A 68,476-nucleotide genomic window follows, 5' to 3' on the forward strand; every position below is an offset into this window, starting at 1 on the left:
ACAGGCTGGCCTGGTGTCGAACGCAGGCTTGGCCTTAACGGTGCGACCCTACACCATCCCGCTAGGCAAAAATATTTTTGGCCGCTAGGGTGCGTCTAGATTTCTAGGCTAGTAATTTCCCGCATATAAGCTACATTGTGTATAAGACGCAGGGCAGTGTTTTATGCAAGTTAAAAGAAACAAAACTATATTAACACCATATTAATTGCCCCCCTGTATTAACCTCATAGCGGAATAAATATAGCGGCTTATAGTCGGGAAATTACGTTATAACTGTTTTTCCCAGGACAAAATAAATAACAAGTAGGCTAATCACCAAGGCATTACCCACCAAACAATCATCAAAACATTAAAAACCACTCAAACAACTAGATACAGATTATCTCTAAAATAACATAGAAGTCTATATAGCAAGCTGTATTGGGCTATATAGTTAAGCTTTGAATGTGAGTTTGCAAATAGCACAGTACTCACTGCTTCCAGGTGGTCCCACAGGTCAGAGTAGATAGTATTACTGTAAGCAAACTGGTTCAGGTACGTCTGTAGGAACAAACAGATGGAGGTGAGGGCCTTCAGAGACCTCAAGCATGTGGAGCAACAGAAAGATGCTAAGCACTAACACCAGCACTACTGTATAATATCCAAAGTGAGGGGGCACCTACATTCAGTCCCATTACAAAGACATGTTCAGAGAGGAAGTCGGATAGCATTCTTAGAACAGAAGCCCCCTGTAAACAACAAACACACAACACACAACGCAGGGTATGAATGTAGTCGCAGTTTGCCAAGTGAAGATATAATGCATAGGTATACTACTTTGTTATATGAGGAGTGTGTGTGTGTGTGTGTGTGTGTGTGTGTGTGTGTGTGTGGGTGGGTGGGTGGATGTGTGTGTGTGTGTGTGTGTGACTACCTTGCTGTAGGAGATGGCATCAAAGAGCTCACTGATCTGTTCAGGTCTTTGGATATCCTCCTCTTTGGAGGACAAGGGATGAGAGGAGGCCAGGGCGTCCACTGCAAACACTCTGTGCACGTCGCTCAGCACAATCATGTCTTTCTGTAGAGGGAAAGGGACACACTGAAGCAATACACGCTTTCCTTCCACAAACATGCAGGCCTCAGTAGATGAAGGCATCCCATAATCTATTACTTGGTACAAGTATTCTTAAGAACCATTATGAATTGCGTGTTATGAACTTGAACTTGTTCTTAAGAGTTTGAAGAGACTTTTAAAGGAGGCGTGATGTGAGCAGAGTACGTACAACGCCCCAGTCTGGCTCTGCATGGTCAGCGCCCAGATACTCCACGTACGATGCAAAGCCTTCATTTAACCAGAGGTCATTCCACCACTTCAGCGTCACAAGGTTTCCAAACCACTGCAAGTATAAGAGAGAGCATTTAATAGTGTTACCGTGTGTGTGTGTGTGTGTGTGTGTGTTAGTGTGTGTGTGTGTGTGTGTGTGTGGTGTATGCCAAGCTTTGTGCCAATGAACTGTGCCCTGAAAGGCTCTATTTCAAGTGATTGGTAAATAAGCAACACACCATGTGAGCAAGCTCATGCGCTATGATCGCGGCAATCCTCTCCTTGTTGCCGTTGGAAGACACCAAGGGGTCGTAGAGCAGGGCTGTCTCCCTGTAGGTGATCAGGCCCCAGTTCTCCATGGCTCCAGCATTAAAGTCGGGCAGGGCAATCTGGTCTACGAGACAACGTCCAACAACAGTTCAGATTGCATGACAGAATTGTAGAGCAAAGTAGATGATGTTAAAAAATAACAAGACTGTAGCCTGGCTGACTACTGAGATTGCACACGTATATCTTATAAAAGGCCATTCTTTGATTACCTCTCTGACTTGAAGTTATTCTACAATTCATTGTGAAATATTAAAACTTTAGCATGCTTTAGCTTAGCTAAATTGAACTTTTCTGAGTGCTTTTGAGAGTTCTCACCTGACTTTGACAGTGGGTAGGAGACATTGTAATACGTCTCGAAGAATTTCAGGATGGGTCCAGTCTTGTTAAGGGCATACTCTCCCTGTTTTGCGTCGATGGCCTTTCTGCGCGCAAAGATACGGATCTGAAAGAGGACAAAGGGATTCAGTCAGATTGGGGACACTGCTTTAGAGAGTAGAAACTATACAGTCACATAGAGATGAACTCTGGAAACATACACATTCACCTGGCAATTTCATTTTTTTATTATTATTATTATTATTACTCTTTGCCCATCTATGCTTTTATCTGCTAGTCCTGTTTGTTTTTTGTTTATGTAAAGCACATTGAATGACCTCTGTGTATGAAATGCGCTATATAAATAAACTTGACTTGACTTGACTTGACTTGACAGAACATAAATGCAAGTTTACCAAAACGTCTCCTTCCTCCGCGTGCACAAAACCAAAGTCACTGACAATGAATGCCAGCAGGTAAGTTGACATTTTTGGTGTTGGTGCAAATTTAGTCCTGGTAACATCCTCACCATCTATAGTTGTGTTTGTGGACTCTGGAAAAAAAAAAAAGAGTTAAATATCTTAAGGTAAGTTTTTAAGTATCGGACTCATCAAATAGTCATTCAAAGTCACAATCGTAAATATTGTATATACAGTAGTATGTGGTCAATTTCATACGTAATAATAAAGTCCAAAGATGCATCAATGACAATAAATCACCAAACTGAAAAAAAAACACACCATTGCTTCCCTACTTGATTTCCCATCTGTATCCTACGTATCCTTCATATCTGTAGGCCTAAAGATTCCCTTTAGATAGGGAGACTCTCCATATCTGTGTAGTCAGTGCAGTGTACACATAACCAGCTTTAACACTAACCAATGTCCATGCTGTTGGACAAGGCCCGCGTGCCCTGTGGGTGGATGAGGGTGATGTTGAAGACGGCCTTCATGGCCGGCTCATCAAAGCAGGGGAAGGCTTTCCTTGCGTCCGTGGGCTGCATCTGAGTGGTGGCTACCACCCTGAGTGGTACAAAAAAGGACGCAATGGTCACTTCATGCAGACAAGTTTCGGAATGCCACAATCACTTACACAGTGAGTAAAACCATTCATAGGATATTAAACATTTGTCTTCTTGGCTAAAATAAATGTACCATAAAAAAGACAACAAAAAAAAACAGAATCAACAAACTACATTGAATATGTATATACAGTAGGCCTACAAGCATACAAATGACCCATATCAGAATCAGAAAACAGACATTTTAGTTCACAGAGTAATCAATGGGAGTGAAGGGCATTTCGTTTGGAGCAGGTAAATTAACATAATCTATTCATATAATCTGTGAACTAAACTGTAGATTACATGAGCTGCACTGTAATAACTTCAGATACTATAGTGAACTCACTTCTCCACACCGTCCTCCATGTAAACGCTCCTGTAGAATCCGCCCAGGTCATCTGCCAGTTCCCCTGTGAATACAGTATGCAGCACGTAGCGCTGGCCGACCTTCAGATTCCCGTTCAGCCTGACCACCAGGTACTGAGTCCGCACCTCCAGCCAGGTCTCTGTGATGGACGGGGGCGTTGACCCGTCCTCCGCAGTCAGTGTGGCCATCTTGCCGGCGCTCAGTGTGTAGTTGAGCTTGTTGGAGTGGATGAGGATGAGGTCGGTCTCATTCAAGCAGCGGAAGATGACGCTAGAGTCGCCGGTGAAGATGAACAGGCCTTCTGCGTTCTTAGTCAGCCGTGGCCACAGGGTGACCTCGTAGCTGTCCGGCAGTATGGAGTCCGGCAGCCGGTACTGGTGCCATGGTTCGTTGAGGGCTGGGGTGGTGACAGGTGCCTCCGTGGTGGCGGTGGAGGTGGTGGGGACAGTGGTGGGTTTCACCTCGACGTTCTTAGACTTCTCCTGGCTGTAGACTACGGACAGGCCGATGATGGTGGCCACGGCCCCAGTGCACAGGACGATGCCCGCTAACCCGACCGTCTTGCTGATGAAGAACCCTTTTGCCATGACTTACAGTACGGCTGAAGCCGAGAAGGACAAGAGGAGGCAGCTGGCAGCCACTCACTTTTTTATATACCGTACATGACTGGATTCCCCTCCCATCACAACTATCGACTATCCATCAAATTGAAATAATAGTAACCTTGTCTGAACTTTATCCTCAATTTGTTTTTCTGTGCCCGAAACTAGTGTATGCTTTTTACAGGGCCTCACAAGACAGAGTCAATAAACAACCTTTTATAGCTTGACTTGTAAAAAACTGAGGTTGGGGGGCAATACACTGTGGCATAATCATGATTATAATAATCATATTTACATGCATGGCAACATGTGTTATAAGGGATGAAGACTTGGATGACTAGATGTACCACAAAGCAGTACAAAATATGACTTCTGCTCAGTCCTGCACGTTCTCTCCGTTCTGGTCCCCCAGGAACCAAAATACACAAAACTTGGCAGACATTCAGAGGGTGTCAGAATGATCCTAAACTTCACATTTTGTACAGTTTTGACCAGGTCAGCCAGAGATACCTGCAAAAACACCTATTTTTGCTTTTTCATTTTTAACTAGGTGGCGCTATACATGAAATGAGTGGTTATGGGATGGGTTGACATGGCCCCTTAAGACCAACATACAAAAAAAAGATGGTCCTCCTAGGCCCTAAGGTTCTCAAGATATCGCTTTATCACTTTGGACAGAAGTCCCTTTGAAGAAAAGCATCTGCCAAATCCATCACCATAACCAGAGGACATTCCTGGTTCCAAAGAGTAAGTCCTGCCATATTTTCCTTCTGTGCACTTAACACAGGTGATATCACTAATTATCTGATCTACCTGGCAGCTACAGTAAGTAGGATGAGCTGGTTTCCAAAATGGTTGGATCAAATACTTGGCAGGACTTTTACTCTTTAGAACCTGGAATGTCTGCCTCTGACCATAACCATAACCATACAAGAGAGGAATTTGACACTATCTCCTGCAGGACCTCAACCTCAGAGCTGCCTTCGACACTGTCTGTCATACTGTACCTATCTTCTAACCCAGCTAGAGACATTACTCAGCAGCATCACTACCATCCTCCAACCTGGTTGACTGACTCACTACCATCAATAGCTGGATGACACAGAACTTTGAAGACAGAAGCCTTCCTCATTTCCACCCTGCATATACAGCAAAAACTGGCACATTCACCACCACCTCTGCTGAACTAAGAATAACCTAAGGAGTCACAGTTGACTCTATCCTCTCCCGTGCCTCACACATCAAAAACATCACCAAAACGGCTTTCTTGGACCCGAAGCGCATTTTAAATTGTGCCCCTCTCTAACCCCATCTCCTGCTGAGACACTCACTCATGCTTTTATCACTTCCAGGTTAGCTTACTGCAACGCCCTTTAGGCGTTGTCATAGTCATAGTGAGTATTATCACTGGCATCTCATCCAAAATAATAAGCAGCCTATAATATTATTCAAAATTCTGCTGCTAGGGTGTTTAAGCCATACTAAGCCATGGGATCATATTACTGGGATCTCCCAGTTCAATACCACATTCAATACAAAATCATTCTGCTTGCACACAAATTTCTCCACAATCTGGCCCTTCCCTATCTATCAAATCTCTGAACCCCATACACACCATCCTGCACTCTACACTCCATAAACACCCATCTCCTACCTCAAGTCTGTGAATGGATAAACATTAAACTCAAGTCAACACATCTGTTAACACTCTGGTAAGGAATTTCACTAGTGAATGTCCGACTTAGTTTATCAACACATACATACATTTACATAGCCTTGTCTTAAAGCTACACTTCACCTTTGAAACTTTCTTCACCTTTGCTCTTACAGGCTGTTACCCTTTGCTCTCATTACGTACAGCCCGTATAAATCAACTTTCCGATTTTTCCCCCTTTTTCATTATGCATTAAAAAAAAAACACTTTCACCGGCATGAAAACCAGTACCTCACTGAGATTGAACACTCTCTCTCTCCCTCTCTCTCTCTCCTCACACACACAGACATCTCACCACCCTGAAACGTTGTTCTCTTTCTGACATCCCCAAAGAACTAACCAGTTCCCATCACTACTCGAGGGTAAGATTTACCCCATAAGCTTGCAAACATCAAGTCGCTGAAAAGAGCCAGCAGCCAGCACACCCATGCTGTCACAAGCAGAAGAGCAACATTGGTGAATAATACCAAATTGTGTGATACTGTGGACGCCCACTGTCGACTGAGAGGCAGCGCCGCCTGGAAGGTGGTGAGGTTAGAGTTAGGGTTAGGATTGGGTGCCTTGAAGTTGACAGTGGCAGCGCTGACTTGAAATCGATGGTGGGGGCCCAAAACACCATCAAGCGAACACCAGTGCTCCTGCAGATGCCACAAAGTGCATTCAGAGTACAGGAATTAAGCATGTTTTTTTATCATAACCAAATGAATTGGAAAGTCACTGACATGATAGCCTGATATTTAATTGAAATAATAGTAACCTTGATGCAGTCCGAACTTTATCCACCATTTGCTTTTCTGTCAAAAACAAGGACATGTCTAAGTGACCCGAAACTAGTGCATGCCTTTTACAGGGCCTCACAAGACACTAGAGTCAATAAACAACCTTTTACAGCTTGACTTGTAAAAAATTGAAGTTGGGTGGCTATGCACTGTGGCATAATCATGCTTATAATAATCACATTTACATGCACCACAACACGTTTCATAAGAGATGAAGACTTGGATAATAGAATATAAAAAGTGAACTCAGTGTCCAGTGTGAGAGCTGAAGCACACAGAAGGCAACATGATGAGGTGACTACTTCCTTCACATACTTCTATGGGCACTGATAACGATTAACAATCAGCCCGTTTTAATCGACCCGATGATTCTTCAAAAGGGGGCGGTGGTCATTGTCCTGAAGCTCCAGCAGGAGGTGATGGACACTTTGAAAAAAAAAAAAAATCAAAAAGACAGGGGCTCCACGCCCGGCTATTCTTCAGCCCACACACCCACACTCAATGACACTCTGTAATTCAGAGGGTGCGTAAATGACTTTACGAGTTCGCACCATTGTGACTCTGCAGATTTCAAGCGATAGCATCTGCACTTTGACTGCAATGCGTCTGTCAATCAACATCATTATCAGATTTCAAGAACGTTCCGGACACAAGACAGATGTAGTACACAGATCTAAACCTGATAAATCATTTGCAAAGAGAGAGAGAGAGAGAGTGTGTGTGTGTGTGTGTGTGTACTTGAAATCCAATACAACTATGCGTCTGTACAAATTAGAACTTAGTTGTATTAATGTATAGTTCTTGTAATTGATATCAGTTCAGCCCACATTGACAACATTGAATGCTGGAGTGAGAGAAGTCCAATGTGGTGTTATGATCTGTTTCAAAGCTACTGCTTGAACGACAATGATAATATGGAACATCTTTAAAGATTTTGAGCCTGTGTAAAACTTTTTTTTGCAGGGGACCGTCAGAGATTCAGTGCCTAGCTTAACGTTTTCACATCTTCATGCCTTCCCTGAGTGCCAACAGTAGCGACCCCTTTGAGATTCTGTGTGTCTGTGGTGGCACTATTACCATGGGGAACAAAGGCTGAATGCTGCTCTCACCTCATCACTGCTTACACAATGTGAAAACATTTCTATGGAAAAAGAAATAAAAACCAACAACAGGTACAGATATTAATGTTTTAATGAGAGGACGTGTGCCATGCTCAAAGAACAACATTGAGATATAGCTGTTGTGGCTCCTCAAATGACACAACACAATATGTTAAACTTTCCTTTGTCTTTTCCTTTATCCTTTACCTTCATCCTCTGTTTTGGAATGTTTGAAATGCTTAGAGTATCCCTATACAAAACAATAAATAAATATATGTGACATTGCAAGCCTTGGCATGAGCTACGGAAAAGGGTCACAGCTGACACAGCTATGAAACCTATGTGAACCATTTGGTAAAGCATCACACAGATGCAATGCAGGAAGAATCCACACCTTGGTCTCCTATCACCTTTGACACGTACAGAGGAAAACAGGTTAGCAATGTCTCAGTAACATTCAGTGTAACATAATTTAAAAAAGCAGGCATCCTGATCAGAATGGGGAGAGGCTAGGGACTTTAATGTTGATGTCCCCAATGTTGATGTTGCGAGGGATTTCCGGAAGGTTCATATTCTTCACAGCTGACACCGCACGAGCTGGGGCCGCAGACAATCCACCCTGGCAAGGGAAAAAAGCATTAACTAAACCTCTTCAACTACAATAGACAAACAGGCAATATCATAAGATATGATATTGTAGAGATGGTTTATATCAGCCATTATTTTCAAGATGTCTGTGATGACAATAGAGTGCATTACAGTACCTATTTAAAGGCATCTTAGACTGACCTAAAATATGAGCATTTTCTATCCAAATTCTTCACTTCAAATATACTTGTGTGAGAGTAATTCTAATTTCAGGACTATGTAATGCAAGGCAGGCATTTAACAATGCAAAATTACCAATATAATATAGCAATATATCACGTTTTGTCGATATTTCTATATGAAATATAATTTCAAGTGTCTTCAACCGTCCAATGACATGTCAAATGATTTCCCCAAACTCTCTCAGTCAGATGGATCTTTCTTGACCACAGGGCGGATGAGGCCACTGGGTAGCTGGGTAGAGGGGTTCCCAGTGTGTCCAGTCCAAAAAGACTCACCTCTGACTTCTCCATGCGGTTCTGCATCTCCACCTGGGCCACAATCTCATTCATGTTGGTCTCCAGCACCATGCCGCCCATCACAACCTCCTGCAGGATGTAATGGACCTGGGGATGCGATATACAGTTAGACTTAAAATAGAATTGAATATATACTTTTTTGATCCCGTGAGGGAAATTCGTTTCTCTGCATTTATCCGAATTAGTGAACACACACAGCACACACACAGTGAGGTGAATCACACACTAACCCAGAGCAGTGAGCTGCCTGCCCAACCAGCGGCGCTCGGGGAGCTGTGAGGGGTTAGGTGCCTTGCTCAAGGGCCCTAACCAGTACACCACGGCTACCCACACTTTTATCCGACGCACCATGGGCTTGCAATGGTGGGAACTGAACCCAGGTAAACTGGGATTTGGGCACTCCGCTTCAAGTCATGCCTAACAACGCCCCCATAGCTATTCTAAACCCAATGGAACAATGGCACAATGGTTGGCAGCAAATTCAAAGCAAAAAACTTAAACCTGTTTGCAAACATTTGTCTTTGCGATGTTGATTGTGCATCAGACCTGAAATTTGCATTACACGCTTGAGTTCATTATTGCAACATACAATACCGTATTCCCATATTATTAACTTGACAATAACTAATGGGGGATTTTTTTTGAAGGGAAAAGCGATAACTTGGGTCTTAAATGTCCTTTATAACAGTGAGTCTTCTCACCTCCGGTTAATAGCGGTCATTCCAGATTAACAGCTGGCTATTAGACACTAAATGCGTCTTTATTAAGTACAGAGCATTTGAATGCCTCTTTCCAAATACATCTGCAATGGAATATTGGTACCTTATCTTATCACCAGAGTCATAAAGGTGTAAGGCGGCTCATAAGAACACTGTCTGCACAGTTTAAGTGTCATATAACCTTGCTGATTACTGATTACCTCTGCTTTTAAAACAGATCAAACTGCATACACATGGGCAAATGTTTTATAGACTTGGGGGAAATTCTGAATTCTGTCATGGTTGTGCAAGAAAAGACCTACTACAGTGTGTAACACAAACCCACCTTATCCATGTGAAAGATGAGGTCCAGTTCACAGACATTCTCAAAGCATTTATCCAAGGTTTCCACAAAGACCTGTTATAACAGAGGGAGAGGGAAGATATCACAAGAAACCATGGCAACCAAAATGCTGGCAGCAACATAAACAGCAACACCAACAGAGGACACACACGGCCCTCTGCCTGATCTGAGGGTAGTGCTGTATTGTTCACGTGACGATGACCTCCTGCCCATGGTGATAAAGACATGAAACACTGTTGACCCCAGTGACTCTAGACATTAGAGCGAAAGCGTAACTATAATTTCACAAGAGTTAGCAGTGTTTACCATTTGCATCGGCATGTTACTTTGCTTCTTGTATCTGATACTGACTAGTTCACTGAAAGTTAATGTGAATAAACAAGCTGCGTTTAAACTCACGTTGGCCCATACTGAAACTATAGCTCATGTCCTTCAGGGTCATTGACCACGTCACAATTACTCGCCACAAGATAATGGGTCATTCCAGATCACCAAGATTACCCAGAGGTACCCGCCTCAGGTAATACTCTCAGAAGATCTGAAGACAAAAAATCTATCTTTTGAAGTTTTCAGCAATTTTAAGGATTTTGGTAAGCAAGCCTTTTTGGGCAGTTTAGAAAATCGAGCAATATTCTTACGTTTTCGGAAATTCAAGAATTCTGACGTTTCTGTAATAGACTTCAGTTACTGCATACACATGCAAATGCATGGAAAATCTGAAGGCTTTGACTAGCACACGTTTTGAAGTTTTATATATATATACTTTGTGTGTGTATATATATATATATATATATATATATATATATATATATATATATATATAACATATTTCTGATTAAAAAAAAATATATATATTTCTTTTTTTAATTCAGAAATATTTTCAGAGCTTTATATGACAGAAGTGCATACGACACAGTGTATTAAATATTTTAATTCTACAGAAATCATTAGTCCTATTCACAAGGCTTCAAATTATGTTACATCAAAGGACACATGACTGTTGAAATTTGAACAAAATGGCTTGAGAGGTTTTTTGTCTCTTCAGATTTTATTTTTCACTGTGATTTTTGTGTAAATGTAAGTTACAGATATTTAGGCACCAGTGTTGTGCGAGCTGATCCAAATTGAGCATGAGCTCATCTGCAAGGATAACATCAATATTTAACTCATAATTACCTACATCATTGCCAAATCATATCAAAAAGTCTTCACTGGACAAATTACTCCAATCGATACAGCATGGACTTGCAACCTAGGTCATTATGGTATATTTAGGCATAATTTAAAAATGTCATTGATGAATTTGCACCTTACTATTGATAGCACACTGGTGCTAATGATACTGCACTTAACTATGTTATAATGTAGAGATACTTGGTGTTGTTTATTGTGGTTGGTTAATGTTGGGTGAGGGAGGGTTAAGTGATCCTGTTGTTGTCTGTTGTCTGTCTGTCTATCTGATGAGCTACAGTACACAGAGCAAGAATGATTCAGAGAGTATCAATTCATTTTTACCTTATCTTATGATCCCCGACAGGCCATGTGTAGCCTATGTTAAATGTTTAGCCTACAGCCAGTTAAAGGTACACTATGGGTGCCTCTCATTCAGCGTTTATACATCCTCCCTTCCTCCTCGGGCCTCGATCCTCACTGATCTACATAAAGAAAGATGGGGCGGCAACAATGGGATAGTCTATCCAGTTTTAGTTAAAGAACAGTGGGAACGCCTATCGAGGATCGCGGAGAGATGTTGAGAGGCACCCAACGTGGGTTTAGGCATTTTTTGGCGACTGTAGAGCTCCCTCTAGAGTCACGATATATATTCATTTTTACTTTGCTGTTACACAATTAAATTGCTTTTGTTGTGGAGGTGAAGGATTAACAACAGGCAAAAACTCAAAAGAGCTATATCTACTGACAAGGTCTTGTCGGGCTGCCATTCTTGAAGTTGCATGGCTGTTTTTTTTTGGTAGTGACTCGCTAGGTCTATGCTGTATGGCTATGCTAGGTAAACAATTAACCTATTCGTTTACCATCAAATTGGCTTTGTCAAGGTGAAAATCTGGCATAGTGTACATTTAAGATATTGTGTTTCTGCAACATTTGATGAGAGAATTCATGGATAAGTTACCATGATTAAGGATGGCTTACCTGGATTAGATCCAATATTCCCAGCTCGCTTTCAGAGGAGTCCACACAGAATACAAAGTAAAGAGTGGCATAATGTCTGTAAATCAGCTTGTAATCCGAACCACCGATTAAACTGAAAGAGAAAGTGATGGACGACCGTGAGACACGACTCTGCATGTAGAGGGCAAGACAGAAACAGTTGTAGTCCCAATAACATCTGTTCTGATCAACCACTGGATCAGATGAAAGACATGCAAGTACTGTATATATAGTTTTGCACTAACTAGCATTAAACTGGATTCCATCCTGCAAGAAGTGTACCTATATGCTCATTATCATAATATCATATTGATCAACTTAGAGTTACTCTCACTCTTCCAGGCGAGCTTTCCCATCAAGTATCAATTAACCACGTAAGTAGCACCCTGGCACTGTTTGGTCTTCCGCTATCTGGCACAAGTTGTTGCATTGCCCTAATATCATATATACCATGTACTTGCGACTAGTAGGCCTATTGTTTTCAACAGTCAAGTGCTCCCTGCCACAGACATTCAAAATGAAGAATGTTCAGTCACTTCTTTAAGTAGCAAAACACAACACATCTCAAGCTGGTGCACTTACTGTATGTAAATTATTTCTTGTCTTCCCATTTAGTACACCCTAATTACGTCAGCACCCAATACACCTATAATTTTGAGCTGACTGACCACACTAAGAATAAATGTAAACTACTACAACACTGCTGTCCTTCGGAGGCAAAGTTAAACTAGTTGTTCTATTTAAGGCAACCATTTGTTTATGCCTCAGGACAACATGTGGGGATTTGTCTGGGGGTGGCTGAGTTATTGATTGTTCAGCTCAGAGAGTAGATAACCAAACTACAGTCGGTTTTGCTATTGCAGGTCCAACTTGACATGTGTAGGCTCATGACACAGATATAGAAGGCGACTTAACAACAGTCAGTTGGGTGATATGTATGAATATCTGACAACTGTTGCTGCTTAAGCACATATATACTGGTATATAAAACCAGAAGGCACACCAATGGCAATGGAATGATGAGGACTGAATCAAATTACCTTCCACCCTCCAAAAAATTGCAGACGTTGTCATCCCTCTTGGACACCAGATGAAAAGTCTCTCTTATGATTTGTTGTTGCATATCTTCCGCCTGTGGACGAGAGATGGGGAATAACATGCATTCAATAGGGCTCGGGAACAAGCCTTGCATTCTAGGAATAGCCGCCATATTGGTAGCGCACCGAGCGTAATATCCATTCATTCAGATGCAGAAGACAAGAAGCAGAAATGTAGTATTAGCGATTCTTTTCCTCTTGCGATCATGGGTGGTGCTGTTACACCCCACTACACAGCAACACACGACCAAGAAGGCAAAAACTAAGTAACAGGAACAGACTAATATAGGCGGGAGTAAATCCATAGTAATCCATAGTAAACTTAGGAGTGAAGCTGCCAATATGGCTGCGCCCGCGAAGTTTTTTACGTCATGATCCCGAGCCCTATTAGCTTGTGCTGAATAGAAGCCCATCGGTAACGGTTAGCATTAACACGAAGTAATTTACTGACACGGGGGCAAAAGTTAAATAGACTCAAAGGGGAAAAAAGCTAAATGCATCCGCTCGACTCGACTCGAGACCATTCGCTAGCCATATATGCCGTTATCTCTGTAGTACTAACTAGCTGCTTTAACTCGTCTTATAAGAGGGGAAACAAAACAGGGATGGGGTGCATGGGGATTACGTTTGTAATAGGTCAAATCTGAAAGAAACGGCTGAATGAATAACATAAACGTTACTATGGCTGAGTTAGTTTGTTAGGCTAACGTTAGCTCAAAAGCTAGGTCAACTCTAAACCCACATAGATCAAACGCAACAGAGTCTGATCTTGCTTTGTTTCCAATGATGGACTTACGAAATATTGATAAAACCGGATGAGGCGTGGTTTTCCATGGTTATTGAAAATTAAGATAGCCTTAATCATCTTCTCTCTTTGAAGACAAATTTCATACAGATAAACAGAAATGTCAGGTGATCTTGCGACGTAAAAGCGTCTATGATGAAGGACCCTAACTCAGCTGTGAAAAGTGTTGTCTGAGATTATGCCTGAAACGTCATTACGCGTCATTTTCGATTTTGTGAGTCCACACAACTGAATACCGTATAGCCCCCGTGAAAACTTCTTCTTCTTCTTTTTGTTTCTTGGCAGATTACTGATTTATAGTATACCGCCACCAACTGTACAGGAGTGTGTAATACCATGAACGTCGGTTTATATTAATTCATACAAACAAATAAATAAACAAAATCATAAAAATAAAAAATAAAAATAAAATAAAAATAAAATATTATATTCTGTTCATTAAGCCAGTATACTCAAGATAATTGATTAATTCTTTAATTCTCTCCCTTATCATGCCCTTTTCTTGTAGAATGTCCTGTATTGAGTTCTCCCCTTCCATTTCTTGCCATATTGTTCTTTCCTCATTATACTTCATACAATAAAAAAGTACATGATCTACGTCTTCACTTTCTTGGCACACCATGCATAAACCGTCTCCCTTTCCCACTATTTGTAGGGTAGCATTAAGACCTGAATGTCCCAATCGCAGTCTGGTATAAACCACTTCTTCCCTTCTGCTTAGACTCAGTGAAAGACTCCTTTTTCCTGTCACATTTGCTTGATTTTTATGGTAATGTCTTGCATTAAATTCTGCATCCCATTCCCTTTGCCATTGTTGTGTAATTGCTGTTTTAATAATACATTTTGCTTCACCCTTTCCCATTGGAACATCAATTCCTATGTGTTTGTTCTTTAGCATCTTTTTAGCAATTATATCTGCCTCCTCATTTCCTTTAATGCCTTTATGAGCTGGAATCCAACAAAACTGAACACTAATTCCAAGGTTTTTGAGTTGTAGCAGTAGATGTTTAATTTCAATAACCAGATCTTCTCTTGAAGAGTGACCTGTATCTAAGCTATATAAAGCTGCCATGGAGTCTGTACAGATCACATTTCTCAATGTCTTGACCTCTTCAATCCACCTGAGGGCTGTTATTAGCCCAGTCATCTCAATAGAGTATATAGATAAAAAATTACTCACTCTATACCCCTCTCTTTTATTAAATTCAGGGATATATATCCCAATACCACCATGTCCATCTTGTGGATCTTTTGACCCGTCTGTATATATTGTAACATATCCATAGAAAGATGTATCTATATATCCCTGGCAATATGTTGCAAAACGTTGGTCATCTGCATACTCTTTTTTCTTTATCAGTAGTTCACTGTTAACCTCTGGTGATGGGAGAAACCATGGGGGGACTGAACTAAGAATTAGTGAAGGACTAAATTCAAATTCTTTAATTCCATGTTGTTCTGCTATACTCTTAATATTCCAGCCAAACCCTTTTGAAGCTGTTTGATATTCCCAACAATCATTAAGAACTGAAATGGCTGGATTATTAATACTTCCCATCAATCTTACCCAGTATGTTAAAGATAATTTAATATACCTTAAACTAAGTGGAGATTCTTCAGCTTCTATTAATAAAGCACTTGTTGGTGTTGTTTTAATAGCTCCTAGAGCAATTCTTATAGCTTTAAATTGAATCCTCTCAAGCTTTCTTAGAGAAGTTTTGCAGGCTGAACTATAAACTACACATCCATAGTCTATGGATGATCTAATTAAAGCTATGTAAATATACATCAAAGACTTTCTATCTGCTCCCCAGTGCTGTCCAGTGATCATCCTCATAAGATTTAAAACCTTTTTACATTTTGTTTCAACATACTCTATATGACTTTTCCATGTAAGCCTTTCATCCAACCATACACCCAAATATTTGAAATGTTTCTCTCTCCCAATTGGTTGATTATATAGTAAGACTTTATAAGTTTCTGGAATCTTCTTTCTTGTAAAAAACATAACCTTTGTTTTAGGGATTGAGAATTTAAATCCCCAATCAATACCCCATTGTTCTAGCACTTCAATATCCTTTTGAATAGCTTTTGTTATATATGCTATGTTGCGTCCCCTTTTCCAAACAACAGCATCATCTGCATATAACAGTCCTTCATTTCTCTGCCCCAATTTTTCAAATATATCATCAACCATAATATTAAATAATATTGGACTAATAACACTTCCCTGGGGAATTCCACTTTCAACCATAAATTCTTTACTGAGCTCATTGCCAACTTTGACTCTTATTGAACGTTGTGATAGAAAATCCAATATGTAATTATACATTCTCCCATTGATTCCCATATTATTCAGTTTAATTAACAAACCCTCTCTCCACATAGTGTCATATGCTTTTTCTATATCTAAAAACACTGCCACCATAATTTCTTTCATAACTAGTGTTTTCTCTATTTCATTACTGAGTTTAACTAAGGCATCCGTAGTTGATTTGCTTTTTCTGAACCCTGTTTGGCATTTTCTAAAAGGACACTTATATTCTAGAAAATAATTTAACCGGGCCACCACTATCTTTCCCCCGTGAAAACATCATCATTCACGACACTTCATGTGGGAAATTGGCATAGACAGCAAAAGAAAGCTGGGGGAAGATTTTGCTACCTGAGTTGCCCAGCTGGGGGCTGCTCATCGTCACATGTCGTCACGTTGTAGTTCGTCTGTAGTCCATGGCCTTTGAACTCTGGAGTTTGCCGTTTTTGTCAATTGAAAGCACTGATCTATAAAGAATACGTTTATTATTCTTTATAGATCAGTGCTTGAAAGCCTATCCTTCAGCGTCTTGCACCATATAGGCCTATGTGTGTTTATTAGCCTATTAGGCTAATTTTTTGACAGGCATGATAAAGTTCCGGAGACATTTGATTTTTGTTATCATAAAGTCATTTCTTCTCAAATTTCAAATTCTAACTGATTCCTCAGAGGTTGACATATTCAAAACATCGGTTTGACACACTTTTACTGTTTTTGTTAAGGCCTTGTTAAACAATGACACAAAACCTGACACTAATCTTTATTGTATGCTGAAATACAATATTCTCATTTCACTCTCTGTAGGCTACATAGATCTACAAAGCATTTAATGCTGCGTTTGCATGTGTAGCCTAAAGCAATGGTGTTGTCAAAAAGACATGAATATATTGAAAACAAGCACAGGTTAAAGCAAACAATAAAACCGGGATGATGTTGAAACAAGCACAAGCTAGCCTACTTCCTTTGAGCTGGGGAAACTCCACCATATTCAAAGAGAGATAACATGATGTTTTAGGAAGTTTGATTTTATTTTATTTATTAGGCCTATGCATTCATTCTTTCATTATTATTCATTAACGTTTTGTTTTTGGCTGCAGCTACTTGAGCTATACAGGTAGAACCGTTGTTTTTATTGTTTTCCAAATTGTTGCTCTGTGCTCATTTCAAAACCCAGTATCTGTAATGGTATGAGGTGCATTATGGCAGTCTTTCACATAGCAGAGCAAAAGTAATTCTCAATAGTGCTGTTTTTTTTAGCAAAATATTGCCACCCAGACCGGGTCTTTTTCAGGGAAGACCTTGAATATTTCAGGAGAACAATATCAAACTTAAATATAGCCGCAAGCGGCGATGGCGGGCCCGAGCACCTGCGGTGCGGAGACCTGTGACATTTCGGAATCTAACAAAGCAACATGTGTGTGTTGGTGGGCATGTGCATGAGCAACACACATGCCCATCAAATTTGTTCAATTTTCCTGAATGTATGTGTCAGCCACAACAGACAATATGCTAGGTAGCGCTATAGAGTCCCTAAGCCACACCCTAGGCCAGAGCTCTATCTCTGACTATCGATAGCAATAACGCTAGACAGACACAGACAGAGGGGGTAAAGACAAATGGATCAATAGAATAGAATATACACTTTTTTGATCCCGTGAGGGAAATTTATTTCTCTGCATGTAACCCAATTTAACAAAATTAGTGAACACACACAGCACACAGTGAACACACAGTGAGGTGAATCACACACTGACCCAGAGCAGTGAGCTGCCTGCCCAACCAGCGGTGCTGGGGGAGCAGTGAGGGGTTAGGTGCCTTGCTCAAGGGCACTTTAGTGGTGGACTGGTTGGGGATTGAACCAGCAACCTTCCAGTTACAAGCCCCAAGCCCTAACCAGTAGGCCACGGCTGCCCAGAGGGAGGGAGGGAGGGAGGGAGGGTGTGTGTGTGTGTGTGTGTGTGTGTGTGTGTGTGTGTGTGTGTGTGTGTGTGTGTGTGTGTGTGTGTGTGTGTGTGTGTGTGTGTGTGTGTGTGTGTGTGTGTGTGTGTGTGTGTGTGTGTGTGTGTGTGTGTGTGTGTGTGTGTGTGTGTGTGTGTGTGTGTGCGTGAGAGAGAGAGAGAGAATGACGGGGGAGGGGTGAGAGAGTGTCTGTGAGTCTGTGTAGAGAATTAGCAGGGGACGAGAGAGACACCTACTCCTGCTCAGCTAAATGGATGGAGTATAAGACACATGCAAACACAAATAAACCTAAATACTCACTTACTGTGAACATGGCTAATGTCAAAATTTCAAAATTGCAGCATAGGTTGATATGATTATAATTATTCGTCAACTCGCTTCAAAATATTTTAGCTAAAACTGTGTCCACCACAATCATTAATGCACTTTTAAAAAACACAAACAACACCAAATTCAAAACTTTGCATATGACTGTCACTACAAACACACTAACTAATACTCCATCAAATTTCATCCAAATTAGTCACTGTTTTCTACCTATAACACCAACTTTTTGTTTCTTTTACAAGACACCTTCGCCATTTCAATATCCTTTTGTATACTTTTAATATACTATACTCAGAGCAGTGAGCCAGTGAGCCTGCCCAACCAGCGGCGCTCAGGGAGCAGTCAGGGGTTAGGTGCCTTGCTCAAGGGCACTTCAGCTGTGGACTGGTCAGGGATCGAACCGGCAATCCTCCAGCTACAAGCCCCAAGCCCTAACCAGTAGGCCACGGTTGCCCAAAGTGTGTGTGTGTGTGTGTGTGTGTGTGTGTGTGTGTGTGTGTGTGTGTGTGTGTGTGTGTGTGTGTGTGTGTGTGTGTGTGTGTGTGTGTGTGTGTGTGTGTGTGTGTGTGTGTGTGTGTGTGTGTGTGTGTGTGTGTGTGTGTGTGTGTGTGTGTGTGTGTGTGTGTGTGTGTGTGTGTGTGTGTGTGTGTGTGTGTGTGTGTGTGTGTGTGTGTGTGTGTGTGTGTGTGTGTCTCTGTCTCTGTCTGTCTCTAGAAAGCCGCGCGTGTGTCAATGTGTGTGTGTTAGTTAGGGAGGACCCGAGAAGGGGGGTGACAGAGTGCGTGCGTGTGTCTGTTAGTTGCAACAGAGAGAGAGGCAGAGAAGGTCAGAGAGGAGGGGCTGTGTGATTGGGCAAATATGAAATTAAAAATAACTCACTTTCTGTTAACATGGTTAAAATCAAAATTGCAGCATAGCTTGATATGATTATAATCATTCATCAACTCGCTTCAAAATATTTTAGCTAAAACTGTATCCACCACAATCATTAATGCACTTTTAAAAATCACAAACAACACCAAATTCAAAACTTTGCATATGACTGTCACTACAAACACACTAACTAATACTCCATCAAATTTCATCCAAATTAGTCACTGTTTTCTGCCTATAACACCAACTTTTTGTTTCTTTTATATGACACCTAGATTCAAACCTTCGCCATTTCAATATACTTTTGAAATTCAAAAATCTGGTCGCAATTTCTCTTGGGCAACCCCTTAAGATCATTTTACTGCTGAAAGGACATGATTTCGATAAACCGTCTAGGAGAAGTGTTTCAAAATACATGATGTGCAAAATTCATAATCATAACCATAACTCAAATTCTTCGAATATTTACTATAGAGTGTAAATGTAAAATTTGTTCAGATTACTGCAACACACATACCCACCAAATCTGGGCCATTTTCGTGTATGCATGTGTCAACCACAACAGACAGCGTGATAGGTGGCGCTATAGAGTCCCTGAGCCACGCCCTAGACCAAAACTCTGTGTCTGAGTTTCGATTGCAATTCTACAGATGGCTGCCAAATTACAAGAGTTTTAGAGCATGCCAAGTTGGTGAAAAAAAAAAAACAGGTAAGGAGGAAAAAACTATAATAATAATCTGAGCGAAAACAATAGGGCCTTGCACCTACGGTGCAGCCACTTTCAGTGGCCGCACCTCGGTGCTCGGGCCCTAAATATAGCCGCAAGCGGCGATGGCGGGCCCGAGCACCTGCGGTGCGGACCCGTGACATTTGCGGAATCTAACAAAGCGACACCTACTTGTTGGTGGGCATGTGCATGAGCAACACACATGCCCACCAAATTTGGTTAATTTTCATCAATGTATGTGTCAACCATAATAGACAATGTGCTGGGTGGCACTATCGAGTCCATAAACCACACCCTAGGGCAGAGCTCTATCCCTGACTAGCAGTAGTAATAACACACATGCCCACCAAATGTGGTTCATTTTCGTGGATATATCAACCACAACAGACAATGTGATAGGTGGCGCTATAGAGTCCCTAAGCCACACCCTAGGCCAGAGCTCTGTTTCTGACTTGCGGCAGTAATAACACACAAGCTCACCAAATTTGATTCATTTTCGTGAATGTATATGTCAACCACAACAGGAAACACACTAGGTGGCGCTATAGAGTCCCTAAGCCACACCCTCGGCCAGAGCTCTGTCTCTGAATAGCTATAGCAAAACACATGCTCACCAAATTTTGTTAAATTTTGTGAATGTACGTGTCAACCACAACAGACAATGTGCTAGGTGGCGCTATAGAGTCCCTAAGCCAAACCCGAGGCCAGAGCTCTGTCTTTGACTAGAAGCAGCAATAACACACAAGCCCACCAAATTTGGTTCATTTTTGTGAATGTTTGTGTCAACCACAACAAACAACGCTCTAGGTGGCGCTATAGAGTTCCTAAGACACACCCTAGGCCAGAGCTCTGTCTTTGACTAGCAATAGGAATAACACACAAGCCCACCAAATTTGGTTCATTTTCGTGAATGTATGTGTCAACCACAACAGACAACGCACTAGGTGGCGCTATAGAGTCCCTACGCCACACCCTAGGCCAAAGCTCTGTCTCTGACTAGCCATAGCAATAACACACAAGTCCACCAAATTTGGTTCATTTTCGTGAATGTTTGTGTCAACCACAACAGATAATGTGCTGCTAGGTGGCGCTATAGAGTCCCAAAGCCACACCTTAGGCCAAAGCTCTGTGTCTGACTACCAGAAGCAATTCCACATGTAGCTGCCAAATTACATCCAATTCATAAGCTTTTTTCTGCCTATAACACCAACTTCCTGTTTCTTAATAAAACGCCATAATTCAAACCTTCGCCATTTCAATATACTTCAAAAATTCAAAAATCTGGTCGCAATTCCTCTCGGGCAACCCCTCAAGATCATATTAGTGCTTATATGACTTGATTTCGATAAACCGTCTAGGAGAAGTGTTTCAAAATACGTGATGTGCAAAAATCATAATCATAATCATAACTCAAATTCTTTTAAGATTCACTATGTAGTTTAAATGTAAAACTTGTTCAGATTCATACAACACACATGTCCACCAAATTTGGTTCATTTCTGTGAATGTATGTGTCAACCACAACAGACAGCGCGCTAGGTGGCGCTATAGAGTCCATGAGCCACACCCTAGGCCAGAGGTCTGTCTCTCAGTAGAGGTATCAATTCCACAGGTAGCTGCCAAATTTCAAGAGTTTTAGAGCATGCCAAGTTGGTGAAAAAGGGCAAAACATGTCCGGTAAGGGGAAAATACTATAATAAGAATAAATATAGCCGCAAGCGGCGATGGCGGGCCCGAGCACCTGCGGTGCGGAGACCTGTGACATTTCGGAATCTAACAAAGCAACATGTGTGTGTTGGTGGGCATGTGCATGAGCAACACACATGCCCATCAAATTTGTTCAATTTTCCTGAATGTATGTGTCAGCCACAACAGACAATATGCTAGGTAGCGCTATAGAGTCCCTAAGCCACACCCTAGGCCAGAGCTCTATCTCTGACTATCGATAGCAATAACGCTAGACAGACACAGACAGAGGGGGTAAAGACAAATGGATCAATAGAATAGAATATACACTTTTTTGATCCCGTGAGGGAAATTTATTTCTCTGCATGTAACCCAATTTAACAAAATTAGTGAACACACACAGCACACAGTGAACACACAGTGAGGTGAATCACACACTGACCCAGAGCAGTGAGCTGCCTGCCCAACCAGCGGTGCTGGGGGAGCAGTGAGGGGTTAGGTGCCTTGCTCAAGGGCACTTTAGTGGTGGACTGGTTGGGGATTGAACCAGCAACCTTCCAGTTACAAGCCCCAAGCCCTAACCAGTAGGCCACGGCTGCCCAGAGGGAGGGAGGGAGGGAGGGAGGGTGTGTGTGTGTGTGTGTGTGTGTGTGTGTGTGTGTGTGTGTGTGTGTGTGTGTGTGTGTGTGTGTGTGTGTGTGTGTGTGTGTGTGTGTGTGTGTGTGTGTGTGTGTGTGTGTGTGTGTGTGTGTGTGTGTGTGTGTGTGTGTGTGTGTGTGTGTGTGTGTGTGTGTGTGTGTGTGCGTGAGAGAGAGAGAGAGAATGACGGGGGAGGGGTGAGAGAGTGTCTGTGAGTCTGTGTAGAGAATTAGCAGGGGACGAGAGAGACACCTACTCCTGCTCAGCTAAATGGATGGAGTATAAGACACATGCAAACACAAATAAACCTAAATACTCACTTACTGTGAACATGGCTAATGTCAAAATTTCAAAATTGCAGCATAGGTTGATATGATTATAATTATTCGTCAACTCGCTTCAAAATATTTTAGCTAAAACTGTGTCCACCACAATCATTAATGCACTTTTAAAAAACACAAACAACACCAAATTCAAAACTTTGCATATGACTGTCACTACAAACACACTAACTAATACTCCATCAAATTTCATCCAAATTAGTCACTGTTTTCTACCTATAACACCAACTTTTTGTTTCTTTTACAAGACACCTTCGCCATTTCAATATCCTTTTGTATACTTTTAATATACTATACTCAGAGCAGTGAGCCAGTGAGCCTGCCCAACCAGCGGCGCTCAGGGAGCAGTCAGGGGTTAGGTGCCTTGCTCAAGGGCACTTCAGCTGTGGACTGGTCAGGGATCGAACCGGCAATCCTCCAGCTACAAGCCCCAAGCCCTAACCAGTAGGCCACGGTTGCCCAAAGTGTGTGTGTGTGTGTGTGTGTGTGTGTGTGTGTGTGTGTGTGTGTGTGTGTGTGTGTGTGTGTGTGTGTGTGTGTGTGTGTGTGTGTGTGTGTGTGTGTGTGTGTGTGTGTGTGTGTGTGGTGTGTGTGTGTGTGTGTGTGTGTGTGTGTGTGTGTGCTGTGTGTGTGTGTGTGTGTGTGTGTGTGTGTGTGTGTGTGTGTGTGTGTGTGTGTGTGTGTGTGTGTGTGTGTGTCTCTGTCTCTGTCTGTCTCTAGAAAGCCGCGCGTGTGTCAATGTGTGTGTGTTAGTTAGGGAGGACCCGAGAAGGGGGGTGACAGAGTGCGTGCGTGTGTCTGTTAGTTGCAACAGAGAGAGAGGCAGAGAAGGTCAGAGAGGAGGGGCTGTGTGATTGGGCAAATATGAAATTAAAAATAACTCACTTTCTGTTAACATGGTTAAAATCAAAATTGCAGCATAGCTTGATATGATTATAATCATTCATCAACTCGCTTCAAAATATTTTAGCTAAAACTGTATCCACCACAATCATTAATGCACTTTTAAAAATCACAAACAACACCAAATTCAAAACTTTGCATATGACTGTCACTACAAACACACTAACTAATACTCCATCAAATTTCATCCAAATTAGTCACTGTTTTCTGCCTATAACACCAACTTTTTGTTTCTTTTATATGACACCTAGATTCAAACCTTCGCCATTTCAATATACTTTTGAAATTCAAAAATCTGGTCGCAATTTCTCTTGGGCAACCCCTTAAGATCATTTTACTGCTGAAAGGACATGATTTCGATAAACCGTCTAGGAGAAGTGTTTCAAAATACATGATGTGCAAAATTCATAATCATAACCATAACTCAAATTCTTCGAATATTTACTATAGAGTGTAAATGTAAAATTTGTTCAGATTACTGCAACACACATACCCACCAAATCTGGGCCATTTTCGTGTATGCATGTGTCAACCACAACAGACAGCGTGATAGGTGGCGCTATAGAGTCCCTGAGCCACGCCCTAGACCAAAACTCTGTGTCTGAGTTTCGATTGCAATTCTACAGATGGCTGCCAAATTACAAGAGTTTTAGAGCATGCCAAGTTGGTGAAAAAAAAAAAACAGGTAAGGAGGAAAAAACTATAATAAATATAGCCGCAAGCGGCGATGGCGGGCCCGAGCACCTGCGGTGCGGAGACCTGTGACATTTCGGAATCTAACATAGCAACATGTGCGTGTTGGTGGGCATGTGCATGAGCAACACACATGCCCACCAAATTTGGTCAATTTTCCTGAATGTATGTGTCAACCACAACAGACAACACGCTAGGTGGCACTATAGAGTCCCTAAGCCACACCGTAGGCCAGAGCTCTATCTCTGACAATCGATAGCAATAACGCACAAGCCCACCAAATTTGGTTCATTTTCGTGAATGTGTGTGTCAACCACAACAGACAATGCGCTAGGTGGCGCTATACAGTCCCTAAGCCACACCCGAGGCCAGAGCTCTGTCTCGGAATAACTATAGCAATAACACACATGCCCACCAAATTTGGTTCATTTGGGTGAATGTAAACACCACAACAGACAATGCTCTAGGTGGCGCTATAGAGTCCCTAAGCCACACCCTAGGCCAGAGCTCTATCTCTGACTATCGATAGCAATAACGCACAAGCCCACCAAATTTGGTTCATCTTCGTGAATGTGTGTGTCAACCACAACAGACAATGCGCTAGGTGGCGCTATACAGTCCCTAAGACACCCTTGGCCAGAGCGCTGTCTCTGAATAGCTATAGCAATAACAGATATGCCAACCAAATTTGGTTCATTTTCGTGAATGTATGTGTCAACCACAACAGACAATGCACTAGGTGGCGCTATAGAGTCCCTAAGCCACACCCGAGGCCAGAGCTCTGTCTCTGAATAACTTTAGCAATAACACATATGCCCACTAAATTTGGTTCATTTTGGTGAATGTTTGTGTCAACCACAAGAGACAACACACTAGGTGGCGCTATAGAGTCCCTACGCCACACCCTATGCCAAAGCTCTGTCTCTGACTAGCCATAGCAATAACACACAAGTCCACCAAATTTGGTTCATTTTTGTGAATGTATGTGTCAACCACAATAGACAATGTGCTAGGTGGCGCTATAGAGTCCTTAAGCCACACCCTAGGCCAGAGCTCTGTCTCTGACTTGCGATTGCAATAACACACAAGCCCACCAAATGTGGTTAATTTTTGTGAATGTTTGTGTCAACCACAACAGACAATGCGCTAGGTGGCAATATAGAGTCTTTAAGCCACACCCTAGGCCAAAGCTCTGTCTCTGACTTGCGATAGCAATAACACACAATCCCGCCAAATTTGGTTAATTTTCGTGAATTTATGTGTCAACCACGACAGACAATGCGCTAGGTGGCGCTATAGAGTCATTAAGCCACACCCTAGGCCAAGCTCTGTCTCTGACTAGCCATAGCAATAACACACAAGTCCACCAAATTTGGTTCATTTTCGTTAATGTTTGTGTCAACCACAACAGATAACATGCTGCTAGGTGGCGCTATAGAGTTCCGAAGCCACATCTTAGGCCAGAGCTCTGTCTCTGTTATTGCTATCGTTAGTCACACAAGCACACCAAATTTGGTTCGTTTTCATCAATGTATGTGTCAACCACAACAGACAATGTGCTAGGTGGTGCTATAGAGTTCCTAAGCCACACCCTAGACCAAAGCTCTGTCTCTGACAAGTAGTAGCAATAACACACAAGTCCACCAAATTTGGTTCATTTTCGTGAATGTTTGTGTCAACCACAACAGATAACATGCTGCTAGGTGGCGCTATAGAGTCCCGAAGCCACACCTTAGGCCAGAGCTCTGTCTCTGACTAGCAGAAGCAATTCCACATGTAGCTGCCAAATTACATCCAATTCATAACCTTTTTTCTGCCTATAACACCAACTTCCTGCTTCTTAATAAAACGCCATAATTCAAACCTTCGCCATTTCGATATACTTTTGAAATTCAAAAATCTGGTCGCAATTCCTCTCGGGCAACCCCTCAAGATCATTTTAGTGCTTATATGACATGATTTCGATAAACCGTCTAGGAGAAGTGTTTCAAAATACGTGATGTGCAAAAATCATAATCATAATCATAACTCAAATTCTTCTAAGATTTACTATATCGTTTAAATGTAAAAGTTGTTCAGATTAATACAACACATATGCCCACCAAATTTGGTTCATTTTCGTGCATGTATGTGTCAAACACAACAGAAACCGCGCTAGGTGGCGCTATACTGCCCCTGAGCCACACCCTAGGCCAGAGCTCTGGTTCTGAGTGGCGTTACCAATTCCACACGTAGCTGCCAAATTTCAAGAGTTTTAGAGCATGCCAAGTTGGTGAAAAAAGGTATTCGGTAAGACGGAAAAACTATAATAATAATCTGAGCAAAAACAATAGGGCCTTGCACCTACGGTGCAGCCACTTTCAGTGGCCGCACCTCGGTGCTCGGGCCCTAATAATCTGAGCGAAAACAATAGGGCCTTGCACCTACGGTGCAGCCACTTTCAGTGGCCGCACCTCGGTGCTCGGGCCCTAATAATAATAATAATCTGAGCAAAAACAATAGGGCCTTGCACCTACGGTGCAGCCACTTTCAGTGGCCGCACCTCGGTGCTCGGGCCCTAATTACATATTTCAAAAGTATGACTTTATAATAAAGGTTCTAGGTGCTAAAATTGGCCTGCATGTCTGCAGACGGGACCTGTGCATCATGAGAAACATGGTTAAGAAGACCCCAGGCTGCTGAGCAACAGAAATCTTAAAACAGGCAAAAAGGGACTTTATCTCATTCTCAGTCTCATTCCAACTCTTACAGTCTCCTCAGTTCCCAAATATTTACAGGATGTTGTTGAATTAAGGTGGAGCCACACAGTGACAAATATGCCGTAACATTTTTTGAGAGGTGTTGCTGGCAGCAAATTCAAGCTATTTTCCAAAACCAGTATTGTTTTCTCCCTCATTTGAACTGTGTTACTGTGTTATGTCACACATGCCTCACTCATTGCAACATATGGACTCATATGCATGATTTGAAAATGAATTAATTGATTTAATCTATTATGCCTGTAAGGATAACACAACAGGATTTGTACTTATTTGAAAATAATCTTTTATTATAAATATCATCATGACAGTTACCATAACTGAAATGGGCCATTTACTGCTCATTTTCAAACTACACAACATTGATGTGATGGGAACAGCAGCATTTATTTAACCGTATTTCTTTTTAGCCAGGAAGGTCCCATTGAGATGTATCTGTTCTGTTAGAGAGTATGGCCAAAAATCGAAGTAGCTTAGACAGCTGGATAACAATTCACTGTCATCAGACTGGTGGGACTTCTCCGAAGACAACCATTGCCGGTGAGGATTCATTCACATATGGGAGGCTGTAGAAGGCATTTTCTTCTTGTCCAACTTGGTGACAATGTTCTTTACCCAGGGAAGGGCAGGGTTCACGCAGAGCGATTTGCCTTTTACTGTTTCAAACCTGAGATGAGAACATGACATGAGTGCAAACATGGGAAATGTTGTTAACAGACATAGGTTGGAGTGGAGAAAATAATCAATCTTTCAACGTTTTTTACATAGTTTCTATAAAGTATACGTAATGCCTAATACTCACACATGTGAATGCAGGGCACATCTTGTGCTGGTTGTGAAGTAAGACACCACTTTGCCTGCTGGTATCACCACAGTGACATATTTTGCACAGCAGCTGTCTGTAGTAACGCCATACTGAGCTGTAACAGATCAAGCGACGGTTAGTTATACAGAAGCTTGTCTCACAATTTTACATACATTGTGATGTAAGCCTATACATTCAACGGTTTCCACTCACCACTAACTGAGATGACCAGCACCAGAGCCAGAAGAGCAGCCAGGGTCCTCATGGTGACAGATTCAGTGGTTCAGATGTTCTGTGTGAAGAAGACTGAAGTGCTTCTCGGCTTTATAGCCTGGTGGATTCAAAACGTCTTCTTGGAAGGAAAGGGAAACTCCATCATTTCACAGCAACATATGACAGCAGTGCCTTGAGTTAGATTTTATTCAAAGTTAGGATGACACATTGTTGTTCTTCTTTCTGACTTCCACATGTTCTGTCTATAAGAGCACCTCCTGAAAAAAAGAAAACTTTAAAAATGTACCTTCTCTTTCAAATGAAGAAAAAAAGAAAGTATATAATGCATTCTTTATGACATTGTTTGCTGTGAAATTATTCTATGTAGTGGTTACTGGATGACTGGCGAAGTCATGATATTTTGAGCTGGACTGTGACAGACAGAGCACAGTGTCATTGGCAAAGCTGGCTTTCCCATCGCAGCGTGGACAATGACTTTTACAAACTGATTTGAAACTAAGTAGGCCTTTGTAGTCATGTTATAATGTTACTCGAGTCATGATATTGTAGTGTTGGTTTTTAAGGCTCGATGTTAATTGTAAATGCTATAACATTATGTCTGTGTGATTTAAAATTACCAGCTTTTATCGGAATCCTTTTTTTTCACTTGCATTGAATTGCAATGCATTTTGATGAACTTTCTATTCATTGTGTCCATACCATTTTTAACACCGGTGTCTGCTCCAGTCTGACTCATGCTCATCATACTGTATGTCACCTGTATGTGAAGCGCTTTGGGTACTCTGTGCACGTTAAATGCGCTATACAAATAAAATGACTTGACTTGACTTGACATGAACATCGATTAGAAAAATGGATGCACTCTCTGAAGAAATGCATAGGAGGATTCTTAGAGTTTCTAGAACACTAAAGAACACTAAACGTAACTGGGGGAAACCCACCAGAGTATTTTTCGCTTCAGAGATACATTGAACTGAAAAAAGAGGAAGAATTGTGTAGGCCTCTTGGAATAGAATGTTGACCACACACATTTTTAAAACTGCAAGGCCATATAGGGAACCTAAGTGACGCGCATCTACTTCCGGCCTATTGGACCTAAATCGCAAAAAAAAAATGAATGGGGGTCAATGGAGAGATAATAATAATTTTGGTCCCGTTCGAATTGTACTGTGCATTTCACAGATGTGTGTGAATTTAAAATATATTTTTTCACGTAAATAAAGTAGGCTGTAAAATAAGTAGTAATGTTATTCAATAGACTTTAAAAGTTATGTTAGTTTTGTGCGAGTCCGCCAGTGGTGATGAGCTGCTGGTGATCAACCCTCTGCTAACTCCCTTGGACGGTCATAGATTGCAGATTTTTTTACGATCCCATAACTTCATGTAACATGTGCCCTGTTTCACCCTTATAGCTTCTGTATATTCTATAGGGTATCGAAGGCAAAACTAATTCACGTCTTCCTCGTATATAACGTTGGTTTCCCGTAAAGAAGTATAGTTACCATGTCGGTTGGAAGGAAGCTAACGTTCGACGGGAGATTTCCCGTAATGTTTGGATAAGAAGCTCAGTCCAGCCTGCACGAAAACCATGACGGAAAGTCATTCGCAAGATCAGTTTTTTCTATAACTACCATATAACTTCTCAGCCTATTTTGTCTATAGCACGCATCTCGTGTGAGAAAGCCCAATGTGTTTCAGAGTCGCGTTGAGATACTGTATAGCCTATTTCTTCCCCTTTTACAAAATTAAACTTAAATTGGTGCATGTAACCAAATTGACTGTGCGGCTTTCTTGTAAACCAAGCTTTCAAATGCAGTTGTTTACTCAATTCACGTTGGTTTTATTTTGGTGATCTAGAAACTAACGTCAATGGGATCCCTTCCAGACGAACCTGCTGAGCATTTACTTTACATTCACTCAGGCTCGTCCGGTTTCACACAGGCTGCTCATTGTCACCAAGACTTCTCACTATTTGATTAATAGACTACATTTAGTTTAACTCATTTCAACTGGAAATGGTCATCGTCAATGGTGTCCACAGACATTCTTCCTCTTCCTGTGCATACAGAGAAACATGCTGAAAGGAAGACTGGAATTGAAAAGAGGAATGGATGTAAATACACACACACAAGACAGACAGACAGACAGACATACATGCACAACCAGAAATAATTATTTTCTTTTTTCTTCTTCGTTTGCCAGAAAAAGTGAATGAACATTTTTTCCCCATGTCACTGAGTGTAGAATTCCTGGAGATGGTCTTCCCAAAACAGCATAGCATGGACATGTGCTTCAGAAAAGGTTTTAAACCAAAAGAGGAAACATGAAAATGCGGAACATCTTTTCTTCGAAGAAGACAAATGTCCTTTCACTTTGATTCAATCCTCTATATAAGAGGCCAGGAGCTGCAGTCATATCATCTTCAGCCTTCACACAGGGCATCTCTTCTCTTCAGCTTCACTTCATTGAATCATCTGCTGCATCTGTCACCATGAGGACCCTGGCTGCTCTTCTGGCTCTAGTGCTGGTCATCTCAGTTAGTGGTGAGTAGAAACCGTTGAATGTATAGGCCTACATTATAATGCAACACAATGTACATTAAATAAGGTATAATAATTAACTATTGTTTGAACTTTTACAGCTCAGTATAGCCCAACAACACACGACTGCTGTGATAAATTCTCACCTCAACCGATTCCTATTGCCATGGTGGTGTCTTCCTTCAAGACCAGCAGCAGCTGCTACCTGAGAGCTCTTGTGTGAGTATTAAAATCATATAAAGTGGGGACAGTTATCAGAACATGGTGCTTTTTCTTAGTCTGGTTTTCACCATACTAAGCTCAATCTTTTAAGATTGAACATTAGTATGGCGAGGCTGCGCTTTGTTTCTACTGCACCTCCCGTCGCTTAAGTTTCGGTATCGTCACGTCACCGGCCAATAGCGTGCCAGGACTTGAGTATGGCCGTTTCTGATTGGAGCCAAAGGTTCTGGCAGTAAACAGAGGTTTCCAGGCTGGTTTCCAGCCTGAGCTGCCGGGCGAAATTCAAATTCCCCGGAAGTTCAGGCAGGGTTCACCCAGCCTAGCTTTTTCAGTCTAGGGTCCCATGTATCTATTATTTTATTATTTTAATCATTTTGTTTTCTGTCTGTGATTCTCATGCAGGATTGAAACAAAGAAAGGCAGGAAACTCTGTGTGGACCCTGAGGTGCCCTGGGTAAAAAGGCTTCTCCGCATGTTGAACCACAAGCAAGCTAGAACCACTGTGATGCCTACCTCATCCTCGACTGTCAATCAAGTGTCAACTTTCAATCAAACATCAGCAAGTCCTACTGGGTCTTATGCTTTTTAGATGAAAGTGATCTACCATTAACTTATAAGCTATTTAAGTCTACATCATTGTGTATCACTTTTAATCTGTCAGTGCATTTTTTATAATACATTTTTTTTATAAAGAAGTTATATTGTCTTTTGTAGTTGTTTTCTGTCTTCATTAGGCTATACATTAGCAATTATACATTATCAGATATCGGACCACCAGCTTTCCACCATTGTGTGCCAATTCTGGTCTGCTGTCGGACCCATCTTTAGTTTAACATGTGAATATTAAACAAATGATGCTAAAATTAAGGTGAAAACATAACTGAAGAAATAATAGCGTGTTTGGACTGCAAATGGCAAAACAGTTTGTCAGTAACCCGTCAGTGGACTCCTGGAAAAACCAACAAGCAAAACACAAACGGCCCAACAGTGGTTCACCACACACTGTACTACAGTCATACATCTTCACTGGGAATTAACACCGCCTTTATTAATTATTATACTTATTATTATATCTCTGCGTGAGAATTACAGACAGAAAACAAAATGATTAAAATTCTTTACAAATGAATAAAATAGAGACATGGGACTCTTGACTGAAAAAGCACGGTGTTCTGCAGGTTGGATAATTTATACGATTTTAATACTCACACAAGAGCTGTCAGGTAGCAGCTGCTGCTGTTTTGAAGTAAGACACCACCTTGCCTGCAGGAACCACATGAGGTGTGTGCTTTTCACAACAGCTTTGGGTAGTTGGTCCATACTGGGCTGGAACAGTTCAAACAATTGTTACTTATATTATAGATTGTTCTCATAATGCTACATTTTATGTACTGTACATTGTGTTGCATTATAATGTAGGCCTATACATTCAACGGTTTCTACTCACCACTAACTGAGATGACCAGCACCAGAGCCAGAAGAGCAGCCAGGGTCCTCATGGTGACAGATGCAGCAGATGATTCAATGAAGTGAAGCTGAAGAGAATAGATGCACTGTGTGAAGGCTGAAGATGTTATGACAGCAGCTCCTTGGTTGCCCTCTTATAGGTCAGTCCTGACGTCATATCCAATTTAGAAGCTTCTTTGAAGACATGATCGTTCTCCATATGCTTTGATAGCCCTTCAACCAATCAGACCAACGATCCGGTGCGTCTTTTGGATAAGCTAGTTTGTGATTGGAGCCAAAGGTTGTGGACAGGAAGCAGGAGAGATGTGCAGGTTTCCAGCCTGAGCTGCCAGGTGAAATCCAAATTTGCCGGGAGGTCAGGCAGGGTTCACTCAGCCTATAGAATTGTCATTAATGTACATTTTAATTGTACATGCATAGTATGTCTTACTACTCACTTAATAAAAATCACACATGTGCATATCGTATCTTAGACGTGCACATTTGGAACACCTGTGCTCCAATCCCACTCATATTTTCAAGCAAAAAGAGAATCATTAGGGAATTCAGCCCCTAATGGTTTATGTAAGAATATTTTCTCTTCTGAGATGGTTTGGGTAAAATTAATTTACTTCAGATGTGTTTCAAGTCATTGTAGAACACTAAGAGACAGAGTAACTGGGAAAACCATGCGTCTGTGTTTTACAAAAATAAATGGACCTGAACAAAGGTGAGGAATTCTGTTTGTCCCCTAGAGTCAGTTTTGCACCATCAAAAATTCCCTTCTTTTCAACATCACATTCTTGTCTTGTTCTCAGAATACTGAGAACAGGAAATGGTTCTAATGGAAATGACTGTGGTCAATGGTGTTCTAAGAGGTCCTTCCTCTTTCAATATCTGGTGCCTACACCGAAAGGAGGACTGGGATTGCTGAAAAGACACAGAGAGAGAGAGAGAGAGAGAGAGAGAGAGAGAGAGAGAGAGAGAGAGAGACAAACACACACACACACACACACTGAGAGAAAGTGGAATAGAGCATTATGTCCAATATTTCAATATGTGGTTTAAAGTTCTGCATTATGTCCAATATTCCAATATGTGGTTTAATGTTCTGCATTTCGCACTAGGTCACTTTGACACTAAAGTATGCTTCTACCATTGTGACCTTTATGACTCTATTCCTAAACATGGAAGGCGTCAGGGTTGATATATCACTTATTGTTTGTTTCGCGTCAACAGCCATTGATTAGGATAGACTGGATGTCTCCTGGCTTTCCCACTGTTACTGTATGATTATCTATCCTTTGCTGTTGAGTACTTAAAGGTACACTATGCAACATTTTTCAGTTAATCAATTCATGTCATACTGTTATGATTAAATGTGTCATTACCGGTCAAACTATGTTTTTTTTCGGCCGCCCTAGTGGTCTGTAGCGGTAGAACCATTGCAATTTCAGGAGCCCTCGGGCATGCACCCATGGTCTAGGAAGTCTCATCATGCTTATGAAAAGGCAGACTGACCGATTGTTTTGTAAAATATACTCCTAAACCTGTAGGGGAAGCTCTGCAGAGAAATATGCAAGCATAAAACAAGCGGAAAACGAAAAGCGAAAGCGAAACCGGCGATGAAATCGCCAATCCTGCATAGTTTCCCTTTAAACCCTATTTCCTTATCTAGTTAGAGCAGCTGATGGATCTTTAGGGTGAAGTCATGCTGTCTCTCCTTTGATGTGCATCATTGTAAATAAACTCCTGTTTCTGATTTTTCCTACCATTGGTCTGACTGGGTCTTCATTCATCTTCATTCTTCATTAATTTTCTTCATTCAACACACACACACACACACACACACACACACACACACACACACACACACACACACACACGCACACTTTGGTTGGCAATACTGATTTGCTCAAATGACATCCAAGATTTAAGAACAAAAAAAAGGAATACTTTATTCATCCAGAAGGGAATTCACAACAGCCCCGACCTGTGCATCTCAACAAACACAAGCATCGAAGTAAAATATGTTTTAGAAAAAAATAAAAAAAATAGTGAAAAATCACGTCACATCACTTAACAGCCACATTACTGCAGCAAAGAGGTGACGAGTTTGATTGCCATTTGAAGGAATGACCTTCTGTGTTTCTCTGTGTTTTGGGGGAGATTATCCTGCAATACTGAAGCTACTCTTCAGCTCAACAAGTCTATAATTTAGGGAATGAGGAGTGTTGTTCCGGATGCTCATCAGGTAATCACCTCATGATGGAGCTGGCTTTCCTATTAAGGCTTTTTAGTCTGTAAGCACCCCTCACTTTCATGCCACATCCCTAAAGCATCCCTCACATGCTTTACAAATGAAATGAATAAAATAGAAACATGGGACTTTAGTCTGAAAAAGCACCGTGTTCTGCTGGTCAGATAACGGTCCCCACTTTATATGATTGTACAAGAGCTCTCAGGTAGCAGCTGGCTGCTGTTGGTCTTGTACTGTAGCACCTCACATTTAGACTGAGACTAGTATGGTTAGTGGGCGATTGGGGATACACATCTTGATCATTGAATTAAGACAGCAGCGAGATGGTCCAGTCAGTGTCCTATTGGCCAAAGTGAGAGATTTAAATTTACCAATGGAGGGAACCTACGAGAGGAGTTACATATGTCCTCTTCGGCAGATTGAAGACCAGTGTGTGGAAGAAAACATCTGCATTTCCGTTTTCTTTGTCCCCGCGAGATTTTAACAAGTGTGATAAATAAAAAATCTCCATGTTATTTTTCCTCTGGGAAAAATCTCAAGAGACCGGATCTCCTTATAGGGGCAAAGACGGTAGCTTTTTTTTATAGGCGAACTCAAGAGGTCTATGATTGTGATCAATTGTGCCCTTCCATGCTGAAGGGATGACTGGGACCACTGAAAAGAGGAAGGCTCACATACACACCCACACACATACACACAGCTCTCAGAAATGGGAGTTATGCAGTGGAGAAAAATGGGAAATAACAAAACATTATTTCACTCAGGTAAATAAATATATTTTATTACAAATAGTACCTCAGCAACAACATTTGTAATGGAACAAATGAAATATTTCCAGACAATTTTCAACACAACACAGATTTTCTAATAGAACAGCATGAGATTGATGTAGCTTAAATTGAAGTATCACTATCATCAGGACAGTCCAGGTGGGACTTCTCCCAAGACGGCCGTAGATGTTGAGGATTCATTCACAGACGGGAGTCTAACTTGGTGACGATCCTCTGAACCCATGTCAGGTCAGGATTCACACATATTTGCTTATTTGCCACTGTGTTAAGCCTGCACACATGAGGGGAAAAGTTAGAAAAAGTCACTAAAACAGACATCATTTAGAGAAAAAATATATACTGGATTACATTCATGGTTTCAGCTCAAACTTGCGTCACACTAATAGCTTTTGGGAAACATTGTAGGCAAACTGATACTCACACAATAGCAGTCAGGTAGCAGTTGCTGCTGGTTTTGAAGTAAGACACCACCTTGCCTGCAGGAACCACATGAGGTGTGTGCTTTTCACAACAGCTTTGGGTAGTTGGTCCATACTGGGCTGTAATAGTTCAAACAATACTTATATTATAGATTGTTCTCACAATGCTACATTTTTTGTACATTGTGTTGCATTATAATGTTAAACATTCAACGGTTTTCACTCACCACTAACTGAGATGACCAGCACCAGAGCCAGAAGAGCAGCCAGGGTCCTCATGGTGACAGATGCAGCAGATGATTCAATGAAGTGAAGCTGAAGAGAAGAGATGCCCTGTGTGAAGGCTGAAGATGATATGACTGCAGCTCCTTGGTTGCTCTCTTATAGGAGTCAGTCCTGACGTCATGCCCGATTTAGAAGCTTCTTTGAAGACATGATTTGTTCTCCTTTTTCAATGGCTTCCTCTTTTGTTCCGAAAACTTCTCCCAAGCGCGCTTCCACATGTTTTGCCAGAAGTGCATCTCTAGGAAGACCACAGACCATAGCATGGAAGACTTCACCTTTTACTTCAGCCAAATAGACAAGACATTCGGCATAGTTGTGGCAAGTGTTTAGTTACTTTTGTTGTAAAAGTGTTTAGTTATTATTTGTTCTGAGTGGACTAAAATAAAAAGAGATACATTTGGACAGCTAGACTAGTCTCTGAGGAGCTTCTATGAATAGTTTTACCAACAATCATTCTCGTAAGTAAACTTAATTTTAAGTTTAAATTTTAATTTCAATGTCAATCCTTCTGTTAATCAGAGCTCTCCTTATTCCTTTCACTGAAGTATGAGGTTAAGTGTTGGCTGCGTTTCAGTAGAGGTTAGTCTTTTAATAGTTCTATTTACTTTACTTTTAACATCTTTAACTATTGTCATTTAATGCTTTTATTCACTTGCTTTTGTTTATGTAAAACACATTGAATTACCTCTCTGTATGAAATGTGCTATACATAAACTTCCCTTGCAGTGCCTGATGCTCCTGATCCATAATTCAGACACTATATGTAGGAAAGTTTATTTTATGAAAATAAGCGAGATTGAAAAACTAAGCATCTTTAGAAAGAGACCCCATACAAACTACAACAGCAAACTACAACATTGGTGTCTCAAATATAAAAGAGGCTGAAAGAGGATGAGGATTCCATTTGTCCCCTTGAGCAGGAGCTAGTAGTTTGCATACTAACGTGGGATGCAACAGTGTTCACACTCTTACGAAACACAAGCATAATAGCACAAAAGACCACAACAGCCTATATGTCATAAAACTATTACACTATTTGCTCATTGGATTGCTTAGAGTGAGCGCAGAGAATATCACATATTTTTTTTTCCATTTCTGAAATCATAACGACCACTTCTTGCTGTCTTTCGACCCCCCAGGGAGCCCTGACCCCCAGGTTGGGAGCCACAGTCCAAGAGTAGTTAAAAAAGTAGATTAAAAAATAAGGTTTTACAAAGTGAAGCAGAACATATCTAATTTAAGAAGTTCAATTTGGAACCATCAAGAAATACCCCTGTTTTCAAGATCATGTTCCTGTCTTGTTTTTAGAATACTGATATCAGGAAATGGTCCTAATGATTGTGGTCAGTGGACCCCTTCTTTGGAACCTCTGAAAAGAGGAAGGCACACACACACACACACGCACGCACGCACGCACGCACGCACGCACGCACACACACACACACACACACACACACACACACACACACACACACACACACACACAGACACACACACACACACACACACACACACACACACACACACACACACACACACAGAGAGAGATAGATCTAAAATATCATTGATGAGGGTGCCAACATCCATACAGAGTGAAAAGACACAATTTGAAATACAATTTGAGATACAATTTCAAGTATGTAAACACATATATTTCAGCAATTTCCAATTTCCAATGGAACAAATGAAATATAACAGGAAATGGTAATAATTAAAATGATTGTGGTCAATGGTGCTCTTCCTAGAGATCCTTCCTCTTTCAATAATCTTGGTGCCTACAGCCCTACACAGAATCATGCTGAAAGGATGACTGGGACCACTGAAAAGAGGAAGGCTCACACACACACACACACACACACACAGACACACACACAGACACACACTCACAAGTGAACATAGTGTACACACACACAGACACATGACATACACACACACATCCCTTGACCCCCACCATACAGTACATACAGTAAGTGAAAACTCACAGAGAAGCACACATACACAAAAGCAAGTGCACACATACACACACTAATTTACATACATAAAAGTTAAAGCAGGGGATGGAGTAGTAGGAGATGGAAACAAATTGTCAAAACACAGGGTTCATTGTGCGGGGTGTCAGTCTGCCCCTTGCTAAACAGCTCTGTCTTTAGGCATCCTATGGGCGACTGTGTAACATTTAAGCTTGTGCAAACTGTTTCTTCACCATCAGCCGTGAGCTGTTGGAGTTGATATCACAGATGAATGAAGACCCAGTCAGACCAATGGTAGGAAACATCAGGAACAGAGTTTTATTGATGCACATCAAGGGAGAGACAGCCATCCATCAGCTGCTCTGACTAGACAAGGAGATAGTTAGGGTTTAAGTATACTCAACACCAAAGGATAGATAATCATACAGTAACAATGGGAAAGTCAGGAGACATCCAGTCTACCCTAATCAATGGCTGTTGACGCGAAACAGACAACAATATCAACAATATCAACCCTGACGCATTCCATGTTGAGGAACAATAAGGATATCGTAAAGGGTCACAACGCAGGAGCATACTTTTAGTGTTCAAGTGACCTACTAGTGAGACATCCAGAACATTAAACCACATATTGGAATATTGGACATAATGCAGAACATTAAACCACATCATTGAAATATTACAGATAGTGCTCTATTCAACTTTCTCTCACTAGCCTAACTAATAGTAACTATTCGAGTTTCAACATTTCACTAATCTTAAAAAATCCAAGCGATTCAAAGGGTCTCTCCACTTCAGAGACAAGTATCTTATCCTTGGCATGTAGAGAGACAAAAAATAAAGAGGGAGACAATAACAGAGACATGTGTATTCATTTAGCTTTTATCTAGATTGGTTTCAAATTGAAAGCATATTACTGTATCTGTGCATACCCGTGAGAGTCAGTGACTGCAGACAGCCCTGGTCTGATGGCTGCATGTCCTAGCAGAAGGGGCACTCATTGCAGAGAGCTCCTCTGTACACTGACTCACACACACACTGGTTGCATTGACACATTCCACGGTTACTGCAGAGGCTTCCGTCAGGACTCTGGCAACGGTCCACCTTGGTGGAGCACTGACATGCCGTCCCAGTGTGGTCCTCGTCACACACGCACCGTCCGCATGCACACTTCCCATTACCTTAGAGCAAAAAGATTGATACGCAAGGAAACTGGATTAGCTGTTTTGATATCATAAATCAGGTAAAAACATGACAAATATTTTCATTAGTTGTCATTATTTGTCATCATTTCATTCATCAAAATCATACAAATATAAAATACTAAATTCTTAAGCATTTTCTAAACTAGCCCTTTATACAGCAATGCTGTTCTCCTGTGGATACAACTGAATTGAAAACGACACACTCAAGTCTCTTCCATACCTCCACACATTTTTCCGTTAGAATGGGCACAGCTGAAGTCATCACATTCACAGTACCGTCCGGTGATCCGACTGTTGCCCGACATCAGCTCACGGTGGCACTCACACTGGCCGCAGACACAGACCCCGCGGCCTGAACACACAGGTGCACCTTGCCTCTCTCTGCAGGGTCCGTCGTCATCGTTCACCGAGCACTCACAGGACGCGCCAAAGTGGCCTTCATCACACCTGAGAGACGAGCCTGGGGTTAAGTCTGTGCTGCTGAGCTGTTTATTCTTCTCAACTCTCTCAGACATGGGGCCCACATTTAGATGACCATCAATGGTCACGTTTCCCAGATTCGTTAAGAAGCTCTTAAGTGCTAAGATCTTCTTAGGAAGTGCTCTAAGAACATTCTAAGAACGCTCCTAAGAAGTTCTTAGCACTTAAGAGCTTCTTAACGAATCTGAGATACGCAGCCAAAGTCAGTCAATGTGCAAAGTGTCTCAGGCATGTACTTATGTTTCCTGGGGTCCTATGTGCCCCACTTAGCATGGGACCGGGAAACATAGGACGCTTTTTTGAAATTTTAAAAAGAGTCTTATGCTCCCCGCTTTTCCCAAAAAGGGTCCTATGTACCCTAGTATGTACTGCGACCGGGGAACATAGGACCCTTTGGGGGAAAACCAGGGAACATAGGATCTGGAGAACATAGGGATGACCCCAACCAAAGCTATGAGGTGGGATGTGGGAGCGCTGAGATGATCCAATGTTTGGCCTTAGAATCTTCTTCGTGGTACTAAATTAGCACATAGGATTTGCCTCTTTACTAAATGATCTCGTTACAGCTTAGACTTTGCACTTTGACCATTGAGTTAGCACCCATGATATGCAGACAACAGCGGTTCGGAGGATTACCTGCATTTGCCACAAACTGGATTCCCGGCATGGCTGCAGAACTCAGGATCAGGCTGGTCACCACATTCACAGTTACAGCGAGCAGCCAGTTCTACCATCAGGCTGTCTTTGGAACCAAAACTCTTGATCATGAAGGATGCAGGCAGCACACAAGACTCAGTGGACACAGTCACATTGAAGGTCTGGAGGATGACATTAGACCATTAGAGGCCATGCAACAGAAGATCACAACATAAGCTTAGATGGTGAAATACTAGTATGCAGAGTATGTTCTCTACCGTAAGTCTTACTATAAACTGGGCTGTATAAACACATTGTATCCATATCTTTGGTCTGTATTAGCAGCAAATAATCTAATAATCTTGTTAAAGACATCTCAAATATTTCAGGAACATTGGTTTCCATGACTGACCTGACTCTTCCTTATTTCTTGGCTCCTGAGGTCGCATTTTCCTTGGAGGTTCCCAATATGGAACGAGCGACATAAAGGTGTATATGTGACGTTGAGTCCTGACACAGACAAGTGAGCCAACACCAATGAAGTCTTAAGTTCCTGAGGAGAGGGAAAACAGAGTCTGATCAGATTTAGCTTCGGCTAAATGCATGCTTAGTAAAGTAAAGGCCATCGCCCACCAGAAGCGTACGCGGCGCGCCACGCCACGAAAAAAAATAGAATTCCATTGTTTTCAATGGAGCATCGCCCACTGGAAACGTCTGCCGCGCAGCTGCCGCACAGAGATAGAAAACTATTCTAAAATCCTGCGCGGCAAGCCCAGACCGCCGAACACCGCTGAACGCCGCTTCTGGTGGGCGCCGGGCTTAAGAATAAGGCAGTATAGAAAACACTGGCCAAAGGCCTTCGCAATATTCCTGATAAATATGTCTGTTTATTTGTTTGATTTTTTTTAATGTGGATTTGACAAAGTATCTCTGTGGAATTCAACCATCTGCAATCAGTGTGTAGAAGAGATTTACTCACCTGAAAGTGTTGTCCAAAAACGGATGAGCTTGGGTCCAAAAAGTCCACCCAATGCACTTTGGCTTTCGGCAGTTTAGAAGCTAGCTCCTGAAACCAAAAACAAAATCTTATCATGTCTGATATATAAACTATATAAACAAATAATAAATGTTGTGAATTACTATGTAATGACTTACCACATAATGTTTAAAATAACTATCTTGAACAGAAAAAATGACTTGAATGTTGTTTTCCAACAGGACTTTTCGTAACTCAGACATTGATGGAGGTCTCTGTTTGAAGAGAGTACAAAACACACTCAACTAGGCTCACGCATCAATTACTGTAGCTATTGACCAAGTTAGAAGAGAAGCTTTAAGCTTGTTAGACACTACACAAACATACCACTGTGGTGCGGATGAGGCTGTCGTTCATCTGACATACACTGCTGTTGATTGCTTCTGTGGTCCCTGTTTCTGTTTCTGGTGCAAGCTCATAATTGGCATCACTCGCATATACAACAATGCGGTCGTTCTGTCCCCAATGAATCACATCCTACAAAAGATCCTTCTCTGCATTAGCATACAAGACACATTATAAGCATCACTTTTCATATATTGTTCAGAGTGAGGACTCTGGCCTTTACCCTGCAGAGGACCACCTGCATCAGAGCGTGTAACCCCCCTTCACCACGCCACGGGTGGTACGGGCTGTATGGATTGTGTGGGGCTGTGGAGGAGTGAGTGACATAGAGCTGCGGTTCGCACACTTGGCCTTTATCTTCACACTCTTTCTGCTGTTCGTCGGTGACAAACGTGTTCCCAAACAAGCCATAACCTGTCCGAGTGAAACCATGTAAAATTCATTGTGCTGAAGTTCATTTTATTTATAAAATCATACTCCATGCTACAGTATACACAAATACACCAAGTAATCTGACACTGATAAAAATGACTTGCCAAAGTAAAATGGAATCTATGTAGGCTATAAGGGAGAAACTGTATAGATCTATGTAAGCTACGTAGTAAGGGAGATTTAAAAGTAATATTCTATCTGTTGAGTAAGGAACCCTTGACCTCTTGTGGAACGCCATTTTCCATTTTCATTCCAGTACAAATACATGGAATTGATTATGTTGCAAGGCAGGTTATTATGATTCAAATGTATGAGGAAAATGGAAGCCTATGGTGGCCTATATTTGATATATCTCCATTCTCCAATAATGTTAGTTCTATTTTCTAGGTTATTGGGCTCTGGTAAATGCTAATATGCTGAGCAAAACACCGATCCATGTTAGCCCAATTTTTCTCACCTAAAGTCTGTATTTGTAGTTCTTCGTTGCTTTCCCATATGCCTTGAATGGCTTTTTCTGCAAGAACCTTTGCCCTGTTTCGTTTGCCTTTGTTGTCTGCGCTGAGGGATGTAAGAACATAAACATCCACTGGCTTCTGTTTTCTTTGATGCTTCGCCTGGACCTGAAACGTGTGTGCTTTCCCTGAAATGGAACAGAGTGACAGTTAAGAGATGTCCAACTTTCTCTCTTGGCACCACATCCCTGGACTGATGAATAGCTCAAGCTAAAGAGAATGATCAGTATAAAATGTGATGTTTGCATTCATCTTCATGGGCCCCAGATGCCCTTCCTTGGCTTCATCTGTGTTTGTTTGTGTCTGAGGAGATGGTGCTTGTCAACAGACGTTATGCGTGCTCAGAACTGACCAGGCCTCAGGTCCAGTTTGATCCTCTGTGGGTTCAACTTCTCCCCCTTCTCAGCCACTGTGTGCTGACTCTCTGGGTCTACAATGTCCTTCTCTGAACAGCCGAGCCCCCGCAGACTCATCCGTGTTCCACAGCGTGGTGATTTATAATCTTCAAAATACTGCCAAACAAACAAAAATATGCCTAATATTTAGTTTTACATACCTTTAGGCAAATGCAAACATTTCAAACAGCTTGTGCGATCTGTTGTTTGTGTTGGTTGTAGGTTGTGTGAGCAATTCTTTGAAAGGTAAAGGAGCAGCAACATTTAACCTTTACAGTCATCCAGGGCAAGTACTATAGGTGTGTGGTCATGAAAATATGAGTTAAGTCTTTACAGCACAGCACTGACCATTTTTTTCCGACCAAATCACCATAATGCTTCTTTTACTTTGCTATCCTGTCTTACTGGTTCATTCAGCCTACTGTCTTGAAGATCCTCCTCACCTTGTATTTGCACCAGGCACAGTCAGGGCCCAATGAGATGCAAGTCTCACAGTCAGTGGCCCTTTCAGGATTGGGGCATTCCTGTCCAAACGCTTCGATAAAATGTGCAAAACAACATGTTATGTGATTTTACAGAATATGGCACACGGCAATATGTGACAGCTAAAGTCGCCAATGAGATAACTGTGAAAAGAACATGTTTGCACTCCTTGCACAATGCGTGTTACTTACAGTACTGTACACCTAGAAGAGCCAATCCCAACAACAGGTGGAGATGAGAGGCCATTTTTTCTCCAGTCCAGCTGTACAGTAGAAATGGAACATTTAGCAATACTGGTTTTACTGCAAATCATTGCTAGCAATGCATCAAGGCTGAGCGAATGTACTGTAAAACACATATGTGTCACAGAGTGCAAAATACACCGTCATCCTCCTCTGGGGGTACACTTATTGCTGGTGTTACATGGCAACTGGCTCCTGTATTAACTGGCATCCTTGATGACGTTCCATGATTCATGACGTTTCTTCGACAGATGTGGCACCTTCACTTGTCAACTTTCTGCTACAGCCTAACCACAGCAGTTACTGAAACGTTTGTAAAACTTAGAAGGCCTACTAAATGGCTTGGGCAACGGAACAAAGATAACTCTGTAGCCAGATAACATGATCAGCCGTGTCAACTTGCTACAATCATGATAACATGAGTTGACTTCTTTTAATGAACCCAGCGCAGCGAATTTTGACATATAAAGATGTCATGCATATTTGTATTCGATCATCTCCAGTTTATATCAGAAAGTTGACAAGGCAAGGTGCCACATCTGTCGAGGAAATGTCATCAATCGCAAAAGGTCATCAACGAAGCCAGTTAACACAGGAGCCAGTTGCCATGTAACACCAGCTTTTCTGTGAGATGGGCAGATCTGTCAATGATGCGAGTTGTGCGACCCACAGCTGGGAGATTTAAAATTGGTATACTTAATCGCTACACAACACTACCAAAAACTTGATTAACTGCAAGCAGAGAAAATGCGGTTGAACCCTTGTGAACAATGACCCCTGTTCTCCGGTCAAACATAAAGATCTGCCCTCTATGTGAAAATGATTTCCTTCACTCAGAAACACAAAGCATACAGTATAGAAAAATTGGGCTAAATTATTTTGTGCATAAAAGTGCAGTTGCTGGTGTGTGAGGTGAATTTGCAAATCTCACCACAATGCTCTCTGACAGATACTCTGGTTGTTGATTCTCAATGTGTTTGCTCTGTTCTCTTCTGCTTTATGTAGGGATTGGATCAGGGCTGACCTTTGCCTTGTGTACTTGCCATAGGCCCCTGCTGAGAAAATACAATTGATTGGTTGGCATAGCCCTGTGTCCCAAAGGTCCCAAAGGTTGTTTTTTTTTTAACACTTTATTTTAAAGGTTTCCATAATACAATAATACAATATGATCAAATCAGAAATCATACCCAGATTAGAAGGAACATATACAGACAGAATGACGATACAGGCACAAGCACATTAAGAAAAAATAAAGAGGAAAGAAATGGAAAAAAATAAAATAAAAAATAAAATAAATAAAAAATATATATATGTAAAACAAAAGACTATAACAACAACAACAAAGACACAAATGTATGCACAAGCGCACTTGTTATTTCGGAACAATTGGAGGAAGGGGGAAATTATGCAAGGGTTAGGTTTTCTACACAACTAATGAATGTAGACCACGTTCTATCAAATCTTTTATCCAAAGGTTGTATTTTTAAATAATTTTAATAACAATCATATGTCCATTTCATCATAAGTGTTATCTATACAATTTATGATAATACATGAATACATGAATTTATATTATCCTGTAATTTATTCAACTTCCATTGCATTGATGTTGTTCCTGGAAGTTAATCCTGTTGTGAGCAAAGTTGCAATGTGTAAATTATTAGGCTACAATGTTTAAAATTTCCCATCATTCAATTATTTTCTTTTTATAAGCATTATATTATGTCTGTATCCCCATTCTGAACCTCCTGAAGTTGGAAACAGTCTTGCAGGCCTTTCTCAGAACATACAAAATGAACTGAGGGGATTCATTCTTCAGATTGGAGAAATACATTTATTGTGTTGTTTATAATTATTCACATAAATAACCCCTCACATTTATGGTAGGCGATAACTCCAAATAGTACAGCATAGTTTAAGTAAAATGCTTAGGCCTATACAATCACATAAAATAAAGTTGGCTTTGTCCTTTCTTCTAAAGAGCCTGTGTTCATAAACCACTCCAGTCTGCACTCCAAGGTATGTATCTCCTCCAGAGCATTGGTCATTTTCTCACATAGGTTAGGTTGCTAGCAATTGCTTCAACAGTCCTTTTTGCTAACTTTCTAATGCAGACAGTTGAATTGTCTCATGATCGCAGCACTTGGCTTCAGGCTCAACAAGTAAAGCAGAAGTTCGATATTCTTCGACCCAGGATGTATTTGTGGTTGATAACATGCCCAAACTTTTATTTGGGACCAGATTTTCCTCTTCGTTCTAGCTTAAGGCGTGAAATAAGTTCTTTGAACTTAGATAGTTAGTGCGAAGCTTCCCCAATGTGCTATGCTGTTTGCTATTCAGTAACTGAATATTCTGGTCATACTCAAAACTGCACATCTTGATGTGGTTTTGTCCCAAAAGAAAATGGTAACTCATGCTTTTTTCACACAGAATTCCCTCTTTCAATGCTCCATATCTGTACTCGCATAAATGCATGTTCTGCAAAATGTGAAATAACATACAATCATTTCATTCATGTACTGTAAATAAATATATTTAATTACAAATAGTACCTCAGCAACAACATTTGTAATGGAACAAATGAAATATTTCCAGACAGTTGTCACAGTAACACAACACTGATTTTGTACAAACTAAAACAGATTGAAGTAGTTTAAATTAGCATGAGTCCAGTTGGGACTTCTCAAGACGGTCGGCCGTAGATGCTGAGGATTCATTCAAGGACTGGCTGTAGGGGCTCCTGTCACCCTGTCTAACTTGGTGACGATCTTCTGAACCCATTTCAGATCAGGCTTCACACAGAACTCCTTATCTGCCACTGTTTTAAGCCTGCACAAAGAGATGAGGGGAAAAGATTAGATTTTCATTTTGGAAATTCATTCAAACAGACTAGATACTGAAAAGATACTGGATTACATTTCTTCTTTTATGGTTTCAGGTCACACCTGATTCAACAATAGCTACAGGAAAACAGTGTAGGCAAATTGATACTCACACAATAGCAGTCAGGTAGCAGCTGCTGCTGGTTTTGAAGTAAGACACAACCTTTTTTTCAGGGATCGCCCCGGACACATAGTATTCTTTACAGCAACTTGATGTAGTTGGTGCATACTGAGCTGTAGCAATTCAATCAATAGTTACTTACATTACTGGTTGATCTCATAATATTTCCTGCACATTGTGTTACATCATGATACATTCAACGGTTTCTACTCACCACTAACTGAGATGACCAGCACCAGAGCCAGAAGAGCAGCCAGGGTCCTCATGGTGACAGATGCAGCAGATGATTCAATGAAGTGAAGCTGAAGAGAAGAGATGCCCTGTGTGAAGGCTGAAGATGTTATGACTGCAGCTCCTTGGTTGCCCTCTTATAGGAGTCAGTCCTGACGTCATGCCCGATTTAGAAGCTTCTTTGAAGACACTATTGTTCTCCTTTTTAATTGGCTTCCTCTTTTGTTCCTAAAACTTCTCCCAAGCACGCTTCCACATATTTTGCCAGAAGTGCATCTCTAGGAAGACCACAGGCCACAGCATGGAAGATTTCACCTTTTACTACAGCCAAAGAAACAAGACATTCGGCCTAATTGTGTCAAGTGTTTAGTTAGTTTTTGTTGTAAACATAGTTATTATTTGCTCTGTGGGTTAAAATAAAAAGAGATACAGTTGAGAAGCTAGACTAGTCTATAAGGAGCTTCTATGAATAGTTTTACCTACAACCTTACAATTCTTTCGTAAGTAAACTTAATTCTACTTGCATATGCCTCCCTGAATCACTCTCTAATAATGTGCTAATTCTGTCGTGGGATCAGAGGATCGTCACCAAGTTGGACAAGAGGACAGACGCCTCTACAGCCTCCTGTCTGTTAAAATGAATCCTCACCACCTATGGTCGTCTCGGTCCCACCTTCTTCACTGCATAACATAACATAACACTGCATAACATAACATAACATTTAGCACAGCGTTAGTTCAGGCAGATCACAGTCACACTAGCTTCCCTGGATGGCCCTGCTGACTGTCAATCTAACAGCCCAGCTGATTGGCCAGGCCACGCTTTCATTGGTGGAGTTCTTTCAGAGCGCTTTTTATTTGTGAGGTCTTACACTGATGTTGGAAGAGGAGACTGGCTCTCACATTTTTCTTCAATGTGTACATTGTTTAGATTAAAAACTAGACCTGTTAAAGCACCTCATGTTGGCACCCCCCATCAATGATCTTTTTAGGTGTGTGCGTGTGTGTGTGTGTGTGTGTGTGTGTGTGTGTGTGTAAGAGAGAGTGTGTATGTGAGCCTTCCTCTTTTTAGAGGTTCCACAGAAGGGCACAATTGACCACAATCATTAGGACCATTTCCTTTTCCATTTCAGTATTCTGAGAACAAGTCAGGAACATGACCTTGAAAACAGGGTTATTTGTTGATGGTTCCAAAGTGAGGGTATTAAATCAGATCTTTTCTGCTACACCCTTATTTTCTTTTCAATTTAACTCCTTTTCATTGAACCATTTCGATGTTGAGCAACTATTTTGAACTCATACTCTAAAGCAGTGGCTCCCAAAGTGGGGGACTAGAGACTGCATGTTCGTTGGTATAAAAAATGCTATAACTTTTAGAAATAGTGCAGCATTTGTGTACTTCTAACAAAAATATTGATTAAATTATATTATGGTTGTTACATTAGAAATAGTTTATGGTTATTAGGCTGTTTTGTTCTTTTGTGGTATTAGAGTTTGAGCTGTTGTGTGCAATGTGTGTACTGTAGGCTACTTGTACCACGTCACACGTCACTTGTACCACGTCACACGTCACTGGCACCCTTATTTTGGGGGTGGCGGGTTGAAAAGTTGGGGAACCCCTAGGGAACCTTCCGCTTCAGTAAAAAGAATGATGAGTGCTCTGATTGACAGAAGGGTTGACATTAGATGAGCATGATGACACATTGGAGCACATATGTTCAAAATGGGCACAGTCATTATTAGAAAGTGATTCATGCAAGTAAAATCAAATTATACTCACGAAAATGATTGTTGTTAAAACTATTACTAGAAGCCCATTCAGTTAATTTTTTTCATTTCATTTTTGAGGGAGCAATAAATCAACTCAGAATTCCTTAACAACAAATAATAAGTATTAACTTCTATGCCAATTTATTGTTTCTTTGGCTGAAGTAAAAGGTGAAATCTTCCATGATATGGTCTATGGTCTTCTTAGAGATGCATTTCTGACAAAACATGTGGAAGCGTGCTTGAGAGAAGTTTGAAGAATGAAAGTGGAAGCCAATGAAAAAAGGAGAACAATCACGTCTTCAGAGAAGCTTCTAAATCGGACATGACGTCAGGACTGACTCCTATAAGAGCAACCAAGGAGCTGCAGTCATAACATCTTCAGCCTTCACACAGGGCATCTCTTCTCTTCAGCTTCACTTCATTGAATCATCTGCTGCATCTGTCACCATGAGGACCCTGGCTGCTCTTCTGGCTCTGGTGCTGGTCATCTCAGTTAGTGGTGAGTAGAAACCGTTGAATGTATAGGCCTACATTATAATGCAACACAATATACATAAATTGTAGCATTGTGAGACCAACCTGTATTGTTAGTAACTATTGACTGAACTGTTACAGCTCAGTATGGACCAACTACACAAAGATGCTGTAAAGAATACTACCCTTCAACTCAGGCGATTCCTGAGAAAAAGGTTGTGTCTTACTTCAAAACCAGCAACAGCTGCTACCTGACCGCTATTGTGTGAGTATCAATTCGACTGCACTGACTGTTTTCCTGTAGCTATTGTTGAAGCAGGTGTGATCTGAAACCATAAAAGAAGCAATGTAATCCAGTATGTTTTTTCATTCTCCAAATTATGTCTGTTTAAATGAATTTTCCAATCTTTTCCCCACATCTCTGTGTGCAGGATTAAAACAATGGCAAAGAAGGAGTTCTGTGTGAAGCCTGATCTGACATGGGTTGAGAAGATTGTCACCAAGTTGGACAAGATGAAATTAGCCTCTACAGCCAGTCCGTGAATGAAATCTCACCACCAATGGTCATCTCGAGAGAAGTCCCACCATGGACTCTCCTGATTTACTCAACTAATATAAGCTACTTCAATGTTTTAGTCCGAACAAAATCAGTAACTGTGACAATTGCCTGACAATATTTAATCTGTTCCATTACTAATGTTGTTGCTGAGGTAATATTAGTAATAAAATATATTTATTACATGAATGAAACTATTGTATGTTATTTCACATTTTGCAGAACATGCATTTATGAGAGCTCAGATATGATATGGGGCATTTAAAGAGAGAATTCTTTGTAAAAAACAGACCTGTTAAAGGAGATGTTCAGTATTCCTCAACAAATGAGTCACCATTATCTTTTGGTCCCAAATGAAAGTTCAGGCTTCAACCAAAAACACATCTTATGTTGAAGAATTAAACTGAAGCCAAGTGCTGCTAAGACATGGAGTAATTAACTACTCATTATTAGGAGTACTCCTACTTACTAGTAATAAACTTCCCTTGCCGTGCCTGATGCTCCTGATCCATAATACAGACACTCTGTAGGAAAGCTTATTTTATGAAAATTATTTTATGAGATTGAAAAATAAGCATCTTTAGAAAGAGACCCCATAAAGGCAAACTACAACATTGGTGTTTCAAATATAAAAGAGACTGAAAGAGGATCAATTCCATTTGTCCCCCAGAGAAGCAGCTCCTTAACTTTTCAGCCCATCACCCCAAAATAAGGGTGCCAGTGACATGTGACCTCCACTACCCTTGAGGTGGTAGCCTACAAGTATACTAACGTTGCATGCAACAGTGCACACACTCATTCAAAACACAAGCATAATATCACAAAAGACCATAACAACCTAACCATAAAACTATTTCACTGTTCACTATTCGCTTATTGGATTGCTTAGAGAGTGAGTGCAGATAATAGCAAGTTTGGCTTGGTAGCTGGCCATGGTCCTGGGATGCCAATAGCGGAGATCACATGCGTGTGACGTGCACTAACACTCCCTATGGATGAGGGGTGATTTAGCTTAAAGCTAATAGTGAAATGAAGGAGCAGGGGAGGAGGTGGGAGGCTTAGCAACTTCCGCATGATGTAAAGGGCAGTAGGGTTTTATTTTCTATGAGCGGAAGTGGGGTTAATGATGTCTGTCAACCAACCCTATATGGGCTCCTTACGAACTATGTTTAGAAGACATTATTTATAATTTAACAACCATTATATAATCTATCCAATATCCATTCCTAAAATCATAACGACTATCCCTTGCTGTCTTGTGACCCCCCTGGGAGGCCCGACCTCCACTTTGGGAGCCACAGCCCTAGAGTACAAACAGTTGCTCAGCAGCTATGAAAATGTTTCAATGAAAAGGAGTTTAATAATAATGAAATATAGGTTTTACAAAATATATCTAATGTATCAAGCTTAGCTTGGAACCATCAACAAATACCCCTGTTTTCAAGGTCAAGGTCACACACACACACACACACACACACACACACATCTAAAAAGATCATTGATGGGAGGGTGCCACATTCTCACACAGCAGTTCCAAAAATAAATGGTGACTCATTTGTTGAGGAATATTGAACTTCTTCTTTAACAGGATGGTTTTCACACTTCCTAGAAATCCTTCCTCTTTCAATAATCTTGGTGCCTACAGCCCTACACAGAATCATGCTGAAAGGATGACATGGGACCATTGAAAAGAGTAAGGCTCACACAGAGAGAGAGAGAATGAGAGAGAGACACACACAGAAGAATATCTTTGATGGGGGTTGCCAACATCCTCACACATAACTTTTCTCAGTTTACAAATTTTTCAGCAACACTTGATGGCTAAAATTATGTCTAAGATAAGACAAAAGGGCTTAGGGCGCTCAGGAATCTATAAATTAGTACTCAGGTGCTCTTCTATTTTTTTGCAGCCATATTGGTCTTCATCAGGGCATAGACAAAGGAAAGGAATAGACCTTTGTCTATGCCCTGATGAAGGCCAATATGGCCGCAACGCGTAGGCCCATGTGCTTTTAAACTACTTGCCATGAACTATTAAAGGAGAATTCCGGTGTGATATTGACTTAAAGTGTGTTGAAATATGATACCGAGTGTGAGCGATTGTCTCAGAGCTGATCTCGACCTGTCAGCTGTTCTCCGAAACCCGGCGGTAGCTCAGCAATTAGTAAACCAGGTTTTTAACGTTTGTGCCTCGGGCATCGAACTGCCGTGCAAATAAATCACTGTTTTACACCATTAATGAGGCTCAAAGTAGCTCCACACTTTATTGGTAGACTTCTGAGGGCCCTGACATTTAAAACGAGACATCGAGAACTTTGAAAAAGCACTGGTTGTTTACTTACATGACTGTTTATTCAGGCAGTCACTTTCGAAAGTTTAGCGGTAGCAGCCATCTTGAATCTAGTCACGTGACTGATTCGTGACTGGTTCACGTAATCGCTATGTCTATGCGTGCACTAGTCATGAATCAGTCACGTGACTAAATTCAAGATGGCTGCGACCGGTAAACTTTCGAAAGTGACTGCCTGAATAAACAGTCATGTAAGTAAACAACCAGTGCTTTTTCAAAGTTCTCGATGTCTCGTTTTAAATGTCAGGGCCCTCAGAAGTCTACCAATAAAGTGTGGAGCTACTTTGAGCCTCATTAATGGTGTAAAACAGTGATTTATTTGCACGGCAGTTCGATGCCCGAGGCACAAACGTTAAAAACCTGGTTTACTAATTGCTGAGCTACCGCCGGGTTTCGGAGAACAGCTGACAGGTCGAGATCAGCTCTGAGACAATCGCTCACACTCGGTATCATATTTCAACACACTTTAAGTCAATATCACACCGGAATTCTCCTTTAAAGGCTTTTTATAATTAGAAAAAAATCTCGGAGTGCCTCTGCTAATCCTTTTTTTGCTTTTGGATGTCTAAGATATGTTTGACATGCTTGCCGGGCGGTAAAATAGTTGAAGGGCAGGAAAATAGTTTTAGACTAAGCTAATAAGAGGTTTCCACTGTGGAGAAAATAATATGATGGAACGTTATGTTGTTGTTTCAATGTTGATAGTTAATTCAAAAGTTTATAAAGAAAAACGTTGCACACACCACAAAACAATAAGTATAAGAGCAGATCATTGGTCATTTTGTCACATAGGTTAAGCCTACCTTACACTGACAAGAATTTGGAAAGATTCTTGAAAGATTGTAGTCTTTTGAGTAAAGCTTGAATGATGGGCATTAGTTCAAAGACTACAATCTTTCAAGAATCTTTCCCAAATCTTGTCAGTGTAAGGTAGGCTTTAGGTGCTAGCAAATGTCAAAATGCTTCAACAATCTTTCTCTAAAACTTTCTGTCTCATGCAAACTGTTTAATTATGTCTACTAGCTGCACTTGGCCGCGGGTTCATCAAGGACAGGTTTGATATTCTACACCCTAAGATGTGTTTGAGGTTGATTGCAAGCCTAAGCCAGTTTAGACCGGAGGCCCTCTTCATTCTAGCTTATTGTGATAATTTCTTTGAAGTTTAAATCCCAATTTTCTTTGCCATTGCGAAGCTGCCCCCATGTGCTATGCTATTTGCTATTTAGTTGTAACAGCGAATTCTGGTCATACTCAAAACTGTTGATGTGGTTTCGTCCCAAAAGAAAATGGCGACTCATTTGTTGAGGAATACTGAACGTCTCCTTTCACAGGTCTGTTTTTTTTTTTTTTTTTGCACTGAATGAATTCCTTCTTTAAATGTCCCATCTGAGCTCTCATAAATGCATGTTATGCAAAATGTGAAATGACAAACAATTTCATTCATGTAAATAAATTTTTTACAATAGTAACATGTAATATTTTATTACAATAGTACCTCGGCAACATTTCTAATGGAACAAATGAAATATTTCCAGGCAATTGTCACAGTAACACAACACCGTTTTTTTGTTTTTTTAAACAAACTAAAACATGAGATTGAAGTAGCTTAAATTAGTTGAGTAAATCAGGAGAATCCAGGTGGGGCTGAGGATTAATTCACAGACTGTCCAACTTGGTGACGATCCTCTGAACCCATGTCAGCTCAGGCTTCACACAGAACTCCTTATCTGCCACTGTTTTAAGCCTGCGCCCAAAGATGAGGGGAAAAGATGGGAAAATCCATTAAAACAGACATAATTTGGAGAATGAAAAAGTATACTGGATTACATTGTTTATTTTTATGCTTTTAGGCAATTTGATACTCACACAATAGCGTTGAGGTAGCAGCTGCTGCTGGTTTTGAAGTAAGACTCCACCCTGTCTGCAGGAACCACATGAGGTGTGTATTTTTCACAACAGCTTTGGGTAGTTGGTGCATACTGGGCTGTAACAGTTCAAACAAATGTTATATATTATAGATTGTTCTCACAATGCTACAATTTATGTACATTGTGTTGCATTATAATGTAGGCCTATACATCTACTCACCACTAACTGAGATGACCAGCACCAGAGCCAGAAGAGCAGCCAGGGTCCTCATGGTGACAGATGCAGCAGATGATTCAATGAAGTGAAGCTGAGGAGAAGAGATGCCCTGTGTGAAGGCTGAAGATGTTATGACTGCAGCTACTTGGTTGCCAGCTCTTATAGGAGTCAGTCCTGGCGTCATATCCAATTTAGAAGCTTCTTTGAAGACATGATTGTTCTCCTTTTTCCTTGGCTTCCTCTTTTGTTCCTAAAACTTCTCCCAAGCACACTTCCACGTGTTTCGTCAGAAGTGCATCTCCAGGAAGACTGCTGAGCACATCATGGAGGTATTATAAGAACTGGAGAAAGTGAACAAGTCCCGCTCCCATTCATTTCAATGGGAATGCTAGGCTAGTAGTGACATTATTGCCAAAATTGAACGATTTTTTTTCAGGCTTCAACATGGCGTTTCAAGGGGCTTGTATTATAAGAACTGGAGAAAGTGAACAAGTCCCGCTCCCATTCATTTCAATGGGAATGCTAGGCTTGTCAGTGTCAGCAGGTTACTGATTGACGTATGGTACAGAAGAAAGCTATAAGGAGAGCTCGTGCCCACACTAAGCTCGCGCATGAGCTGAGAGTGGAACAGCCATTAATCACCATGAGGAGAAATGGCACCGGACATGATTTATTTCTGGAAAATGGCGACGAGGAAGTGTCTTGCTAATTGGTGAAGCTAATCAGTCAAATCCTGACCCCCTGGGGCACATCATAGAACACTTTTTACTTCATTATACATTATAGCTATACAAAAGAAACATTGCTATAACCCAGGATGTCTGACCTACCAGAAATAACATCTAATACGGAAAATATGGTGATTTCAATTTCATTTTCCAAGGCAGAACTATGGGGAGATCAGGAGACCCAAGAAAGCCGAGAAAATAAGCGGACAACAAAGAGGAAAAGTTGGCCTACCACAACAAGGACAACAAGAGGCATAAGCTCATGAGCGCAGGTGACCTGGACATAATTGAAAGCCAGAAACACGAAGAAAACACCAAGAAATCCACTGCTTGGGCAAAGTAAGTGTATTTAATGGTTGGTTTGACAAAGAAAAAAATTGATCAAGAATTGACTTAGAATCCCTAAACATGCATCTTCGGATGTTTTATGGAACTGTCAGAACAAAGGCAAAGAATATTCAGTAGCTAGCCTCATGTCCTTAAGAGCAGGTCTCAAGGTTCACCACTTTGCGAAATTTAACACATAACAATAATGAACTTGCCATTTAAAACAGCCAACAATGTTTTTAAATTGGTTGTTAAGACCTACCGCAAGGCCGGGAAAGATGCTAGTGAACGCCATCCCTCTAAAAGCCCTATTCGGACGGGATTAGTTTTATGGGGTGACATGAGGTAAAGTAATAATTACCAGGGAATTTAGTCCCGTCCGCACGCGCCATGTCAGTAAACATAATGGAATAGGCTAGGCTATGTCCGTGAAATTTACAGCCACTTTTACCTTCAGTAAAACGGTCCGGTCCTAATAAGACGTTAGCTAGTTTGCCTAATGGCTTGATGCTGTTAGCGATTTCAAACTACTTATGGCATAACATAAAGCTAACATTCACTAGTTTACCCAACTAGTGTAGTCTTTGAAATCTGAAACGTGCACGGCGACGAAGATGTGACAGCAGAACGTAAAAGTAGTTACTCCTCCCATGTCAAATAAAATTACAGAGATTTCTAGTCCCGTCCGAATTGGACATTTACATTACAGAGGTCATGTGTTAAACCTGCATTACTCTACATCCCCCCGTAAAACTAGTCCCGTCCGAATAGGGCTAACACTGATTCGCAGGCCATTCAAACCTCCGGGTTTGTCAGAAAAGTGTTGTTCGACATTCAATTAAATTTGGCCCGCAGGGGAAGAGAGTGGAATCGTCAGCTTTGCCAGAATTCAGTCCTCGTAAAAACAGACGAGGCTGAGATGGGATACTGTATGGCCCAATCCCAATGTCAGCCCTAAAGACTAGAACTAAGGACTCACAGACTTAATTGATTTCAGGTGCTAAGTGAGTGAGTGTGTGAGGCCACATGGGCTCAGATAGGTATTTTGGGATTGGGACAACACTTCACGAGATCACATGTACCTTGGCAATGTTTACTAAAGGCTGGCTTACATTGCACGATTTTGGTCTGTTTTAACAGTCGCCGACTACGTTTCCAAAATCGGGCGGAAATCTTGCCAGTTGTACTAGAATCTCGGCGCGCTCCCGTCATCTAAATCGTTTAGTGTAAGGTGCCAATCTTAGCGGTTTTAAGTCCGTCGGAGTCAGTCTTTTTCTAGTTTTGCCGTTACGACAATATCAAACATGTTTGATATTATCGTAAGTCTTTTCAGTCGTGGCTCATGCAAATAGTGACGTGAACATTAAAAACCAATAGTGACCTCGGTCGACGAACACGAAAATGGAAGGGGCAAAATAGGCGACAGCTGTAGCCTGTATGATTATTTGTTATTTCATTTCTTATAATTTATTAGTCGGCTATTCTACGTGACAGAACAACTCTATATCTGTTAGTGATGTCCCACTATCAAACAATGCTGCAGAAACGCGAAAAAAATTACTTTGATATGAGTAGCCTATCATGTGAGTTCCTGTTGATGATGACGTATAGCCTAGTACACGATGGAAATAATTTGAAGGAATCTAGCAGCAGTCTTGTAAATAGTGACCACAGTCTTTGCAAAATCCTAATCTGAGACTGGCCTGTGACTAGTCTGTGACTAAAAACTCAATGAATTGTCTTTAGATGTGAGAGGGTCTGAGACTGTAGTCTTCCAAAAATCTTTTCCAAATCTTTGCAAAGTCTGGCAATGTAAGGTAGGCTTAACAAAGACGTTGCTAACATTACTACAACGTGCGGGAGGGTTTGAGTACACACTTACCGAGCCCTTTCCTTGAGTCTGCATCGGTGCAGACTTAACCTAAGGGAATTACCCACAGTTCAAAGTGTTGTGACGTTTACTGCGGAGATCATAGAAAAATCCGGAAATTAAGGTAAACAACAGCACACACGACACACGTGCATGGTGCAAATGTTAGCAACGTCTTTGTTAGTAAACATTGCCAAGGTACATGTGATCTCGTAAAGTGCTGTCCCAATCCCAAAATACCTATCTGAGCCCACACACTCACTCACTTAGCACCTGAAATCAATTAAGTCTGTGAGTCCTTAGTTCTAGTCTTTAGGGTTGACATTGGGATTGGGCCTATGTGTGCCTCGCAGTTAATACAGACACAAAAAATCACAAGAAGGCGACTGACCCGTACAGACAGCTTTACAGAGGCTTCATGTTTGCCCAGGCTGGTGATCCCGCTTTGCCCAGTTGCGAGCTTCAAGAGATATACTGTATATCAAAATGCCCACCTGATGCAAAAGCATTCATTCTGCACCCACTGCGTTCAAAGCAAGAAGCATTTAGCCTGGCACGCCCTCCCAGTGACGCAACGCCTTCAGGCTTTGCTGCTGGTCTGGTCAACTGCTCATTGAGAAGGATTTCTGAGTTCCCGAAATCTGCGGAACTGCCCCCTTTGGTCGAGAACCAATTAACTTTGAGCAGCTCCAACGGCTCTGGGTAGAGGCGTGTTCAAGGCAGAGGAAAGAGTGTTGTTATTGGTTTAAACTCGGCAATCCGCTTTCTGACATCTACCAGTAGCAAATCGAGGCACTTAAAGGAGGCGGGTCAACCAGCGCTGGCAAGAAACCGTGATAGCACAGGCTGTTGGTCAGACTAAAGTCTCGCAGAGCCTTTGAAAGTCGATGGTAATCAGGCTAAGAAGCATTAGAGAGCCAGGACCACTGGTACTACCAAAGTGCCCATGTATATAGGGCTCATGCTCCCGCGCATCAGTGAGGCTGTTGGACTCTGTAAGCGGTTCACCAACCATTTATTGCGAGTTTCTGCCGTTCAGATGCTGTCCAAGGCAGGACTGGAGAGCAGGCAGATCATGTCAGTGACTGGACACAGGTGCGATACTTGTCTCTACAGCTACTGGGCACCCACGACAGTTGACAGAAAACGCTGGAGTGGGATCCTGTCCGGGAAGAACGCAACACCAACACCCGCGGCAACTCAACTGCAAAAGGAAGAAATGAGTGAGCATCTGCCTTTCTCCATGTCCCATTTCACAATAAATGGAAACGTACAGTTCAATTTAAAAAAAAAAAAGAATAAGGCCTCTCTTTTTTTTACTTCATCCATGCCTTGACTGTTTTCTTTGTAGCCTAGACCCGCTAGTGTTCTTGCATAGCAACCATTCATACAGTTGAAAAAAAAAAAGTTCTTTAGCGATAGCAGTGAGTAACGAAATGAAATAATATAACAAATATAATAATAATAAATAGCCTAAAATGTAAAAGTTATTTCAATAATAAATATTTACAATGTGGTAACAGTGGAATAAGCGGTTCACGCCGTTCGATTATACAAAGTTAATGCACTTTTCTAGATGGAACGTCCCTCCGCTTCGTGTCGGGCTGGTTTACCATCTAGAACGTGCAGTAACTTTGTCTAATCGGACAGCGTGTCGCTCATTATCCCTTACTTATTGAATGGCCAGCCATGAACAGAGTTCCATGAAACTGGCATGCATTCAGAGGGTGTCTTAATGGTCCTACACTTCCAATTTCGTGCATTTTTGACCATGTTAGCCAGAGATACTTGTGATTGCAACGCTTCATTTTTGTTTTTTCATTTTTGACTAGGTGGTGCTATACATGAAATGAGTGGTTATGGGATGGGTTGACATGGCCCCTTAAGACCAACATACAAAAAACGTGGTCCTCCTAGGCCCTATTGTTCTCGAGAACGAAAAACAATGCGATGGATCAAAACGAAAAGCAATGGCGATATGCTATCCATGTGGGGCTACAGTACATGCCCACCAAGTTTTGTCCACCCTGGTCTTTCAGTCCCAAGGGAATCCTTGACGAAAATTCCACACAGAAAGAAAAAAAAAATTCTGTCTTAACTTACATGACCGCCACTTCATTGCACGGCGGTCATAACAAGGGACATATTTGTACTTTGCGTAAACGGAAGGGGGAGGACTGTGAATTTTGCTGCCTGATTGGTTGTTGGGAACCCGTCTCTGAGGTCTGTGAAAATAGAGGGCCATGCATGCACTTAAAGGAATAGTTCGGAATTTTGGACATAGGACCTCATTGCCAACTTTACCGAGGTGATATAGGTCGGTGGAGACCGTTTTTATTGCGTTTAACCCCCTCCTTCAGTTGCAGCGTTCCCCTTTGCTAACGCTGGTTCTGAGCTAACACATTTCAACGGTAACATCAGTCTGACATCAACAACAGTCTTACTCACTCCACAGCACACCCGAGACAAGTCAATTAAAACGTCTGACTATCGATATACATGTCCGTGTTGATAGAATAATTTTAGAAATAAAACTAACCTTGCAACTCAATGATTTATTACATTTTGAGGGACTAGTTTCTCAATATCAATCCGCCACTGCAATACAGGGAACAAAGTAGTAGGCTATTGCAATGCGATGCAAGGTTAGTTTTATTTCTAACATTGTTCTATCAACACAGGCATGTGCATCGATAGTCTGACGTTATAATTTATTTGTTTCGGTGTTCTGTGGAGTGTTTTCAGTGGCAGGCTGGATGTTACCGTTGACTTGCGTTATCTCGGCACCAGGTTAGCACGAGATGAACGCTGCAACTCAAGGAAGGGCAGAAATTCACTGAAAATGGTCTTCACTGACCTACATCACCCCGACTAAGTTGGAAATGAGGTCCTATGTCCAAAATTCCGAACTATTCCTTTTAATGGATAGTGGATCTACCGTTACCATTATCTTTGAAAAGTGGTACGTGAACATTAATTTGTCTCATCTCACAATTCATCTTATTTCTACTATCTGGGGCCTAAGTGACAGCTATCCTTACCAGGGGTACGTGGCAGTCACCTTGGAAATACCTGATGATGAGGGCAACTTGCTTGCCCAGACAGTCTTGGCTTTGGTGTGTTTGCTGACCTTAGCCAGGCTAGTAATTATAGGCACCAATGCAAGAGGACAAGGAGAAGACTGCTTTTATCAGCCCATTGGGTTTCTAACAACTTGAACGAATGCCATATGGCATCATGGATGCTCCTGCCACTTTCCAACATTTGATCAGGGCTCCAGACTAACTTTTCGTGTTGGTTGGACTGATGCATCTTATTTTTTTTTAGGCGCACCAGCATAAAATTTAGGTGCACCCACATTTTTTATTACGTCGCCTATTACGCCAAAAGGTCACCTTTTTATTGCTCTCCTTTCATATAATGTGATAGCCTGGCTAACGCCTACCACTTCTCAAATGAGACGTGGTCTGGCAACCAGACGTCCATTTTCTCGTATTTGAAAAAATGCCCAGATCCGTTCATTGGGCGCCACAGATGTCTATCAAATGCGCACAGCTCACCCAACTCGTCGAACAAGGACGCATGAGGTGCCCCCGCGCATTCATATGCAACGCTAAGGGCTGCCATTGACATCAGTGTAAATCCTTTGACATCGAATGTAGACGCAAGAAGGCAACGGAAACTTCTCGGATGTTCTGTGATTGGTTACCAACATCAGGCGAAAATTTGGGTGTTAAGTGTCCAGACTGTCTTAGCAGCGTGAAAGAAATCACCGCGCAAGGCAGGATGGGAACACCCAGGCTAATAATGTGAATGATTTTTAACAACAATTAGGTGTAGAAAAGGCTCGTCTTTATTTGGAACACAATATGTACATGTATTGAACAGATTATAGAATACATATAAGAATATAAAGATCTAAAGTGCTACATTGAGCTTAAATTGAACATTTCAAATGAAAACATTAAGCATGAAACATTTCCAAATAAAAAGTGTTTGTGCTTAAAATGCTTCAGTGAACTGAAATTAAACATGTTAGACATGTCAGATGTCCCTCAGATGGCCAACACCTGTAATTTGGCCTTCTAGACCTTTGGCCTTGGCTAAACCAACTAGCCACACTCTCCCTAGCATCAAAATCCTCCAAACTGGGCTCCTCTACCCTGATTCGTATCAGATCTTCCACTGTGTCTGTGTGGAGTGATGCTAGCTAGCATCTGATTTTATTCTCTTCTGTGACGAGAATCCTCTCTCACACACAGCAGATGACACTGGGAGGATGAGCAGAATGTGGACGAGGTGCAGCATTCTCATAGGGATGTACAAGCTATCAGAGTTGTTTTTGGATGTTAAAGTTGACACTGATATTCATTTCTATATGCCATTAAAAAGGAAGAGTAAAACCTTGTGCTCTGAACAGTATGGCTCTTTGGTTAACATCAGCTCCCAAAGACTGAGGTAGGTCTTCATCTTGCAATTAACAGCTTCAGGCTCTTCTTTTGCCAACTCATTTCTAACACTATTTCTGAAATTGATGTGGAATAAACGGCCAGTCAGTGTTTCAATTGACATGATTGCTACCAGCACTAGTGGTCTATTATGCTACCTTGTGAGGGGAGAAGTGATCCAAGAGAATGCTGGTCATCATCAGCACCATGCTCCACTAACCCCTATTGGTCTTCTGGCCAGCTATCATGATTAAAGATGTTGAAGCATTTGACAGCCTCGGCTGTGGCAGATTGGCTAGCATCTGTTCCTATTGGAAGGATACATACATTTTAATAATGAACAATGTACATTTCTGATCTAACAATGTGTTCATAAAACAGGGGAGTACACAATGCTGCAAAAAAACAATGTGCAATATGGACTCAGATATTAAATGAATCAATTCAATGACAGATGGTATGCATGTCTGCACATGGATGTTCATACTGTTTTTATCCAATGACTATACAAATCTATTCTATTCACTTGCCTAGGAATCTTGCTTTCAAGTGTTTGACAGTAGATTTGATTGTTGCCCCCATTGTTTTTTTGTAGTTTAGTGATGGCACCACCATCCCCTGCTGCCTCCTCTGCAGCCTAAGGTCAGCCATGAACTGTGACAGTCTGCCCCCACGCTTACGTCGTGCAGCCATCGCCTCTGGGCCTTTCTGAAATTACGGGCACTTTTGAATTCCCTTCAAAATAATCCCTTATGAAGTTTAATTTCAACCATTACATCACGTCCAACAAGCATGGAAGTACACAAGTTTGGATAAAGTCATGAAGATTTTAGTTTAGATTTGAAAATGTTAATTATTATTATCATTATTATTCATGTCCTCCAATATCCGGTGCCGACGAGAGTGGCAGCAATCCTGTTAGCTCCGTGTCCGTGTCATCTTTTTGTGTTTCAACGTGTTTTTACATGGCTTTTTTTTTGTTTACTTTCGCTTTACTTTTTACCTCGGATTACACACTTTAAGGAGTGTTCTTATTATTCTATCCTATGGATATGGATCAACTACATTGTTCTGGCGATAGCAAACTTGTTTACACAAGGAAACAGCTGCTCGCACTAGGAAAACATGCCGGTGTACCATGTTATCTTGTGATCAGTTCCGATTGTGATATTTGCATAAGATCACTGAATATTCAACAAGAACCCTCCCTACTTGTTACCAGCGCTCTGCTCTGCCTCCGCCCCTCGAGTGCTGGAGATTCACATTTTCAGGAAGCTGCAGTGAGCGAGATAATTGGGCATAAAGATCTTGCTAAAAACATGCCGACATCACCGATTCATGCAGGTGTGCTTAAGCATAATCCACACAAGATGCTCTAGAAAAAGGAATTGTTCAAGTAAAACAACAAGGTTTTGTTGGGTTTCGAACATGAGTCTCGCGTGGGCAAAATGTTCCATTGGCTGCATCTTTACCACTGCACTACGGTAAGTACTGAGCAACTTTGAGCTAGTGTAGCTTATTATACTGAAATCATGACGTCCACGTTAAGTGGGATGGCTCATGACATGAGCAAACACAGGAATGCAAGCCTTAAATAATACAGATTTATGTCATAGGCTACAGTAACAACAAACGGGCATGACCTCATTCCAGATGTTGTTCATTTTGAGGGACAGAAACACGTTATGTAATGCAAAAAACATGAAGATCACTGGGCCTCGAACTGCTCATTAAAACGTCAAGATTTGTAATTGTACGCCCTTACTCAATTGCGCCACAAATCTGCTGAAATGAAGTTAGGATATTTAATACATCGTCTTCCCAATAAATGAATAGCTATATGTTATGTTGTGACAATGTTTGTCAGCCGATCAATATTTAAGTATAGCCTACGTTCATTAGCAATACATCTGAAGAATGTTTTGCAACAGGCTACGAGCAGCATAGCCTTTTGAAAATCTGTTCGAGATAAGCATGTGACATTCTGTGAGATGATTCACAATTTAAAAATGAAATGATCACATTTTTGCCTTGTTCATTTTACCCCAAAAACAGAATAAAGTGGTAGGGATCATGCCTGTTTGTAGTAGGCTAGTTGAAGCAAGATGAGCCTACTTTAGGCTATGTTTCGAGACTTGCATGCCCATGTTAAATTGTGATATCACCAGTTAACATAGGCGTATATTTCTCACAATATGTTAATCTGTGTTAACTTTGACTAAAAGCCCAATAAATTGTTAAAAATCACCCTCCTTTTCCAGCAGCTTGTAGTATAGGGGTATAAGCCACTATTGATGTGATGTTTTTGTCCAAGACATCCACGGTTCGAATCCAGCCATCGCTAGGTAGCTAGGCTATATTGTTTCATTTCATTTTTTGCTATTAGCATAGCATGTGTGGTATTTGTGTGATTAATGCTTAGACGAACATGTATTAGACATAAACTGGTGATGCTTTCAGCCATATGCTATCCATTATTTTCTCTCACTTGCAAGCATTTTGTGAAAATACAAACTCTAAGGGCGGAGGCAGAGCAGAACGCGTTTAAGAAGTAGGCAGGGCCTTTTTGAATATTCACTGATGTTATGCAAATATCACCAGTTAACATAAAAAACAGTCAAACTAGAACACCTGTACTGTACCGGCGACTCTCACACTAACATCCCTGAGGAATTGTGGTGCTTTTGTGGATGCAGAGCGGGACTCATAGTGAGGACGAGGCGAGGGGAGAAGAAAGAGATTTAAAGGAATAGTTCGGAATTTTGGACATAGGACCTCATTTCCAACTTTACCGAGGTGATATAGGTCGGTGGAGACCGTTTTTATCGCGTTTAGCCCCTTCCTTCAGTTGCAGCGTCCCCCTTTGCTAACGCTGGTTTTGAGCCAACACATTTCTACGGTAACATCAGCCTGACATCAACAACAGTCTTACTCACTCCACCGCACACCCGAGACAAGTCAATTAAAACGTCTGACTATCGATATACATGTCCGTGTTGATAGAATAATTTTAGAAATAAAACTAACCTTGCAACTCAATGATTTATTACATTTTGATGGACTAGTTTCTCAATATCAATCCGCCACTGCCATACAGGGAACAAAGTAGGCTATTGCAATGCGATGCAAGGTTCGTTTTATTTCTAACATGGTTCTATCAACACTAGGCATGTGCATCGATAGTCTGACGTTAAAATGTATTTGTTTCGGGTGTTCTGTGGAGTGTTTTCAGTGGCAGGCTGGATGTTACCGTTGACTTGCGTTATCTTGGCACCAGATTAGCACGAGATGAACGCTGCTACTCATAGGAAGGGCAGAAATTCACTGAAAATGGTCTTCACCGACCTATATCACCCAGACTGAGTTGGAAATGAGGTCCTATGTCCAAAATTCCGAACTATTGCTTTAAGCCCGCAGTTCCAGCGATGGTGATGGGGAGCTTGAACTCACTGGCAAAAACTGATGAATTGGCTTCCCTGGTAAGAAATCAGAAACTGTACAGAGGAGTCACGAGGGATCTGCGAGCGCAATGGTCAGAGAATTCTAAGCTCTTAACAAATCCCCTAATTTTGTTAATTTTACGGGCTATTTATATTCAGAATCAGGGGCGCCTGCAGGAATTAATGCTATGGTACGCACACCAATCAACCCCCCCCCCCCCCGAAAATATTTTTTTTATATTGTGCAATATTTGTCCGTTTCTCGGTTTTAGGTTTGTGCATTGGTCAGCAAAAAAGTAGCCTACATAGGATAACAACATCAACATGCAATAATACAACCAAAACGTCTAACAGTGATCTACTCATTTGGACAACGTTACACTAAGTTACTGCTTAGTTAGGTTTAGTTTTGTTCAAGCGTAGCCTACCGTTAACGTCTGGTTTTAAACAGTTGTAATGCTAGTCTAAAGTTCCGACAAGCACAAATAGTCTACCTTGTTATTGCCCATCTGGAATAACTCCAAGCTTTCCTGCCTCCATCTTCCATTCTTTCTCTTTTCGTTGTTTAAGAACTTGCGATATCCATGATGAGTATTGAGTTAGTGATAGGCCTATAGCGTCACATTGTGTGCTGATAACTATATAGATAGCCGAGTAAAAGGAAACAACAAATAGCCTAGTTGCGCGCCTGCGTGCGTAATCTCTCCTGCTCAAACAAAATATGTGCGCGTGAATATACAGTAGCTATTAAGTTAATTTTGATAACGTGTTGACTAACTTCATATAGAAAATTGTAAATAGCCTGATGACATGGCATGCAGCTGGGTTACTGTGCATAGTTGGGAAGTTATGGTAGGCCAATTTTATGTGAATACACACGCACAGGGGTCATTTTCTCTCCTTGATGAGTAGTCTCATGGTACGCACAGTGCGTACGGACGTACGCCTGCAGGCGCCACTGTTTAGAATTACTCAAATTTCGAAAAAGGACGCCTTAAAGATGTCAAAGAACAAGAAACTGTTCTCATCTCCAACTGCTTCTCCCACTGGAAAGCGTTTGAAATCAAATGTAAGTGTGGAGGCTAACACGTCTGATGCTATCCTGCAAGCTCTTGAACTACAGCAAGAACGGTTTGAGGCGATGATGGAGAAGGTGGTTAGCACAGCTTTGACTAGTGTACAGAATTCAGTGGAAGCAGGGCTCCAGAGTGCGACCAAAATGTATAAAAGTGCGACTGAAAAAAAATCGCAGTCGCACTGGTGCACCTGACGTCGCCCGGGCGAAAACATAAATTTATTTCGGAAGTGCAGCATCTCTCTGTGTTATCCTCTGGTTATCCTGATTGTATCGTGGTCTAAACCAATAAGAGACAGAGTTCGGGCGGGTCCTTGCCTCTGATTGGCTGTGGTGCTTTCCACTGCTCCCAGTCTCCCAAATACGTGAAAATGAAGAGAGGTAGTCGATATTGAAACTTTCTTCTTCTTCGTTAAGAAGGCAAAGCCGACTCCTAGCCCTACTGTCACTCCATGCAGCCAAGACTCGACCTCAGCCGAGTCAGTCCCTAGGAGGATGCCAAGCCCCGGTCCCTCCACATCCACACTAGACCTAGACTCGGAACCAGAGGAGACTGAGGTAGAGCCCGGCAATGGGAATGAGATGAAAAAGCCCAAAACATATTCTCTCCGGAAAGAATGGTTAAATCAATTCCCCTGGCTAAGGTACAGTAAAGAACATAAGTCAATGCACTGTATATACTGTTGGGAGTGCGGGCAGACTATGGCCGGGAAAAGTGCATTCGTTGAAGGGTCGACAACGTTTCGAATCAAAACTTTGAAAAAGCACAATGAGTCCAAAAAGCACACTACATGCCGTGACAAGTGTGTGAATAACGTAGCCCCTCAAGCCTTACAAAAATACTTGGTGGAACATATGACTGCAGTCAAAGGCCTTAGTGATAAAGTGGACCGTATTCAAGCAGAAACGAGGGGGCTTAAAAGAGATGTTGGAGTCGTGAGATCTGATGTGGAAATGTTACAGGAGAAATTAGCAGAATTGGATGACCGTGGTCGACGTAACAAAGTGAGGCTAGTGAATTTAGCACCGAACCTTGAAGGAGGGGATGCTATCAGTTTTCTGCGGGATATGTTACCCAAATTAATCCCTTCCCTTGGACCTGAGCCGATACAAATCGAACGAGCACACTGAATCTACCACTCCTCCTCTAGGAAGTCCAACAGTCCTCAAACCCTGATATTTAAAGTTCTTAATTATCAGGATCGATAGGCCATTTTGCAAGGGGCTAGGGCTGCAAGGAAGAACAACACTCCCATCATTGACGGAGATCAGAGGCTACTGTTCTTTCCTGATTACAGTATGCATACCAAGGAAAAGAGAAAGGCATTCAAGGATGTGCGTAAAGATCTGTGGGCTAAAGGGATTTCTACATTCATGATCTACCCTTCCATCTTATGGGTAACCCATCAAGGCCGCAGCTCTCATTCGAAACACCACAAGGAGCCGAGAAGTTCAAGAATCAGCTAACGTCCATGGACGATTGAGTGGCTGAAATGTCCAACTCATCAACTTTTTTCCCGTCGGTTTCTCGTCGGGAGTTTGTCGTCGGCTGATCTCATCTCATCATGTTCCTTGACTTCTCCAGTGCTTTTAACACCATCCAACCCCACAGACTGAGTGACAAGCTCCTGCAGATGGGTGTGGATGCTCACTTAGTATCCTGGATTGCAGACTACCTGACAGAGCGGCCACAGTTCGTCAGACTGAAGGACTTCCTCTCTGACACTGTCATCAGCAGCACCGGAGCTCCACAGGGAACAGTGCGGATTGGTCGCTGCTGGCAGCTGAGAGAAGCCGGCTTCCATTGAAAATGAATGACTTCCGGAACCTTTGGAAGCTCAAGTCGGTGAACATGGAACATGGAAGCTCAAGTCGGTGTGAACGCACAGTAAGCCTGCTCTGCTGCCAGTCACCATCGAGGGGATCAATGTGGAGGTGGTGAACATACAAGTTACCTGGGCATACATCTGGACGATAAACTGGACTGGTCAGTCAACACCGAAGCTCTCTACAAGAAAGGACAGAGCAGGCTGTACTTCCTGAGGAGGCTGTGGTCCTTCAACATCTGCAGCAAGCTCCCTGGATGTTTTACTAGTCTGTTGTTGCCAGCATCCTCTTCTATGCTGTGGCATGCTAGTGTAACCCTTACAAGACTGAAGTTAAGTTATGACTAAACCACAGGTCTAGATTCCCAGAATTCCCACTAGGTGTATTCAACTGAATGAATGAGGGAGGAGACTGTACAAAAATAAACTCTTTTATTTTTTTTGAGTTGCTGGTGACGGTATAACCGTTGGAAGGAGAAATGTAATGAGGCAATATGTGTA

The 68,476-nt window shown here is 41.5% G+C and overlaps 9 protein-coding genes and 1 long non-coding RNA gene across 10 annotated transcripts in view; 2 read left to right on the forward strand and 8 right to left on the reverse strand.

Annotated features, from left to right (window-relative positions):
* LOC134094257 (aminopeptidase Ey-like) overlaps window positions 1-3,965 on the reverse strand; it is a 9,575-nt gene extending 5,610 nt beyond the window's left edge. Inside the window, exons 1-9 of the mRNA XM_062547718.1 lie at window positions 3,358-3,965; window positions 2,828-2,970; window positions 2,365-2,501; window positions 1,949-2,075; window positions 1,543-1,697; window positions 1,263-1,376; window positions 914-1,057; window positions 663-728; window positions 475-540 (exon numbers count right to left, since the gene is read on the reverse strand). Of these exons, the coding sequence (XP_062403702.1) occupies window positions 475-540; window positions 663-728; window positions 914-1,057; window positions 1,263-1,376; window positions 1,543-1,697; window positions 1,949-2,075; window positions 2,365-2,501; window positions 2,828-2,970; window positions 3,358-3,965 (1,560 nt within the window). The remainder of the gene's footprint in view (window positions 1-474; window positions 541-662; window positions 729-913; window positions 1,058-1,262; window positions 1,377-1,542; window positions 1,698-1,948; window positions 2,076-2,364; window positions 2,502-2,827; window positions 2,971-3,357) is intronic.
* A 3,681-nt stretch (window positions 3,966-7,646) lies between these two features.
* Window positions 7,647-13,981, reverse strand: ap3s2 (adaptor related protein complex 3 subunit sigma 2). Its single transcript, XM_062548168.1, has 6 exons — window positions 13,825-13,981; window positions 12,972-13,063; window positions 11,914-12,025; window positions 9,745-9,816; window positions 8,680-8,787; window positions 7,647-8,192 (listed from the first exon to the last, which is right to left on the reverse strand). Exons 1-6 carry the CDS (start codon window positions 13,891-13,893, stop codon window positions 8,067-8,069), a joined length of 579 nt encoding a protein of 192 aa, XP_062404152.1. The 5' UTR covers window positions 13,894-13,981; the 3' UTR covers window positions 7,647-8,066.
* Window positions 13,982-27,378: 13,397 nt separating this feature from the next.
* Window positions 27,379-28,184, reverse strand: LOC134094758 (C-C motif chemokine 5-like). The gene is made up of 3 exons (XM_062548394.1): window positions 28,073-28,184; window positions 27,857-27,974; window positions 27,379-27,721 (listed from the first exon to the last, which is right to left on the reverse strand). Exons 1-3 carry the CDS (start codon window positions 28,122-28,124, stop codon window positions 27,607-27,609), a joined length of 285 nt encoding a protein of 94 aa, XP_062404378.1. The 5' UTR covers window positions 28,125-28,184; the 3' UTR covers window positions 27,379-27,606.
* Window positions 28,185-30,534: 2,350 nt separating this feature from the next.
* LOC134093409 (C-C motif chemokine 22-like) lies at window positions 30,535-31,509 on the forward strand. Its single transcript, XM_062546457.1, has 3 exons — window positions 30,535-30,636; window positions 30,735-30,852; window positions 31,258-31,509. The coding sequence occupies exons 1-3, from the start codon at window positions 30,585-30,587 to the stop codon at window positions 31,442-31,444; spliced, it is 357 nt and encodes a 118-aa protein (XP_062402441.1). The 5' UTR covers window positions 30,535-30,584; the 3' UTR covers window positions 31,445-31,509.
* Window positions 31,510-35,335: 3,826 nt separating this feature from the next.
* LOC134094332 (C-C motif chemokine 5-like) lies at window positions 35,336-36,122 on the reverse strand. Its single transcript, XM_062547827.1, has 3 exons — window positions 35,999-36,122; window positions 35,774-35,891; window positions 35,336-35,623 (listed from the first exon to the last, which is right to left on the reverse strand). Exons 1-3 carry the CDS (start codon window positions 36,048-36,050, stop codon window positions 35,533-35,535), a joined length of 261 nt encoding a protein of 86 aa, XP_062403811.1. The 5' UTR covers window positions 36,051-36,122; the 3' UTR covers window positions 35,336-35,532.
* A 2,003-nt stretch (window positions 36,123-38,125) lies between these two features.
* Window positions 38,126-43,180, reverse strand: LOC134094624 (integrin beta-2-like). The gene is made up of 10 exons (XM_062548219.1): window positions 43,025-43,180; window positions 42,618-42,800; window positions 41,952-42,142; window positions 41,711-41,860; window positions 41,503-41,598; window positions 41,327-41,413; window positions 40,760-40,900; window positions 40,348-40,529; window positions 39,452-39,678; window positions 38,126-39,207 (listed from the first exon to the last, which is right to left on the reverse strand). The coding sequence occupies exons 1-10, from the start codon at window positions 43,143-43,145 to the stop codon at window positions 39,008-39,010; spliced, it is 1,578 nt and encodes a 525-aa protein (XP_062404203.1). The 5' UTR covers window positions 43,146-43,180; the 3' UTR covers window positions 38,126-39,007.
* Window positions 43,181-43,510: 330 nt separating this feature from the next.
* On the reverse strand, window positions 43,511-44,803 carry LOC134094625 (uncharacterized). The gene is made up of 3 exons (XR_009940466.1): window positions 44,724-44,803; window positions 43,742-43,812; window positions 43,511-43,602 (listed from the first exon to the last, which is right to left on the reverse strand). It is a non-coding gene; the product is annotated as an uncharacterized LOC134094625 (long non-coding RNA).
* Window positions 44,804-46,331: 1,528 nt separating this feature from the next.
* Window positions 46,332-47,153, reverse strand: LOC134094333 (C-C motif chemokine 7-like). Its single transcript, XM_062547828.1, has 3 exons — window positions 47,010-47,153; window positions 46,788-46,908; window positions 46,332-46,621 (listed from the first exon to the last, which is right to left on the reverse strand). Exons 1-3 carry the CDS (start codon window positions 47,059-47,061, stop codon window positions 46,510-46,512), a joined length of 285 nt encoding a protein of 94 aa, XP_062403812.1. The 5' UTR covers window positions 47,062-47,153; the 3' UTR covers window positions 46,332-46,509.
* Window positions 47,154-49,183: 2,030 nt separating this feature from the next.
* Window positions 49,184-50,020, forward strand: LOC134094718 (C-C motif chemokine 3-like). The gene is made up of 3 exons (XM_062548344.1): window positions 49,184-49,295; window positions 49,412-49,535; window positions 49,702-50,020. The coding sequence occupies exons 1-3, from the start codon at window positions 49,244-49,246 to the stop codon at window positions 49,811-49,813; spliced, it is 288 nt and encodes a 95-aa protein (XP_062404328.1). The 5' UTR covers window positions 49,184-49,243; the 3' UTR covers window positions 49,814-50,020.
* A 3,684-nt stretch (window positions 50,021-53,704) lies between these two features.
* On the reverse strand, window positions 53,705-54,369 carry LOC134094334 (C-C motif chemokine 7-like). The gene is made up of 3 exons (XM_062547829.1): window positions 54,265-54,369; window positions 54,043-54,160; window positions 53,705-53,920 (listed from the first exon to the last, which is right to left on the reverse strand). Exons 1-3 carry the CDS (start codon window positions 54,314-54,316, stop codon window positions 53,833-53,835), a joined length of 258 nt encoding a protein of 85 aa, XP_062403813.1. The 5' UTR covers window positions 54,317-54,369; the 3' UTR covers window positions 53,705-53,832.
* Between the last annotated feature and the right edge of the window lie 14,107 nt (window positions 54,370-68,476).

This window comes from Sardina pilchardus, chromosome 10 (assembly GCF_963854185.1).
Source record: "Sardina pilchardus chromosome 10, fSarPil1.1, whole genome shotgun sequence".
NCBI lineage: Eukaryota > Metazoa > Chordata > Actinopteri > Clupeiformes > Clupeidae > Sardina > Sardina pilchardus.

What these genes read in the sequence shown, in the direction of transcription:
- ap3s2 (XM_062548168.1), bottom strand. Translation starts at nt 13,893, where the DNA reads ATGATTAAGGCTATCTTAATTTTCAATAACCATGGAAAACCACGCCTC. An exon ending in TCCGGTTTTATCAATATTTC is followed by an intron (nt 13,064 to 13,824) that starts GTAAGTCCATCA and finishes TCTCGTCCACAG; the next exon opens with GCGGAAGATATGCAACAACA. An exon ending in TCATCTTTCACATGGATAAG is followed by an intron (nt 8,788 to 9,744) that starts GTGGGTTTGTGT and finishes TCGCATCCCCAG; the next exon opens with GTCCATTACATCCTGCAGGA.
- LOC134094758 (XM_062548394.1), bottom strand. Translation starts at nt 28,124, where the DNA reads ATGAGGACCCTGGCTGCTCTTCTGGCTCTGGTGCTGGTCATCTCAGTT. An exon ending in GCTGGTCATCTCAGTTAGTG is followed by an intron (nt 27,975 to 28,072) that starts GTGAGTGGAAAC and finishes GATCTGTTACAG; the next exon opens with CTCAGTATGGCGTTACTACA. An exon ending in TGTGCCCTGCATTCACATGT is followed by an intron (nt 27,722 to 27,856) that starts GTGAGTATTAGG and finishes TTCTCATCTCAG; the next exon opens with GTTTGAAACAGTAAAAGGCA.
- LOC134093409 (XM_062546457.1), top strand. Translation starts at nt 30,585, where the DNA reads ATGAGGACCCTGGCTGCTCTTCTGGCTCTAGTGCTGGTCATCTCAGTT. An exon ending in GCTGGTCATCTCAGTTAGTG is followed by an intron (nt 30,637 to 30,734) that starts GTGAGTAGAAAC and finishes GAACTTTTACAG; the next exon opens with CTCAGTATAGCCCAACAACA. An exon ending in TGCTACCTGAGAGCTCTTGT is followed by an intron (nt 30,853 to 31,257) that starts GTGAGTATTAAA and finishes ATTCTCATGCAG; the next exon opens with GATTGAAACAAAGAAAGGCA.
- LOC134094332 (XM_062547827.1), bottom strand. Translation starts at nt 36,050, where the DNA reads ATGAGGACCCTGGCTGCTCTTCTGGCTCTGGTGCTGGTCATCTCAGTT. An exon ending in GCTGGTCATCTCAGTTAGTG is followed by an intron (nt 35,892 to 35,998) that starts GTGAGTGAAAAC and finishes GAACTATTACAG; the next exon opens with CCCAGTATGGACCAACTACC. An exon ending in TGCTACCTGACTGCTATTGT is followed by an intron (nt 35,624 to 35,773) that starts GTGAGTATCAGT and finishes TCATGTGTGCAG; the next exon opens with GCTTAACACAGTGGCAAATA.
- LOC134094624 (XM_062548219.1), bottom strand. Translation starts at nt 43,145, where the DNA reads ATGAGTCTGCGGGGGCTCGGCTGTTCAGAGAAGGACATTGTAGACCCA. An exon ending in ACTACAAATACAGACTTTAG is followed by an intron (nt 42,143 to 42,617) that starts GTGAGAAAAATT and finishes TCACTCGGACAG; the next exon opens with GTTATGGCTTGTTTGGGAAC. An exon ending in GCCTCATCCGCACCACAGTG is followed by an intron (nt 41,599 to 41,710) that starts GTATGTTTGTGT and finishes CTCTTCAAACAG; the next exon opens with AGACCTCCATCAATGTCTGA.
- LOC134094333 (XM_062547828.1), bottom strand. Translation starts at nt 47,061, where the DNA reads ATGAGGACCCTGGCTGCTCTTCTGGCTCTGGTGCTGGTCATCTCAGTT. An exon ending in GCTGGTCATCTCAGTTAGTG is followed by an intron (nt 46,909 to 47,009) that starts GTGAGTAGAAAC and finishes GAATTGCTACAG; the next exon opens with CTCAGTATGCACCAACTACA. An exon ending in TGCTACCTGACTGCTATTGT is followed by an intron (nt 46,622 to 46,787) that starts GTGAGTATCAAT and finishes CTCTTTGTGCAG; the next exon opens with GCTTAAAACAGTGGCAGATA.
- LOC134094718 (XM_062548344.1), top strand. Translation starts at nt 49,244, where the DNA reads ATGAGGACCCTGGCTGCTCTTCTGGCTCTGGTGCTGGTCATCTCAGTT. An exon ending in GCTGGTCATCTCAGTTAGTG is followed by an intron (nt 49,296 to 49,411) that starts GTGAGTAGAAAC and finishes GAACTGTTACAG; the next exon opens with CTCAGTATGGACCAACTACA. An exon ending in TGCTACCTGACCGCTATTGT is followed by an intron (nt 49,536 to 49,701) that starts GTGAGTATCAAT and finishes CTCTGTGTGCAG; the next exon opens with GATTAAAACAATGGCAAAGA.
- LOC134094334 (XM_062547829.1), bottom strand. Translation starts at nt 54,316, where the DNA reads ATGAGGACCCTGGCTGCTCTTCTGGCTCTGGTGCTGGTCATCTCAGTT. An exon ending in GCTGGTCATCTCAGTTAGTG is followed by an intron (nt 54,161 to 54,264) that starts GTGAGTAGATGT and finishes GAACTGTTACAG; the next exon opens with CCCAGTATGCACCAACTACC. An exon ending in TGCTACCTCAACGCTATTGT is followed by an intron (nt 53,921 to 54,042) that starts GTGAGTATCAAA and finishes CTTTGGGCGCAG; the next exon opens with GCTTAAAACAGTGGCAGATA.